At 39.6% G+C, this 72,089-nt stretch overlaps 1 protein-coding gene across 2 annotated transcripts; it reads left to right on the forward strand.

The window, feature by feature from the left end:
- Positions 1-1,662: 1,662 nt before the first annotated feature.
- Positions 1,663-25,403, forward strand: aco1 (aconitase 1, soluble). Of its 2 annotated transcripts, none has more exons than XM_084405186.1 (21): positions 1,663-1,732; positions 9,249-9,357; positions 9,690-9,858; positions 10,596-10,733; positions 11,909-11,978; positions 12,078-12,261; positions 13,775-13,914; positions 14,049-14,220; positions 15,118-15,218; positions 15,329-15,445; positions 16,595-16,754; positions 18,260-18,395; positions 18,488-18,572; positions 18,670-18,826; positions 18,935-19,059; positions 19,166-19,270; positions 19,872-20,014; positions 20,179-20,326; positions 21,132-21,254; positions 22,925-23,110; positions 24,425-25,403. In XM_084405186.1, exons 2-21 carry the CDS (start codon positions 9,261-9,263, stop codon positions 24,539-24,541), a joined length of 2,673 nt encoding a protein of 890 aa, XP_084261312.1. In that variant the 5' UTR covers positions 1,663-1,732; positions 9,249-9,260; the 3' UTR covers positions 24,542-25,403. The 2 variants fall into 2 exon arrangements, with proteins under 2 accessions (XP_084261312.1, XP_084261313.1); XM_084405187.1 differs by lacking the exon at positions 1,663-1,732 and adding an exon at positions 8,164-8,313.
- Positions 25,404-72,089: the final 46,686 nt, after the last annotated feature.

A 72,089-nucleotide genomic window follows, 5' to 3' on the forward strand; every position in this document is an offset into this window, starting at 1 on the left:
CAACCGCAAACAGCTTATGTTTAGGATTAATGAACTATGCATGGAGGAATAGAATGTAACAGGCCTAAATTATCAGTTGTATCTTCATTTGCTGTTGACACTATTTTAAAACAGCAATAGGCCCTAATCCAATTATATAGGTGCAATCTAGCTTATTGCTTTGATATCACTGCTGCTAAAGCAGATTATTGATAGCAAATAAAAATTGCACAAGGGCTCTTGTGATAAGTCAAGTAAGGATGGCAAAATAATTGCAGCCACCAATTTCGCCAACAGCCATTCTGATAACCGCGCCGTAGAAACGTGCTATATTTATCTCTTTTGTGATGTTTTAGCATCTTCATGTACAGTATGTTCTTAAAACAATCAGATTACAGTTCCCTCATATAGGCCTAATGCAGGAAGATTTGTTACTGATCATGTTAACAGACCTCAAATTATTTTTGTAGCTACCGAATTCATGCACATCTCCCAGACCATTAAATTATGTAAGCGTGAAAAACTAATATTAAACACGTGCTTTGTGGTGGTTATTATAGAAGCAATGAACTCAATATGACCTTTAGCACACATTCATAACAGAGCTAAGAAACAGGGCAGAACCGCTGAATCATTACCGTAATACACAGAATAAATATACACAATTGTTGAATGTCTTTAATGACAAAAATTATAGAGTAGAAACGTATTTTATGGCCACCCGATTTAACATATCTGTTTAGAACTATATGCTATCTTTTTTATTTTTTATTATTTATTATTAGTAAGAAGTCAGTTTTCCATTTCACTTGTGCAACGACGTAAAAAATCAAGAATTTAATTTAGAATAAGAATACAATTTTAAAATTAAGTAAAAATTATGAGAATAAAGCAACACGAGAATAAAACCCCTATTTTGAGAAAAAAATAGCATTGTGAGATTAAAATCGTACAATTTCGAAAATAATGTCAAAATTACAATAACAAAGTCATGAAATGAGAGAATAAAGTCGAGAATAATAAAGTCATAATATTTTAAGAATGAAGTAAAAATTATGAGGAAGTCATTGTGAGAATAAAGTCAAAATTACAAGAATAAAGTCGCACTACAAGATTAAAGTCATATTAATATAGTTGCATAGAGAAAAAAGAGAACAAAGTCGTTGCAATAAGAATAAAGTATTTTATTTATTATAAAGACTTTTTCTCATAATTTTGATTTTATTCACAAAACATAAACTTAGATGTTTTTAACATAGCACTGAAAATGCTATTGGATATTGATGTCCAAGCTTGGTAATATCCATTGGTATTAACAAATTGAAAAAAGAAACTTTAGTGATTGTTTTTTTATTTTTTTATTACTGTAGCCTACTATTATTTAGTGATTATTTAATCCATATGACAAGTTTAAAAAAAGGTAGCCTAGTATAGCGAGATACGAAATATTTAGGAATAACTATAAAGTAACTTGCTACTTACTAATAATTAAAATAAATATTCTAGTAAAGTAGAAAAAGCTAGTAAAATAGATTCTAGCTAGTTTTAGGAATAAATGTTAAAACAGCTCGTCACAGATATTAATATTATGTAAATCAACAGGTCTTTAATTGTGTAGCTGCAGTATGTGTAGTTAAGCGATGCTGTTCATTTAGAGTAATTACGGTAAAAGCATCAACGCGCCGCGGCTCTAGAGTTAAAGAGGCCGAACATCCATTGACAGCAGGACTCATATCTACTGTAACAGTACGAGGTAAGCTTATTGATCAAGCTGTTATTATACAGGGAAATCGTGCTCTATGAGCATAACTGCATGCAACATCTACTTCTCGTCTGCATGTCTCATGTCATTGCTTTCGGAGTTTGAGTTCATAGGGTTTGTACTGTTGTCTGTCGTAATAACAGTGCTGTTGCATATTAAAAGGATGCAATTAGAGTTATTAGCACGAGGATCATGGCAGCTTGAATGTGTGTACGGTATGTTAGACCGAGATCGAGTGGGGAATATTTCCTGTTTTGGCTCTTACTTGGATGAGTTAACATTAACGTTAGCTAACCGGCTATCTTCACGTTGACAATGAAATAATTGATATTGCACATGCTAGTAGAGTAGTAGTAAAATTGGTGCAAATGTAGGTTACACTTGTACATTAATTTTCTTTTCTTTTACGTGTTATGTCAGTCAAAGGCAGAAAACGTGGACTAGCTTCAGTAAATCATTCTCTAAACAAGTTCCTAGAAGACAGGGAAACACATGAGCCTCCTTTCATAGTCCAGAGTCTATTACACACAACCATAGAAAATGGCATTTGGTCACAAGACTGGGTGGGAATGTACAGATATTACCTCATATTATGTTTCCTTGAGCCTGTTATGCTTGGCACCAAGTCTCACACTTTGAGATGTCAGATAGTGATTCATTGACTGAAGTATAACTAAAAGCGGGTTTCTGGTGATTTTGCGTTCAGATAGCCTATGTTTTATTCTTGTTATCCCACCTTTCTAAATCACAGAAACACAATAAAATACTACAGAGGAATTAGGCTACATTTCTTATGACGTGACCTTGGCCAAGTCTAACTGTTTAAATCAGGCGTTTCCAAAACAGGGGCCGCAAGGAAGTACATTTATTCATTTAGCTGAGTAATGGGGGCCTGTGGATAAAATAATTTAAAATAAATAAATAAATCTTATATATTAGACATATTTATAATATACATTTTTCACTGTATTAATTGGGTCTTTAAACAAGCACCTATATAGGTGCCTTTTAAATTTTAGGATGGGTGTTCCTCACATGAGAATGTTCATATTCAGAGGTGTCTGCCATCTAAAAGATTGAAAACCCTCGGTTTTAATCATGATAATCGCTTCTATCATTTGGTGTTAATCTACCTCCCCCCTCGGGTTGGCTGAAGAGTTTAGTGGCTCACCCTGTTTGGTCGGTTGTGTCTTTTTGTCTTCTGTTTGATATGTTGCACAATTCTGCTGTCATTATAGTAGGAAAAACCCACTTTACTTGCTGCACAGCTTGTCCTCATTGCTCGCTCATATCCCAGGAGGTCTGAGTTAAACTTGTTAACATGATAACGTGAAGCAGCATTCTAGGATAAAGCATGTAGGGGCTCTTTTGCCCTCGTTTTTCCTCTAAGGTTTAAACCTCTTTGAAATCTTTGAATTTTGAACTGCTGCTTTCTGCTATAGTATAAATTACTGCAAAATCATAAATAGTTAAGTAAGGGATAATGTACATCCAGCCGGTTGTTATCTCAGAATAAACCCTTACAGGATGATTAGGTCTTGCATCACCCTGCCTGAAGGGGTTTATTCTGCGATAACAACCAGCTGGATGTACATTATCCAGCTTACTACACGGCTGCTTGCCACATAAGTAAATAATTAGACATGAAATAGGCTATTGACCTGAGTCTAAATATTTTATTAGCTCTTTAAATGCAAAGCTTCCACCGAGAAAGCAGTTGCTAGCAAGCTGAAAGTTCAAACTAGACAGACAGATACGGTTCAATCATACCACTTATTACACGGTATTTCACCACATAAATAATTATAGGGATAAGAGATATTGGTTTGAGATTAAACTGTTTTAAATCGTACCTGTTTGTTATCTTATTACAGTGAAAACAATCTTCGCAAAATGGCAGCAGCTGCATTTGAACGAAACAAGAGAGAGCGAGTCCGCGAAACCGAATGACATAATTAAATAACTGTACACAAAATATTGATTTGAGTTTTAATATTTTATTAGCTCACCAAACGCAAAACTTCCGTTCCTAGCAAGCGTAAAGCGCCAACTTCTTTAACTCGGATGAGCCTGTGCTATCTGTTTTTGCTGGTTGTTATCGGGAATAACATACCGCTGGATGGCTTGATTGACCAATCAGTATTCCACAGAGCCTAGTAATAAAGGTGGATATTCAATGGTTGTCTTTTTTCATTGAATCCAAATGATATTGCCTCATAATTTTTTTTTTACATCTAGAGTATTTTTTTAATTAAACATGGACCGATATACACTGATTAGCCAAAACATTATGACCAGTCACGGGTGAAGCGAATATTCTGGTCTGGGTAGATTAGATGGTAAGCAAACAAGCAATCGACTTTGATAAGGGCCAAATTGTTGACAAGGCGACTGGGTCAGAATATCTCTTAAACGGCAGGGCTTACGGGTTGCTCCCTGTTAGCAGTGGTGAAAATGTACCATCAGTTGTCCGAGGAGGGACAAACCACAAACCCGCGACAGGGTGTTGGGCGCCAAGGGCTCATTGATGCACGAGGGCAACGAAGACTACCCGGTATGGTCCGAGCAAAAAGAAGGTCTACTGTGGCACAAGTCACTCAAAATGAATGATGGTAATGGGAGGAATGTGTCCCAACACACAGTACATCAAACTCTGCTGCATGTGGGGCTGCATAGAGGAGACCAATCAGAGTGTCTGATGACCCCAGTCCACCGTTGAAAGCACCAACTGGACCTTGGACCAGTGGAAGAAGGTCGCCTGGACAGATGGTCCCATTTCCTTTTACATCACGATTCACGTGTATGTGTAAGCCGTTTACCTGGGGAAGTGATGGCACCAGGATGCACTGTGGGACGACAACAAACCGGTTCGAGGGAGTGTGATGCTCTTGACAATGGGAAACCCTGGGTCCGGCCATTCACATGGACATAAATTTGACACGTGCCGCCTACCTAAAAATTGCTGCAGGTATACCCCTAAATGACAATGGTGTTCCCTGGTGGAAGTGGTCTCTTTCAGCAGAATAATGCACCCTGCCATATTGCAGTCATTGGTCAGGAATGGTTTGAGGAACATGATGAGGAGTACAAGATGTTGCCCTGGCCTCCAAATTCCCCAGATATCAGTCAAAAGGAGCATCTGTGGGATGTGCTAGACAAACAAGCTCGATCCACGGCGGCTCTACAAGGATCTGCTGCTAACATCTTGGTGCCAGATACCACAGGACACCTTCAGGGGTCTTATAGAGTCCATACCTCGGCAGGACAGTGCTGTTTTGGCAGCACGTGGAGGACCTACAACTTATTAGGCAAGTGGTCATAATGTTTTGGCTCATCGGTGTATCAGCTGGGCTGACTAATCAGCTGATATTTGGCTATAGTGGGATCGCTGGATTTTATACAAAGCCATTTACATTGCATTCAAGGTAACTTAGGATGTTAAATCATTGTTTAAATATAATAAAATGTTATTTTATACTATGGTCTGTCTGAATACTTGATTTTGAGTGGCTGGAAGGTGTGCATTAAATCCGTTTAAACCTGTGCAGCATCGTTTTTCACAATAGAAAGATGCTTCACGGATGCAGGTAATTTACACACGCATCTCTCTCTCAATAATTAATTCAAATATAATTAATTAATTAATTCATATAAATGTGATCTACCCCACTACTTCATCTCTGTGTCTTATTTAAAGCAGTTAGAATGCCTATACCTTCTGGTCAGTTCTTGCGCTGCAAAAATCAATGACCGCTTTAACTTGTGAATGTTGGCAAATGAAATGACCATGATATAAGCAGGATAAACCATGGGTAGCTATGCATTAAATGATTTAAATGCACTCTGCTTCACATCAGGAGGTTCTTTGCTTCCACGTCATGCATTAAAATTGTTAAATACACTGCTAGCCATGGATTATCCCTTACATTTTTTGGTTTGCCTCGTTTTCTATTCATTTGTATTTTAATCAGTATAGCATCAGCCACTGATATGATTTAGGGTTGGGCGATGTCCCCTAAATTGGCAGTTGACGATGTTTACAGTAAAACATCGCGATGGACGATGATATCGTCGGGGGGGGGGGGGGGGGGGGGGATGCTACGGAATCGCGCTGACCATCACGAAGAGAGAGAGAGTACACTTCTACTGTGTTTACGCCACGGGAATACTCGGCTTGGCATTTTGAAATATTTATATGTTTATTTGGCCGTTTAGGCTCGCAACCGAAGACAAAGATTCTTGTCCGTGTTGCGCTCGGAGCGCGCGCACAGCATCCTGTCAGTACAATTCAGGTCTCTTTCGCGACTTATCACGCTTTTAATATTTCTTTTCAATATAAAGCACATCCTGCTCTTTTCTTTCTCATTCATTCATGTTTTATTATTAATAACTTTAAACAGAATCGTCAACTGAAATCTGCGCGGATTATCAACAATACGACACATTTATAGGACATAAAGCGTCTCTGCGGCTAAAGTGAAAGTACCAGCGGCCAGCCGGTGAAATGTTTCGAAATGTCTCTTTGAACAGTAAAGCACCCGTTTCAATAAAATGATATATTAAAGTTTATATAGCCTACTTTTACATTTTCGGTGCTGTTCTAAAATGATTTTCGCCATCACCTTAAACAAGCAGCGGCTGCTTGAATCCCAGTGCAGGAGCTGTTAGGTTACCACAGAAACGTAAGCGGTTAGTTGATTGCTGTGGTGACTCGTGACACTCGCGAACAGCACTGAACACGCACGTCTTATTTTTTTATCGTTCGTTGGTAAAGGGTGAGAGACCTTGCGAGCCACATGATTTTTGCCTAAAGAGCCAGGTTCCCAACCACTGGTGTCTGGTGTACACACGAACACGAACTGCCGTGAGACTGGGCTGGTCTGACAGGGTGGGGGGCGTGGCATCACGATGGTGGCTCACCATCGTGATGTCGGTCAGCCATCACGATGGACGGCACAACCCTAATATGATTGAACAAGTGCTGTTCACTGAAGAATGCTCGTAATCAATGTTATTTTAGTATTATTTGGTACTAAAATAACATTAAATACTTTTATATTATTTATTAAGATTTTGAATTGCCTTTTATCCATATATCCAGTTATTATTTTAATATTCAATTTACATTTTAGTAATTTATGTGCTTCTCTTATTTTTTTTCCCAAATGTTTCATTTCAGTCGTTTTTTTTTTCATTTAATGTGTATATATATATATATATATATATATATATATATATATATATATATATATATATATTATTTTATTTCAGCTTCATTTCAATTAATGAAAATTATTTTGATCAGTTTTAGTTAAGAATGAATAGGCTACTGCTCATAATTTGTATAACACTGGTGCATTTCATTGTTTTTATCAGTCCGCTCATCTGTGTCTGAGGACAGTAGAATCTCTGAGTTGTTATCTTAGAATTGAAGTATTTCCAACAAGACATATCTCCATATTCTGTCTGAAATATCAGCAATGCAATGTCAAATTTGTTGTCACATTTTTTATGACATAGCATAGTTCACCCAATAATGAAAATTCATGTCATCAAATACGAAAGAGTTTTGTTCATCTTTGAAAAAAACATGAAGATCATTTTAATAAAACTTGATAGATTTCGCCTTTGAAAGTTCACACAACCAAAACTTTGATGCTTCAAAATGTTCATAAAGGCATTGTAAACGAATTCCTCATGATTCAAGTGGTTTAATCCCAGTCTTCTGAAGGGACATGATCGTATTTCTGTATATGAAGAACTAATTTAATTTAATTTAATTTAGACTTTTATTCACATATAAACATTACTGTATGTAGAGCACATCAAATAATTGAACTAGCCTACCCCTTTTAGAGGTTAAATATAGTCATTTTATGCAGAAAGACAGTTAGGTTAGACTGCCACACCGCAATCGTGATTCATGACCTATGAGCGGACATGATGACTTGGATAAAAATGGATGGATTTAAACATTAGGAAATTGCAATGAGGAAAGAGAGTTGGCTTTACTTTGGACTATTGTGAAGGCTGGTTTAACGTCATGGCCTGATCACTCACCTGATACATCACTCCACAACCAGCCCAAAACATTTCCAAATCTCTAGACTCATGTATGATTTTATTTTGACTGTTGTGTGGAATCCAAGACAAATACCATACAGTTCATTATCTGTGACAGTTTTGGAGAGGGCCATGTTTATCTCATTGCATAAAACTGATCTCACTTATCTCTGTAAGATCAAGCAGATATCAAGGCTGTGATGTAAACCGAAGATTTGTCAACACGCAGCTTCTGTATAAACTAGTCTGTGTGAAGGCAGTGATAAAGTTTTGCCTCCTTGATCTCTTATGCTGTGTGCTGGCAGCTGGTGTCGTCCCGTCTGTCACGTACCAACCTCTTAATTCTGGGAAGCTCTCAAGCCTTTGGTGTTGAATAGAGGCGGATAAAGTGCCAGATCTTCCATTTGCACTTGAACTGAACTGGAGATTTACTGTTTTGGAGATTTGACTGGATTTTCTGTTTTGGAGATTTGACTGGAATTATATTGCCTTTCAGAACAGGACTAAAGGTCTATTTAAAATTGTTTTTCATTTAATAGTGAACTGCAAGTGCTGGTTTAAACTCTCTTAAACCCTTGCGACAAAGAAGTACACTTTAGCATACTTTTAAAAAGAGTACTTATAACTTAAGAAAACACTTTAAAATAATGTATGCCAGTGTGAGCTGAATGTAGTTTTCAAACGCTTAATCGCATATTAATTGCAATTAAATTATAATGTGTTATATTAGGCTATATTGAAATGTATATTTAATGCAATTAACTGATCCTTAGAGTGCTTTTTTGACACACTTAAGTTGGGCTTAAGTACATCTTTATATGAAATTTCATAATTACTTCTATTGTCTTTGAAAAACACTTAAAGTGACTGCCGATTGTAGTGACAAGCATTTGTGGTAAACTAAAATATACTTTAATGTCATATCTATTTAACTTTTGTCATTTATTTGTATAAGTACACATGGTAATGATGTTATAATTTAGTACATTCGAAAAATATTAACTATTAAATGTAAACGCTACAATTAAATGTATAATCAAGTATGTTACATGTGCTTTAGGATGTTAGTCAACACATTAAAATAAGTGTACTTCTTTAAAACAAAAGATTATTAAAGCAGAATTATTTGAATTGTACTGTAAAACTTTTCACATGATGACAGTGCACTTTAAGTGTGTTAAGAAACCATAATGAAAGTGCTCCCTTTAAGTACACTTAAGTGGCCTTTTATTTAATCAATCTATTATCTGGGTATACAGTTTAAAACAAATACTTTTAATATTTAAAGTTCTCTACAAATTTACATACAGTTTAGTGCACTTCTTTTTCAAAAGGGAATGTATGCATAATACCATACTTTGATGTTATTACCAGTGTATCATGTCTAAAAATGTTTTAATTAGTAAATGAGTTACTTACATTGTTTTCTTCCTCTCAATATCAGGGTTCAAGAGTTATGACGAACCCTTATGCACACACTATTGAGCCTCTGGACCCCCAGAAGCCTGACCGCAAGTTTTTCAACCTTAAAAAACTTAAAGACCCCAGATATGGTAAGACATTTTACACATTTTACGTTTGCCTTGTTGAATTGTCTAACCCAGGGTTGTCCAATCCTGCTCCTGGAGGGCCAACGTCCTGCAGACCAACCAGCTCTAACACACTTGCCTGGAAGTATCTAGTGAGTCTGAAGACATAATAAGTGCTTAATAAGAGTTGGAGCTAAACTCTGCAGGACAGTGGCCCTCCAGGAGCTGGGTTGGACACCCCTGGTCTAACCATTCAAGTAATGAAAGTTACATCAGCTGTCCTGCATTCAGGGTTCTTATGAATTTTGTGATGGCTGGAGACATGACTGTGTCCTTCTCTGTACCTTTCTTTGAAGACCAACTTCCCTTCTCCATCCGTGTGCTGTTGGAGTCAGCAGTGAGGAACTGCGATGGGTTCCTGGTGAAGGAGGAGGATGTGGAGAAAATCCTCAACTGGAAGGTGACGCAGAGTCAGACTGTGGAGGTGCCTTTCAGACCGGCCCGCGTCATCTTGCAAGACTTCACGTAGGTTTTAACCCTGTATAGCCTACTGTGTCATACTTGATACGTACATTTTTAAGACATTTGCGGGACACTCTTAGCATGTTAGCCAGGGTTCAAAGCAACAAATGCGAGTAAAACTTGAAAACGGTGTTAATGTGATATGGCTTTGTGCGATCATCATATCGCAACGGTTGTGATGTATTAAATAAATATATTGTCTGACGCGCTGCATTTTTCAGAGTAAAGCACTGTGTTCATTTTCAGTTTCGATTCACAGTAAAAATGTGTTCGAGTCGCTTATAATTTGAATTTGGGATTGCAATGTGCGCCAACCCATCTTCCCAAATTCTAAATGAGAATTGTTTATAAATTTGTTGTACAACAAAGAGAAGTGTTAAGGTCTTCCTGCGGTTTCCCGCCAAAATAAAAGCTCGATGGTTTATTGTTTGAAATAGGTTTTCCTTGTTTTTTGTATTTAGCTGATCACATGCATGCCTGGAATTTCTTCGTAATATTTGGCAACAGCACCAAATTGCATATTATGCAGTCGTACACAATAAAGTGAGCTTCATATTCTCACTATATCAATAATAAACACAAATAGTTGTAACAAATATGCTCAACAAAAAACACATATGCAAATTAAAAAATAATTTTTTTGTCTAAAAAGGTTCCATAAACTTACACACGTTTCATATTTTCGCAGCTTTCTATCTGTCTGTTACATATTTGTCTCATTGTTTATTCACTGTGCACAGGGGGGTTCCTGCAGTGGTCGACTTTGCAGCCATGCGTGACGCAGTGAAAAAATTACAAGGGGACCCTGAGAAGATTAATCCAGTTTGTCCGGCAGACCTTGTCATAGATCATTCCATTCAGGTTGACTTCAACAGGAAGTAGGTTCATTGTCAGAAATGTAAAATTGCTTTTTATGTCTCTGTCTATCTGTCGATATTTCAGATTAGCCTCTGTTTAATGTCTGTTTTCATGTACAGAGTTCTCCTGAGGAAATGTTTTAAATAGGTTCATGTTGTATTACAGGGTTTATTTAAAAGTATTTACCTTCGCCAACTGAGTATTTATTTAATCTAGAGCACAGAGAGTGTGTATGCTTTGTGTTTAAGTGCTTAATTATAGACAGTGAGCATGAGAAAATGCCACTGTAAACCCTTGTGCAAAAAACGTACTATTCATGGGTACTTTTAAAATAAGTTTGTTTTGTGTTTTTGGACACTTGTTAAAATATATTAAATTATAGGTTAGATTTATATGTAATGGACTTAGCAGAGCTTATTTTAACCCACTTAAGTAGGACTTAAATACATCTTAATATGTAATTTCATAATTACTTCTATAGTCTTTGAAAAATGGTTAAAGTGTGCTGCTGAATGTACTGGTAAGCTAAAATATACTTTGTTATTTTGTTTATTTATTATTATTTTACTGTAATTTATTTAAATATATTTGTAATTACACATGTGTAATGATAAAGTTGCAATTGAGTACATTTTAAATATATTAACTTAAATGTGAAATTGAATTTTGCCCTACAGTAAAATTATAATCAAGTATGTTACTGTACACGTGCTTTAGTATGTTAGTCAACACAACAAAATAAGTTAAAACATGACAGAAGACTATTAAAAAAATCGATCTGTCTGTCTGTCTTTTATTTTTTTATTAATTTTTGGGCTCTGTCTCTGTCTCTGTCACAACTAAAAATGAAAATTTAAACCTAATTGTCATTTGGTGCTCTTGTCTTGGGATTTGCAGTCTGTGATAAGTGAATGATAATTTAAAAGGATAATTCACCCTAAAATTCTGTCATCGTTTAATCACCCTCATGTTCTTCTCAAAAAGAAGATATTTTTGAGAAATGTCTGTTTGGTTACCAGCATTCTTCAAAATATCTTCTTTTTGTGTTCAGCAGACAAAAAGAAAGTCATACAGGTTTGGAACGACACGAGGGTGAGTAAATGATGACAGAATTTTCATTTTTGGGTGAAGTATCAACATAACTACTCAGTTCAACAGTTCATTATGTTTAAGTATACATTTTCCATATTTTAAGGTCTGACAGCGTTCAGAAAAACCAAGACCTTGAATTTGAAAGGAACAAGGAACGATTTGAGTTTTTAAAGGTAATTTTCCCCCTCTGTATTTGACATGTTTTGATATTGTTTGTCTCTTCAAGATATGAAGATGATGATTGCTTGTGAACTAATTGTATTGGTTCACAGTGGGGTTCTAAAGCATTCCGGAACATGCGGATCATTCCTCCGGGTTCAGGAATAGTCCATCAGGTCAATCTGGAGTACCTGGCCAGGGTTGTGTTTGACCAGGATGGTTTCTTCTACCCGGACAGTCTGGTGGGAACGGACTCGCACACAACCATGATCGACGGGTTGGGAGTGCTGGGCTGGGGTGAGTGAAACTCATCGAGAATCACCAGTAGTTTCATTATTTTAAGTCATTTACAGTTATCGTTCTGGGTATGAATGGGCCTTAATTTATAATTATGAGATAAAAAAGTCATAATTATGACTCATGCATAAAGTATCAAAATTATGTTATAATGACTTGTGCATAAAATGTCAAAATTGTCATAATTATGACTTGTGTATTATTAGTTTTTAGTTTAGTTTGACCTTTATTGTCATTGAATGGTATACAACGAAATTTGATATCATATCTCTCATAGAAAACAAACTGTATTCATCCATATTACCCACATATACCAACAACACACATAAAAACAATAAGTTAAAACAAGCATGTGCATGTTATTGCAACAATATGGCATACATGTCCGTTCAAAATGATTAAAGCAGCTGTGGGGGGATAGAGGGGGGATACAAAATGTATTATGAATATGACTTACATTTTACATGTATTCTATTATGTATGACTTGCACAAAATGTTGAAATTATCAGATACAAAGTCGCAATTGTCATAATTTCTATATATTTCTATATATTTCTTAATTTTATATTTTATGTGTCATAATATAGAAGTATTGGCTTAGAACCTCAACATTTTGACATTTTATTTATGTCATAAAAAAGAATTATGAAAATGTCAACTTTTGTCTCATAATAATTATGACAATTTCAACTTTTGTCTCATAATAATTATGCCTCAGTGTCATAATTGTGACTTGTATATTTGTGACAAAATTATGAGATACGAAGGCATAATAATGAGACAAGAAGTTGAAATTGTCATATTTATTACTTCTGTATTATTATGACATACACAAAATGTCAAAATTCTGAAATACAAAGGCATAATTATGATACAAAAAGTTAAAATTGTGTCATAATTATGACTTGTATTTCATGACACATAAAATGTCAAAATTATGAGATACTATTTCAGCTTTTTATCGTATAATTATGACTTATATATAACATGAAAATTATACATCATGATCATAATATACAAGTCATAATTGTCACAATTTTGACCTCTTATCTCATAATTATGACTTAGTATCTTATTTTGACATTTTACGTGTCAGTACAGAAGTAATAATTATGACAATTTCAACTTTCATGTAATTTGACTTAGTATATCATAATTTTGACATTTTATGTATGTCAATACACAAGTCATAATTTTGACACAATTTCTACCTATTATCTCATAATTCCATTTTATATAAAAGTTCATGTATATTTAATTAAAAAATCATAATTATGACATCATTTTTACTTTCATGTCATAATTATCACTTATGGCATCATTTTGACTAATGTCATAATTACAACTTTGTATCACATAATCCTGACTTTTGTTATATTTTTGTTATTTAAGGCAAAAAGAAAGTTAAATTAGTGTATTAGTGTTGGGCTGGTAATTAAAGAGAAAGAAATGATAAATTCCGTAATAAACACAATGTTCTGCTGAGATGTAACCTCTGATCTTTCGGAGCAGGTGTGGGAGGAATTGAAGCAGAGGCGGTCATGTTGGGTCAACCCATCAGCATGGTGCTGCCAGAGGTCATAGGCTACAAACTACAGGGGACACCCAACAAATTCATCACCTCCACTGACATAGTGCTGACTGTCACCAAGGTATGGAAGTCTTGCCATATCTGATTTTATGGTGGCTTTGGTTTGAAAATATTGGAAACGTTAAAAATATTCTCCCTACTAGAAGAACTTAATGGATAAGTTGCTTTGTTTTATCATATTCTTTATCTTCCCAGCATTTGCGGCAAGTTGGTGTGGTTGGAAAATTTGTGGAGTTCTTTGGCCCTGGTGTTGCCCAGCTGTCTATCGCTGACCGTGCCACCATCGCCAACATGTGCCCTGAGTATGGAGCCACCGCTGCCTTCTTCCCTGTAGACCCCATCAGCATTCAATATCTGACGCAGACAGGTACGCTAACCTGTCCCTGATCAGTTTTCAAGTACACTTAAGCATACTTTAAAAAAACAAAAGCAAAACTGGTAACACTTTAGTTTAGGGTCCAATTCTCACTATTAACTAGTTGCTTATTAGCATATTACTAGGATATTGGCTTTTTATTAGTACTTATAAAGCACATATTAATGCCTTATTTTGCATGACCATATTCTACATCTATTAATCCTACCCAATTCCTAAATTTAACAACTACCTTACTAACTATTAATAAGCAGTGATCAGGAGTTTATTGAGGCAAAAGTCATAATTATTAGTTAATAGTGAGAATTGGAACCTAAACTAAAATGTTACCAAATAACTTTGCTCAAACTGCTTTCGTACACTTAAATGCACGTTAACTTCAAATAAATGACAATATATTATAGTTTACATTTATATTAAATGCAACTGGCTGAACATTAGAGTTTTTTGACCCACTTAAGTACATATTTATCTGTAATAAATAATGTAAACATTATTTTACATGTGCTTTATTATGTTAGTCAAAATAAGTGTACTTTAAAGCATGACTAGATTATTAAAATGTAATTTAAAATGTACTTAACAGTAAAACTTTTTGACATTTGACATTATTATAAGTGCACTTTCTTAACACAGTGGGTTAAGATACATAGTTATGAAAGTGTACTCTCTTTAAGTACACTTAAGTGGCCTTTTTATTAATATTATAAACAGTAGTATAGTTTATTTTTTAGAAATACGTCTAAGATTTGAAGTGCATATTCAGGACAATTAAGCTCACTTCTTTTTCACAAGGGGAACTACATCCTCCTGTGGTCAGTAAGGTGGAATTACTTTGAAACTGGACTCTCATTGTTTATGTGTGTTTTATACATATTTGTTTTTAAGGGAGGGACATGGAGAATCTAAGTTACATAGAAAAGTATCTGAGAGCAGTGGGCATGTTCAGAGACTACAGCAACACTTCTCAAGATCCACAGTTCACTCAGGTATCTAAACCCAACACAAATGTGCGGTTCACTGATATGTTTGCACTAGTCACTGCTGTCTGCACCACTTTCTGCTAAATGTATGTGTGTCTCTCATTTTTCTCATCCAGGTTGTTGAGTTGGACCTCAGTGCGGTTGTCCCCTGCTGCAGTGGTCCTAAACGGCCACATGACAAAGTGGCTGTATCAGACATGAAGCAGGACTTTGAAACGTGTTTAGCGGCCAAGGTACATGTCACAGTAAGACCTGGAAAACACACAGGACACACATTCCCTTTGATTCTTGAGATAAGACAATATTCTGTTGCCTCATGGATCCTCCAAAAGTAATCTCTCTACACACTTTTTGAGGTCTTTCCCAGTTTTGTACTTTTGAAAAAGCAACAGATAGTTCAGCTCCACAGCCAAAATTGAAAATGAAATAGAGTGAGGCTTGTTCAATCATAATATATTGTGTATGGAAAACTAATCATTTTAAAGAGTAAATGACCACTGTGCTAATCTAAAAGCTTAGCAATCCCACGAAATTACATGATGAGCAGAAATCGAATTCCTGTGAAAGCCTATTTCATTTATGACATTAGGCATAACTGACATTAAATGCAATTGACATAAAAAGCCACAACTGTCATAAAAAATTGCCAAAAAGTCATTATTACATAAATTCATAATTGACATAAAAAACAATGATATCATAATTTCAACTTTATAATTGTTTTTTTTTTTTTGTGCTAGTTTTTCGACTAATGTAATAATTAAGACTTTTTGTCATGATTTCAGTTTGTTAAAACTGACATAAACTATTTTGACATGAGTCGAAATTGACATAAATAGTTGAAATTATCACTCATAATTATTGCACAAATAGTTGAATAGTTGAAACTTTATTGCAAAAAGTTGAAAAAAATATTACACAAGTCAAATTTGACAAAAAAACTGTTGACATCAATTGTTTGTCAATTTCAACTTAAATGATGAGATAAAGTCACAATTGACAGTTGAAATTGTGATTATTACATAACTATTATATACTTTTATTTTTCCTCATAATTAAGAGAGTATATCATTTCAACATTTTTATTATTTTAATTAATTTAATTTTGTTCCCCTTTATTTATTTTAATAATTAATTTAGATTTAAAAAAAAAAAAAAAAAAAAGTTTTTTCCTCATGTGGTGGAAGTGGGCTTCATACATTCCTGTATTGACATTTTTCCTTAGCCTAAAGATGATCTCAAAGCTAATATATGGACATAACAGTCATAAAATCCATAAACATCAGATTTTAATTTCCTTAAAGCAGTGCTGAAGCAACCATTCATGTCTACAGAAATATTCCTGCACACCTTTATCATCCATTATTGTCTGTTGTCTACAGCAAGGCTTTAAAGGATTCCAGGTGGCTCCCGAGCGCCATGATGTTCTAGTACCATTCCAGTTTAACGGTGCAGAGTATTCACTCTCTCATGGATCTGTGGTCATCGCAGCCATTACTAGCTGTACCAACACCAGTAACCCCTCAGTCATGCTGGGAGCAGGTACATGTCTGCACACAGGGATCATTTACACCCAAAGTATAATTCATCCACTCATCCTCAAGTCACTTCAAGCAAGGTTTTCCCCTCCTTTTTAACACAAAAGAATGGTTACAAGGCTGCTCTTTTCCATATTTTAAATATATGAAAATGCATTGAAAAAACACCATGAAAGTAGTCCATATGACTCTCTAGAATCGTTCTAGTGATGTCATTTTAATGTTTGTTTTAACTGTCCCTTTAAGGACCGATTTTAAAGGGTTCATTCACCCAGAAATGAAAATTCTGTCATTTATTTCTCACCCTCATGTCGTTCCAAACCCGTAAGACTTTCGTTCATCTTCGGAACACAAATGGAGATCTTTTTAATGACATTTGAGAGCTTTCTGTCCCTCCATTGACTGCTATGCAACTACCACTTTTAAGCCCCAGAAAAAGTCATTATGAAAGTAATTGGAACGGTCAAAGCCGGTCCATGAACACTCGACAGCAAGTGGACTGAGCGCCTGCAACCGTAGTTCGATGCATCTATGAATATCTATATCTGCAATAGACTTCAGCTGGTGTTTTTGCTAAACTAACACAATACAACAAGACGAAGGCGCTAGCTTAGACTGAGTAAACCCAGCCTGATCTGCCGCCAATTTGATTTCGCCCTGCAACTCAGGCTGGAAACCTGTACATTTATCTCTGCTGCTTCCTTTACAAATTTGCAGGAACCAATCACAAACTGGCTTATCCACCTGGCGCGCTATTGGCGGGTTTAATCCAATCCAATTCCAGAGCCGTTACAGCTCTGTCCAATTCCTTTTAACCTCTCGACGATGCTCAATGGCTTCTTTTTAGCAAACAAATCGCTCGAGTGGGTGTAAATACCATTAACTTTCATGTTTTTTTTGCACAACCTGCAAAAATCGTTCGATTCCATTGCTGCTTCTGCAAACTGCTGATCAACACGTTTGGTTACACATTTCCTGCCTGGAGTTTTCACGTCGCTCTGCAAAGTCAGCTGGATCATTGGTCTGATTGGTTGAAGGACTATCCAATTGCGTACAGAGTCATTTGAACTATGCCGTTGATCACGCCTCTTGTGCAGTAGAAAATACATAGCAGACTCCCCAGACCAATGTTCAGTCTTAAAAGATTGAGCTTGGTCTGGTGATAGCCAGACTAGCGCTAGCTAATAGACCATTAAAAAGTTACCACAGTAAAAATAAATTAATTAAAAAGTACCATTGAGTTAATAGATATAAAAACACAAACCAAAGGTTATTCCATTTCTTTTGGAATTTAAATGTTGGCAGATTCACAACCAGAAACTGCACAATGTTGTGGTATCATTGATTCTTACTATGAGTGACGACACGCTGACTGTTCCAAGATGGCGCGCGCGCCGACGTGTCTGGTAGAATGTCTACACATATCTATGTTGAGAACCACTGACTTTATAAATATGCTCAATGTATTTTTGTCTATGGTAATGTAATGCTTCTCTTTATTTCCGTCAGGTCTCTTGGCTCAGAAGGCTGTACAGTGTGGTCTCAGTGTCAAGCCGTACATAAAGACCAGTCTGTCTCCAGGGAGTGGAGTGGTCACCTACTACCTTAAAGAGAGTGGAGTCATGGACTTCCTCACTCAGTTAGGGTGAGAAACCATCAAAATATGAGGACAGCATAACGACACAATATGCTTACAAAATCTTTAACAAATTTATAATAATATTTATCTGTCTTTAGTTTTGAGGTTGTTGGTTATGGCTGCATGACCTGCATTGGAAACAGTGGACCCCTTCCAGAGCAGGTTGTAGAGGCGATTACTCAGGTAATCAAGCTTTTACTCTTCATTTTATAATGTTTTTGGATAATGTTATTTTCTTCAGAAAAAAAATTTTATGCTTTTTTTTTTTTTTATGTCACAGGGTGATTTGGTTGCTGCTGGTGTCCTGTCTGGAAACAGAAACTTTGAGGGTCGTGTCCATCCCAACACACGTGCCAATTACTTGGCCTCTCCTCCGCTGGTCATTGCCTATGCTATCGCAGGCACAGTGAGGATAGATTTTGAAAAAGAGCCTTTAGGTAAGTAATATTTACCAGGTATTAATCTCATTATTTTACATTACAATGCTTGGTTCTCCCTAAAGAGCATCAAAAGCAACAAATGTTTCTTGGCCTGTCTTAATCCAGCTGTGAACTCTAAGGGAAAAGAGATTTTCCTAAGGGACATCTGGCCCACACGAGAGGAAATCCAGGTGGTGGAGAGACAGTTTGTCATTCCTGCCATGTTTAAGGAGGTCTATGAGAAAATTGAGGTACTTTTAAATTATTAACTCGTCTGTCATAAATCAAAACAATGTCCAGATACAAAAAGTAAATGTAATAAATTGAACTGTAGTGTTTGTCTATTTTCATATTCAGAAAGTGAATGAACGCTGGAACTCTCTGGAAGCCTCCTCTGACAAACTGTACAACTGGGATTCCAGTTCCACTTACATAAAATCCCCACCTTTCTTCGATGGACTGGTATTGTATACTGTTTTTTTTTTTTTTTAAATGTGTTCAATGTCATAACTGTACCATTATGAAAAAGAAGTGCACTTTAGCCTACTTTTAAAAAGAGTTCTTATTTAAATAATATACTTTAAATTAATATACTGAAGTGCAAACTGAATGTAATGGTTTCGGACATTTAATTTTAATAAAATGTATTATAGTTTAAATTTAGATTAAATACAAATAGCTAAACTTTAGAGGTTTTTTTTTTTACCCCCTTAAAGGAGCAGTATTTTGAAATATAAAATTTCAGTGGACAAAAAAAATGGACATATTTGTACATCTTGTGAAAATGAATGTGTACCAATTTTTGTGAAAATCAGCCACAAGGTGGCGCACATGAACTTTGAAGTTAAAAAAAATTATTTGGAATTATTGTGGTAAGAAACATTGGTACTGTATGCAAGTGTACTCTCTATAAGTACACTTAAGTAACCATTTATTTTATTAAATTTATAAATATAATTATTATTTTTTTAATTCCACTTGTGCACATTCAATACAATGAAACTTTGACAAGGGTAGGCAAGAACTGTAAACATATATTGCTTTTCTGCTATTATAATTTTAGACCCGGGATCTCCAGACACCAAAGCCCATAACAGATGCATATGTACTGCTGAATTTGGGAGATTCTGTGACCACAGACCACATCTCGCCTGCTGGTAACATTGCACGCAACAGCCCTGCTGCACGCTACCTAACTAGCCATGGGTAAGACTTTTAGCATCCTCAAGAATTCAAGCTGTTACATGACTGTCTCTCTGTAGTCTGGTATACATCGTTTTAGCAAAAAAAGTTGTAGGCCTACATTGTCATTAAAATTGAGATATGACTCGGAACACTGTGGGTAATGAAATATTCCTTTCCTTTGCTAGACTCACTGCAAGAGAGTTTAACTCGTACGGTTCTCGTCGAGGCAACGACGCAGTCATGGCTCGAGGCACGTTTGCCAACATCCGCCTTTTTAACAAGTTTATAAACAAGCAAGCTCCAAGCACCTCTTATCTTCCTACAGGAGAGACGGTAGGAGACTGTATTTTTTTATATACACATATACATATACATATACACACACACAGGGCTTGACGTTAACACCCGCCAGATGTGGGTGGATTTCAGCAGTGGTGTGTATCGCAATCACTCCTATTAGCCACTTTGGCGGGTTGAATTTTATATAATATACACTTTTAAAAAGGCATCTGAAATAATAAACTAAGTGCAATGTAGTGTTGTCAAAAATATAGATTTTTTTTATACTGAAATATCTGAAACGCTTCCAATACTCATTTTCTGCCGAATAGATACAGGATACCAGCTGCGCTTTGTTTTCTCATCTCTCCGACAGAGAGTTGACACTCAAACCCGCCTCCCCTCACTTACTCGTTTGTGTGTATTGTGCACAATTTTTTTCATTCCTGCAGATTTTGTGCTCACACCCAAAGTGCCTGCACATAAAGCCAAGTGTATTGGCTATATAAACCAGTATAAGGGGTCTGTGCGTCTGGTCTTAAAGTGACAGCAGCCTAATATACCGGCTGCCAAATTATTAGATAATATTAAAAATATCTATATGGAAGTTTTTCCCCATGGTATCGATGTCAAAATTGTGGCCAGTGCAAATGCTGAGTGGCGAGTAACTTTGGAAAATCACTAGCCACTTTGGCTGGTGAGCAAAAAGTTAATGTCAAGCTAATTATTATACTAATAATCCATTAGATTATTATACTATAAACCCATGTTATTTTTTTAACACGTTTTTCCATACCAGAGAAATGTTCACATTTGACAATTGTAATAGAATGTTGTTTTTGATTTTTATTTTTTACAGATGGATGTGTTTGATGCTGCAGAAAAATATCAGCAGGCTGGTCATCCTCTCTTGATTCTGGCAGGCAAAGAGTATGGATCAGGAAGCTCTAGAGATTGGGCTGCTAAAGGGCCCTTCCTCCTGGTAAGGTTTATAGTTAATCTAGATTGATGGTGACTTGGACACGATGATTAATGTCTGTCTGGAAACTACATGTATGGGATAAAATATTTTTCCAGTACATCTTGTGCCAATGCAGTTTTATTTATTGCAGTCTCAATTAATTTGAATCTTGTCTGAATGTGATGTCCCTTGTCAAAAAGAAGTGGACTTAATTTCATTGAATGTGCACTTGTAGTGTATTCAAATATTAAGTATATATATATATAAAAAAAACTGTACTTGCAGATGATATTATATTAATCAAATGAAAGCCACTTAAGTGTACTTAAAGAGATTACACTTTCATGACGGTTTCTAAACACGCTTAAGTACACTTCTAAAAATTGCACTTTGTAATAATGTCAAATTAAAAGTTTTACTTTAAAGTACATTTTAATAATCATACATCATTATTTTTTTATAATCTTCTGTCATGCTTTAAAGAAATACACTTATTTTGATGTGTTGACTAACATACTAAAGCACATGTAAAGTACTTGAATATATTTCTAACTGAAGTGTTATTCGTTATTATATTTTGAAATGTACTAAATTGCAACTTCGTTATTACAAATGTGTAATTACAAATGTATTTAAATATATGCCATACAAGTTTCAATAGAAATTAAATACATTTAATTTTAACATAAATGGTTGTTTGTACATTCAGCAGGACACTTTAACCATACTTTAAAGACAATAGAAGTAATTATAAAATTACATGTAAAGATGTATTTAAGTCCTACTTAAGTGGGTAAGTTAAGTGTCCAATAACATTATATTCAGTGTGTACTTAAGTGTGTGTTTTTAAAGTATATTATGATTACTAATTTTAAAATTAAGTGTACTTCTTTTTTTCATAAGTGGTTGCTCACCCATTATTATTTTTTGTGTGTATATTCTGAATGCGTCTTCTTTACTCTTGGCTCTGTTTACACCTGTTATTAAGATGCGTTTTGGTCGATCGGATTACAAGTGGACGAAGCTAAATATAGGTGTAAACGGCGTCACCACGAGCTTGTTCACTTTCAGAGGTAGTATTTGACCGGATTGCTTTCGTAGTGTAGATGCTCATCTGATCGAATGCGTTCGAACAGCCACAAAACACCGCCTACTCTCCGCCTACTGACGTAATGGGTAAACATTATTTGAAGTGCACTAGCCAGACGGGATTAAAACTTTGTCTGCTGAAGAGTTTGGTTTAAAGACAAAAACGTTCCAAGCACAATGTTCTCTCACCATTCCTGATTTCTAACACACACTCACAGCATTTGCTGTGGTCTTGCTGCTATGAGAACAAAAACGAAAGCTGCGGCTCTCCATGTGTTTTTCTGTTGTCTTTTTGCGCAAGCTTATTTTGTCCATTAGATAAAAAGTTCTGAAAAAGCCCATTAACCGCCCATAGACCCTCCCATCGAAGAAATCAGGACAGAAGTGGTTGAAAGTGGACAAAAGAGACGGATTAAAATACCAGGTGTAAACAGGAATGTCTCACTTGTCTACTCGTGATCCGATCGACTAAAACGCATCTTAATACCAGGTGTAAACAGGGCCTTTGATAGTTAAACAGCCAGTTTCTGGATAAAACAAAAAAGGCTGTAGTGTGCAACCCTCTCATTGAAACTGCTACTGCTATTGATTTTCTCCCTTAGGGCATCAAAGCTGTACTAGCAGAGAGTTACGAGCGGATTCATCGCAGTAATCTGGTGGGCATGGGCATCATTCCTCTTGAGTACCTGCCGGGTGACAGCGCTGAAAGCCTCGGGCTCACTGGCCGCGAGCGATACACTGTGATGATTCCCCCACAGCTCACTCCCAGAATGACTGTGGACATCAAGGTAGAGCTTATGATTCCACCACAAACCCTGCCTTAAATCTGCAGCTCTCAACTGCTTTCTCTTCAGGAGCTCACTTTTTACATCATGTGGCCACACAACACCGTACCAAAAGTATACAAGTGCCCCATTATGCTTTTTTTGATATTATATTTCATGTAGTTTGTAATGTAAAAGGTCTGCAAAGTTTCAAAGATCAAAGTCCCAAAAGAAATAACCAATTTTTAACTGCCTGAAATGAGTCGTCAGTAATTCGTCCTATACTTTCTGCACAAACCTATGTAGGTATGTAACAAATTTGCATAATGCCCATCTATGGTCTGTATTGGCTGTCTGTGAACCACGTCTACTTTTACCCGCCCTCAAACACTGTAGACACAGAGTTTTCGTGTTGTCGACATGTTGAGATGCTGTTTTCAGTGCTGCAGAAGCATATCCACTCATCCAAAGGATGAGATTGATACTGTAAAACCTACACCATCATTACTGTTCGTATCACTGTGTATCAAATGTTATGGAAGCCTCCGGAGCTGAAATTCAGATATGGTAATGAGCGGTTTGTTTTCGGGCACACACAGTAAGTGGTAGACCAATCACGACAGACTGGACCTTCTGACCAATCAGAGCAGAGTAGACCACACTTGATCCAGTAATACTAACACTTTCTCTTCTATTCTATTCTATAAAAAAATAAAAATGAACATGTACTGCGTTAATCTAAACTGAGAAGGGTCATAGCACTTGCATATTGTTGTCCTACTGTCAGTTTAACTGCTTATATTGTTCTCATTTGTAAGTCGCTTTGGATAAAATCCAAATGATTTAGCATCTGCTAAATCACAACAGACTGAGCCGTCTGACCAATCAGAATAGATTAGGAAAATCACAACAGACTGGACCATCTGACCAATCAGAGCAGAGTAGACTCCTGGAAAGGAGGGGTTTAGAGACCAGAAAAACTATTATTTCATGTAAAAAAAATTATAATCTTTTTTTACATTAAAAATATAATTATTGAAATGTATTTTCTTTCTTGAAATAAAATATAAATATTAGTTGAAAAACTTTAAATGTTGCCTTGGCAAATAAATAACTAAAACTGAAAAAATAAAGCTATAGAAATATAAAAAAAGAATAAAAAGGACAAAAGCACATAACAAAAGTACTAAAATTAAATTAATATGAAAACTGAAAATATAAAAATATACGCTATATACTACAATTGTATGTAAGCAATGCTAAAATAACACTGCCTTAAATATTTTTTTCTCCCTGTCCCATATGATTAAATGTGGTGTGTTTCGTTCATCTCTGCAGCTGGGCACAGGGAAAACATTTCAGGCTAAGATGAGGTTTGACACGGACGTGGAGCTCACTTACTTCCATCATGGTGGCATCCTCAACTACATGATTCGCAAGATGTCTGAAAATTAAGACGGAAAGGACACCCTCTTCAGGACATTCCACTCTAAACGCACACATCCACCATCTACATGTTTTGTCCTGACAGTGTTTCTGTTTTTTCCTTAAGAACCAATTAATGTGTTGTTTACTTTTAAGTGTACTGTAATGTTTGCTGTCAACATCAAAATAGTTTGCATAATGTTGTGTGATACACGTTTAATTCTCTTCAGTATCTCTGAAAGGTGCTGTTTTTGATTCTGATGTTGTGCAGATGATGACTTTATTGGTTTGGTGGAGGCTCAGTGGGATTGAAGGGGAACTATGAAAGCATTAGATGTTGTCAGTGAGATGTTAGATGTCTATCTCTGCACTGCCAAACTGAAGTCGCATTCTCGCTTTTCTGTTTAGATGATATCAAAGTATAAATTAATATCTTATAATCTTATTAATTACTGTACTTAAATTGAACTTTGACACAATTTATTTACAGGTTATCTGCTTATATAATGTGTGCTTTTTGTTAATTCTAATAGTTAAAAATTGTGCACAATGATTATGATTACCATGATTCCGTTTCGTTGTTGAATGTTTTTCTTTCAGAAGTCACATAATGGTTATGCATTACCTATACATTACCTTTTAGACTGACATACTGAAGAAAATTTGGACTTAAAGCCTTTATGTAAAATACATTATAAAGGTATTCAAATTGTAAATTATAATGCATTACATCTTTTCAGAAATAATTCTTACCAAAGTTAAAATGCATTATAATATTTGCAGATTCCTTGTTACATCTGAAATTGGTTTATTGTCATGTGTTTTAATGCATTATACTTTCTGAAGGTGTAACAATGAATAGATAAGTATTATAACTGATTGCAGTTACTCGTGATAAGGTGCATCACAAGGCATAATTAATGCATTAAAATACTTTTATAATGCATAATATGAAGGCTTTAAATGTGTTGCTCTCTGCAAACAAATATTGCATCTGATAAATTCATTTAACAACTGTTGAATATGAGCTCGCCTATCATACTCTACATTTGAAAGTGCCTATTTTTTCAGATTGTGTGTAGGCTATAATCACTTGTGCGCCTATTATTCCGGTCTTTATTTCTTGTGTCGTGCATTCCGATGCAAAGTGACTAAAAACAAAATCCATCCGAAGTTGATTTCACAACTTTCTTGCTGCTCGTCTGTAAAATGTATTGACGATGTGCTTGGAATCAGATGCGGGTTTACTAAATGTTAGACAGACCTTATTCAGATCAGCGCCAGGTAGTGTAAAAGCGAGGCACTTGCCGTGTTTTCAATGGCATCCGCTATAAAAAGCTGTATATAAAGCTTTTACACGTATAATTTTCCACAGCTCATATTGTCTGAGTTTTTTGTCTACTGAAATTTCTTGGAAATATATATATATATATATTTTTTTTTTGTAGTGTTTCATCAGCAGAACAATCCACTGAAGAGATGTAGGCTACGTCTATCCCTCACAGCCTCGCTTTTCCCCCCGTTAAAAATCAAAGATGGCGCTGCTGTGAATTAAGGTCTTCTATCCTCAATACATTCTCTCTATAGATGTTTTGTAGTTTCAAGCCCAGACTGCCACAGTTTTGCTCCAATGCTTCAGCGGTCAAATTGATTGACCTTTATTTTAATAACAGAACATTTACATGTAGTTTTTGTGGAAACTGGCTTTATGAAAATAAACCATTAATGAAATACTTCAAATTCATCTGTGTTCCTCTACAGTATGTGCAACATTAAGATCTCTATTTCTGACACTGTAGTAGCTATGGGTCTCATGATTTTAGTTTTGGAATGAATTTATCGAAAATCGATATGCTAAAGTTCTAACGCCTCGTTTCATTTTGAAAGCTGCATCATCTGGATGTCGCACTCGCATTTGTCGGCCAACACACTGCTTCATTTCAGTAAACTGACCACTACATTCCAAAGTCATTAAGAAATTACAATACTTTACTTTTCACTAGGAATAATACTCAATTTTATACTGTTCTGAGACACCCTCTGAAGAACGCATCTTCGAAATGAGAGATAAGAAAATGTATAGGCCAAATAATAGACTTATATTAAAGGGTAACTAAACCCTAAACCAACTTTTTTTAGTTAATGACCTGTAAGAATGGGGCTTTATTAGTGCTGTTCATTGATTCGAGTAACTTTTTACTACATCTATCTATAAATTACAGAAACGTCTGTCTGTCTGTGTGTGTGTCTGTTATTCGCATATCTCTCGAACCGTTAGTCCGATGGATTTCAAACTTGACAGGTGTCTTTCTACAGGCACGAGTAAGTGCAGTGGCAAGTTTGACGTTGTTTGGATTAGAAATGCAAATGATAATATATATCGGTAAAAGAAGAACACACTGGCTTTTGCCGCTATAGCCGCTGGCCACTCCCCCTCTCACACTGACACTGAGTGAGCACAGCCCAGGACCAGAGACAGAGAGGGTGGAAGAAAGCAGCGGAGCTCCCTGAATCGTGTAGTTCAATTTTCCACATTTATTGTATGTCATTATGTCAGTATCAGTATTTGCTTTCTAACATGCACAAATAAAAATGTCACTGAACTTTTGCTGTGTAATTGTAACAATGAGCACTCAAACACACCAAACCAACAATTACTAAACACACGCACAAAAACGGATTTTGCACGGGCACTTTGCACTGCTCCCTGAATCGACGCACTTATTCATTTGTGGATGTTAACTGAATCTGTAAGTCAGCTATACTGTTTACTTCTGAATATTATATTTCATTCAGGTGCGCTTAACGTTATCGCTGCTGTGTAATAGTAGCCTATGCTATTCACCAACTAAACATATCCTATTCAATGCTTTCACAGTCTCTTTCACGGGCATCATTTGTAGTAGCCTATTCACAAACTGTTTCCTCAAGCATAGCGTTTTCTCGGAGTTCACTGTGTGCTTTCTACCATGCACAAATAAAAATGTCTCTGAACTTTTGCTGTGTAATTGTTACAATGAACACTCAAACACACCAAACCAACAATTACTAAAAACACACACAAAAACAAATTTTGCACAGCCATTTTGCACTAGTAATAAATAATAATTGTTATTGTTAGGTCTGACAAAATTTCTAACCGGTGTGGTGAACAAATGAGTCCTATTGAAGAGATGAGTCAGAGCTTAGGACCCCATTAGTATGCCAGTAATATGCCTGATCTAAATCTGTTCTTGCGATAACTTGTAGCTAACGTGAGCTGTCTAAACTAATAATAATAAAAATAGTGTTTTGTCGCTGCCAGGATGGCGACGGCAGGCTCCGCCCACTTTGGGCTTCAAAAATGCTCTTCAGAAACCTACAGGTGACGTCACAGACACTACGTCCATTGTTTTATACAGTCTATGGTTGGAAACAAACCGCTCATTACCATTCAGCTCTGGAGGCTTCCTCAACTTGATATACAGTGATACGAACAGTAACAATGGCGTCAGTTTTACTGTATTAATTTGAGCCGGAGTGCAGCGCTCAAAACAGCGTCTTCTCGACAATACAGTGTTTGAGGGCAAGTTCAAAGTAGACATTGTTCACGGGCAACCAAGGAATACCATAGATGGGCATTATGCTAAATTGTTACAAACTTACATAGGTTCATGCGGAAGTAAGACTGGAATTACTGATGACTTGTTTCAGGCAGCTGTTCAGAATCGGTTATTTGCGGGGACAATAACTCCATTTATCTGCACTTTGATCTTTGAAACTTTGCAGACCTTTTACATTCACAAACAACTATATTGCAATGCACACTCCATGAAAGGTCATATCTAAAAAAGCATAATAGCGGCACTTTTAAATTATCAGGGCAGGTCAAGCCATTAGGTTGCATAGTGGTGACTGTAGACACCGATTATTATTCATACAGTTTTTAAGACCTCATTAACTGAGAGAAATTTCTTTTAATGTATGTATGGTAAGAATTTGTGTCTAAGCTAGGCTATGATTTCATCTCTCTATGAAGATTACTCTGGGCAAGGTGTTGACCAGTTACAGAAAGTGATTGACACCATCAAGTCAAACCCAGAAGACAGGAGGATCATCATGTGTGCTTGGAACCCCAAAGGTCTCAATCAAATGTGCAACCTTTCAGCAGTGTTATTTTAATATAATTTATATACTTCTGTGGTATCTATTAATATTTTGAATTAGCTTTTATTTATGTTTTCATTTCATTTAAATTTTAGGATGGTAATTTTAAGTGGTTGTATCATTTTTATTAGTTTTTTTTTTTTTAATAGTTCTATTTAGCTTTCATTTATTTTTACGTTTTTTTATTTACCTTTTAATTTTTCAGTTAGTTGCCGAGGCAACGTTTCTAATTTTCGTTTGTTTTTCATGTAATATTTTATTTCACTGTTGGTTTAGTGATCAAAATGATTTGTAATAATTTTAGTTGGCAATAAATTTAGTTTTAGCAATTATAGTATAACTATAGTTGAACATATTTGTTACGGTTGTGTAGGGAAGAGGAGAGGTGAGGATCTGTTTGCAACAATAGTTTATTAAACAAACATATAAACAAAGATAAGCCAGATAATCCAAACAGTCATGACAATGCCAATAATCCTAACAGTGAAACATGAATCCAAACAGGGAAAAAGATGATGATAATCCAAATGGGGAACGGAAACACAACAGCTTTATAAACATGTATGTAAAGACAACGACCAACAAAAGGCAACTGAAACACAGGGGTATACAGTGAGGAAAATAAGTATTTGAACACCCTGCTATTTTGCAAGTTCTCCCACTTAGAAATCATGGAGGGGTCTGAAATTGTCATCGTAGGTGCATGTCCACTGTGAGAGACATAATCTAAAAAAAAAAAATCCAGAAATCACAATGTATGATTTTTTAACTATTTATTTGTATGATACAGCTGCAAATAAGTATTTGAACACCTGAGAAAATCAATGTTAATATTTGGTACAGTAGCCTTTGTTTGCAATTACAGAGGTCAAACATTTCCTGTAGTTTTTCACCAGGTTTGCACACACTGCAGGAGGGATTTTGGCCCACTCCTCCACACAGATCTTCTCTAGATCAGTCAGGTTTCTGGGCTGTCGCTGAGAAACACGGAGTTTGAGCTCCCTCCAAAGATTCTCTATTGGGTTTAGGTCTGGAGACTGGCTAGGCCACGCCAGAACCTTGATATGCTTCTTACAGAGCCACTCCTTGGTTATCCTGGCTGTGTGCTTCGGGTCATTGTCATGTTGGAAGACCCAGCCTCGACCCATCTTCAATGCTCTAACTGAGGGAAGGAGGTTGTTCCCCAAAATCTCGCAATACATGGCCCCGGTCATCCTCCCCTTAATACAGTGCAGTCGCCCTGTCCCATGTGCAGAAAAACACCCCCAAAGCATGAAGCTACCACCCCCATGCTTCACAGTAGGGATGGTGTTCTTGGGATGGTACTCATCATTCTTCTTCCTCCAAACACGTTTAGTGGAATTATGACCAAAAAGATCATCCAAATGGTCATTGGCAAACTTAAGACGGGCCTTGACATGTGCTGGTTTAAGCAGGGGAACCTTCCGTGCCATGCATGATTTCAAACCATGACGTCTTAGTGTATTACCAACAGTAACCTTGGAAACGGTGGTCCCAGCTCTTTTTAGGATCATTGAGACCCCACGAGGTGAGATCTTGCATGGAGCCCCAGTCCGAGGGAGATTGACAGTCATGTTTAGCTTCTTCCATTTTCTAATGATTGCTCCAACAGTTAGTGATGGGACATTTGAACCGAGGCGTCGGAGCGTGTGTCGAGAAAAAGTGGGCGTGCCAGATGAAGCCGCGATTCGAGGCTTGTGTTGTTAACGTGAAAATCACGTGACTAATGACAAACGAGGCCTCGGTTTGTGTGGATACGTCATCGGTTCGGTCTGAGTGTCGCTTCCGGATAAAAGGCGGTTCTAAACTCGCGCCTCCTTGTGGGTGTTGTCAGGAGTAGTAGAAGAAGTTGTAGTAGTGTCAGAGAGTCAGATGATAACTGTTGTGTCATATGTGAGGGCTGTATATTATTACATTATCAGGTTAGAATAGTTATAGTATATTATTATTATAGTAGGCCTAGCTATATTATAGTCTTGTTATATTAATTAGGTAAGATTATTTGGATTGCTCTGGATTTTTGCATCTGGACTGGACTGCTTTTTGATTTGGATTGCCTTTTTGGATGTGTTTGCTTTTTGTGACTCTTCTTTTTCCTGGTAATGGAGCCAGCAAGAAAGAGGGAATCCTCCCCTGTCTGGGCTCAACAGAAGCATCAGTGTCCTCATTTGTACCACTGCCATTTTTACGTTCCCCTGCATCCCCTGTTCCTTGTGAAAGGATATTTTCCAAGGCTAGAGAGATTTTGTCCAAGAAGAGGAATCGTCTAAACCCCAACACACTTGAAATAATTCTGTTTCTCAATAAAAAATCTATTGTAATCCTTCCTTCCGGACTATTCTGTTGCAGTTTACTTTAATCTGTTATCTATAATCTGCTAAATGAATAAATTTACTTTATTACACTCCCTCTAACATAAGCACTGCACTCAACACAGTGTCACTGTTGTTGTTCATACTGTCACTATCCAAAAAATGTATGAATAATTAATAAACTGTGTGTGTGACTCTGCACAAGTAAATTCAGACAGAGAAAGATACATATTTTATATTATACACAGTGTAATGTCTTTTTATTATTGCAAATGAAAGGTTACAGACATCAACAGTGAGTAGCCTACAAAATAAATAAATAAATATTTGTATTTATAAAAATATTTTTTATAAAATATACATTTAAATGAAAATATACAAATAAATAAAAATATTTATTTGTAATGTAAATATATAAATATTTATTTGTATATTTACATTACAAATAAATATTTTTATTTCTAAAAGTATTTTATAAAATATACATTTTTTATTAAAAAAATAATATTTTTTTAATAAAATTAGGGAGGGAGGGGGAGCGTGGCTCTGAACACTGGTTCAGAATGAATGAATTTGTCTGCTATTTCTTTGCACAGTAGCTAGGTGTCACTAGTGAGCAATGCTAAATGAAGCTTCGAGTAATGAACCTTTGGCTGAAGCAATGGACTGCGAGGTCTCAGTGGTTCAGGAAGCCTCATTTTGCCATCACTACCAACAGTGGACCTTTTTTCACCAAGCTGCTTGGCAATTTCCCCGTAGCCCTTTCCAGCCTTGTGGAGGTGTACAATTTTGTCTCTAGTGTCTTTGGACAGCTCTTTGGTCTTGGCCATGTTAGTAGTTGGATTCTTACTGATTGTATGGGGTGGACAGGTGTCTTTATGCAGCTAACGACCTCAAACAGGTGCATCTAATTTAGGATAATAAATGGAGTGGAGGTGGACATTTTAAAGGCAGACTAACAGGTCTTTGAGGGTCAGAATTCTAGCTGATAGACAGGTGTTCAAATACTTATTTGCAGCTGTATCATACAAATAAATAGTTAAAAAATCATATATTGTGATTTCTGGATTTTTTTTTTTAGATTATGTCTCTCACAGTGGACATGCACCTACGATGACAATTTCAGACCCCTCCATGATTTCCAAGTGGGAGAACTTGCAAAATAGCAGGGTGTTCAAATACTTATTTTCCTCACTGTATGTATACACTGGTTAACAAAAGCCTAACAAGGAAAAGGTGTGGGTAATAAATTGCCATGGAAACAAACAAGGGTAACTATAGAAACAAAGGCAATCAGGGACAAATAACAGGAAGTGAACAAAGGGAACATTGAAAACATAAAATAGACTTCAAAAATAAAAGTCCTAGAACACACAAGACACAGGGGAAATCGTGACATAATGGTGTGTGTACTTATCTACAGTGTAAAAAGTGTGTTTCTAACATGTCCTGTACCCACAGATTCAGCGAGAGCCACGTCCGTTCCCCAAACTCAAGATCAAACGCAAAGTTGAACAAGTTAATGACTTCTCTGCGGAGGATTTTGAGATCTACGACTATGACCCCAAAACTTCAATCAAAATGCAAATGGCTGTTTAGACTTTATAATCATCTTTTAAAAAATGTGTAAAATAAAAGAATATGTTACTTTTTCCTGATTTGAAATATATTAACATGAATTTGACCAACATTTACATAAATTTGTCTTCATTCTATATTTATGCTGACATCCGATTGGTTGTAACTAGCAGACCCGGAGGTGATACTGCCTAGTCAACCAACCTGCCTTTAATGATTTCGCTATTTGTCCAACTGATCTAGGTGATGCATGAGAAGGGTCATTGGGTTCCTACGCAGTTTGGAAAAGTATGGAAAAAAGCTGTTACTTTAAGAGTTTATGCACAGATCCAATACTTTAACAAAACAAGCATTTTCTTTCTTTTGCGTTTACCTGAATACTCGCCGAGATGGGCATTTTTACATGTGTCTCACAATTTGCCTTCAGAGAGAAGAGAGCGAGAACGCACAGTTGGTATCGGTACTGAAGATGTTGAATATGCCTTAATGTTGAATATGGTCTGAAAATTCTAGAGAGGTTTGGAAATTTTAGTCTGAAAAGTAGCAATGGAATTTTGTGTGGGAACCCTGGCAGTGGCAAGAGCTGTCTTTTGTTTGAAATAAACTTTTAAATACCAATAAATTATAAAAGGGTTGCATATTTGTACTTTGCAGAGTGAAAATTTGTGTTTTAAAATTATATAGTTTAAAATTATAAATAATATAATTTACATATTTAATTGAGTTTATTTACATATTTAATCTCCCCCTGCACCATACATGAGAGGAATCCTGGGATTTAATTGCAACAATAGAACATTTTTAACACAAAGTGGTTATATTGTAAATATAGATTTAATATGCAAATCCAAGATGGCGCCGCGGATGGCTGCCTCGGTGTTGAGCTCTCCAGTTGTTACACTGTTTTTGTTAGTTTGTCCTGTTTTATGTTTGTCATTCGCTATCAGTTATACCAGGGACGAACTGCTGAACATTCGGCAGTGCACACCAACTGATCACCAACCAGTTTTTGATTCTTCTGGCGTTTTGCGGAACATTGTCGTCGGTTGTGCCGCTGCACTGTGGAAACAGTATAAGACGCGCAGGCGTGGGAAGCGAGCCGGCACACTCGTTAAGCTCAGGCAGCGCGGATTCAGAACGGCGCTGCCTAGCATCCATCTGGCGAATGTCCGCTCTCTCCCTAACAAAATGGACGAACTACTTCTGCTCTCACGCAAAAACAAGGACTTTACCAACTCTGCTGCTCTGTGTTTCACGGAAACCTGGCTGAACGAAGCCATTCCGGACAGCGCGTTACATCTACCGGACTTTCAGCTGTTCAGAGCGGATCGCGATATGGAGTCAACGGGGAAAACGCGCGGTGGTGGGACATGCTTTTACATCAACAGAAGGTGGTGTACTGATGTAACTGGGTTAAGGAAGATGTGCTGTCCTGATGTGGAAGTGCTTTTCATTAACTGTAAGCCGTTCTACTCGCCGCGGGAGTTTTCCTCGCTCGTTCTCATCAGTGTTTACATTCCACCGCAAGCACACGTGAGTACGGCGCTGCAACAGCTGGCTGATCTGATCACAGAAACAGAACAACAACACCCGGACTCTGTTCTTATCATTCTCGGAGACTTTAATCAGGCAAAACTCACACGTGAACTGCCTAAATTCAAACAGCACATTACATGCCCCACCAGAGACAATAATATTTTGGACCATTGCTACACCACAACAAAGGATGCATATCGCTCCGTCGCCAGAGCAGCTCTAGGACTTTCCGATCACTGCCTGGTTCATCTTCTACCAACTTACAGGCAAAAACTTAAAACTGCTAAGCCAGTAATAAGGACTGTAAAGAGATGGACCAACGACACAGAGCAGGTCTTACAAGCCTGTTTTGAATGCACTGACTGGAGTGTTTTTGAAGCTGCTGCCAGCGATCTGGACGAGCTCACAGAGACTGTAACATCATACATCAGTTTCTGTGAGGATTTATGCATCCCTACCAGGACTTACTTATCATTCAACAATGATAAACCATGGTTCACACCAAAACTCAGACAGCTTCGTCAGGTCAAAGAAGATGCCTACAGGAGTGGGGATAGGATCTTGTATAATCAGGCCAGGAACACATTGACAAAGGAGATTGAAGTGGCTAAGAAGAGCTATGCCAAAAAGCTGGAAAACCAGTTTTCCTCCAACGACCCTGCATCAGTGTGGAAAGGCCTGAAAGACATTACCAACTACAAGACACCATCCCCCAGCATCGACAGCAATAAGCATCTTGCGAACGAGCTGAATGTCTTTTACTGTAGATTTGAGACCCCCGATCAGACACCCCATACCCGCCCTGACCATCTCTCTACACAGCCATCAACACCTCCAGCCATCCCCCTCCCCTCCCCCCCCTGCACTTCAGATCAGTGAGGATAATGTGCGTCAGATCTTCAGGAAACAGAAGAGAAGGAAAGCACCAGGCCCAGACGGTGTTTCACCAGCCTGTCTGAAAACCTGCGCTGACCAGCTGGCCTCTATCTTCTCACTGATCTTCAACAGATCACTGGAGCAGTGCAAAGTCCCTTTCTGCTTTAAATGCTCCACCATCATCCCAATCCCGAAGAAACCAAAGATCACAGGACTCAATGACTACAGACCTGTTGCCTTAACATCTGTGGCCATGAAGTCATTCGAAAGACTGGTGTTAGCATATCTGAAGGACATCACTGGACCCTTGCTGGACCCCCTGCAGTTTGCCTACAGAGCAAACCGGTCTGTGGATGATGTGGTCAATATGGGACTGCATTACACCCTACAACATCTGGACAAACCAGGGACCTATGCAAGGATTCTGTTCGTGGACTTTAGTTCTGCCTTCAACACCATCGTCCCATCACTGCTCCAGACCAAACTGACCCAGCTCTCTGTCCCTAGCTCCGTCTGTCAATGGATCACAAGCTTTCTGACAGACAGACAACAGCTAGTCAGAATGGGCAAAATCACGTCCGACAGCCGCACCATCAGCACCGGTGCTCCACAGGGATGTGTTCTCTCACCACTGCTCTTCTCCCTGTACACAAATGACTGCACCTCTAAAGACACCTCTGTCAAGCTCCTGAAGTTTGCGGACGACACTACTGTTATCGGACTCATCCGGAACGGTGACGAGTCTGCGTACAGACAGGAGGTGGAGCAGCTGGCTCTTTGGTGCAGTTATAACAACCTGGAGCTGAACACGCTCAAAACAGTGGAGATGATCGTGGACTTCAGGAGAAACCCCCCTGCACTCCCTTCACTCACCATCATGGACAGCACTGTGACTGCAGTAGAGTCATTCAGGTTCCTGGGCACCACCATCTCTCAGGATCTGAAGTGGGACACTCACATAGACTCTATTGTGAAGAAAGCCCAACAGAGACTGTACTTCCTGCGTCAGCTGAGGAAATTCAACCTGCCACAGGAGCTGCTCGTACAGTTCTACTCAGCTGTCATCCAGTCCATCCTCTGCACTTCCATCACCGTCTGGTTCGGCTCTGCTACCAAAACCGACCTCCGTAGACTACAGCGGATAGTTCGGACTGCTGAGCGAATCACTGGCACTACCCTTCCCACACTCAAAGTACTGCACTCATCCAGAGTGAGTAAAAGGGCTCGCAAAATCACTCTGGACCCGTCACACCCAGCACACTTTCTGTTTGAACTGTTACCGTCTGGTCGACGCTACAGAGCACCGAGCACAAAAACAACCAGACACAGGAAAAGTTTCTTTCCCCAGGCCATCTACCTCATGAACACTTAAATGTTCCGCTACTGTGGAACAAACATGTGCAATACTTCCCTCAGACATTTCATTATAGCACCTTATAACTTTATATATATTTATAATTTATAATCTTTTTATTTTTATTTTTTCTATTTTTTATTTATACCTATGTTACTTGTCTTGTCACTTTATATTGTATGTGTACTGGAAGCTACTGTCACCAAGACAAATTCCTCGTATGCGCAAGCATACTTGGCAATAAAGCTCTTTCTGATTCTGATTCTGATTCTGAATTTGACATTTTAGAATTAATTTAAAAATACATCTTTATTAGGCCTATATTTTAAGAACTTTTTGTCCCCCCAAATGTTTTGTCTGTGGTGTTACAACAATGGATGTCAGATTGGACTATTTTTTTGTGTGCAAAGGTCATTACGATGGTTGATCTGTGGAGCGCATGCTGAGTTAATTCATTCGTATTAATTTTCAAAGATTTTGCTACATTTCTAACTATTTCATGTGTAGCACTTCATTAGTAAGCCTATTTCCCTAAAATTATTTCATATAAAAATGTCCTGAAGCGTACATTTTACTGAATATAGCATTTTGAACAAAAATATAGCTTGTATAATTGCTCTAATCTAATAACTGTGACAAAGGCATATAAACATTAACATAATGATTTTTTGTAAAGCTGCATTGATACAATGTATTGTGAAAAAGTGTTGACTTTACATAGCAATCATTTTTCTTATGGATTCTGTCTCATTTCAATTGAAGAAAAACCCATAAAATTTGATCGGGATGAGGTGAACCCAAAGCCAGCCAAATTATATAGGAATTAGCTACCTACAGTAGTTGTCTCTTTAGGGAAAGTTGCAACACTTTTCACCCTGCAAATGAAATCAAAATGGTTTTCCTGTTTTGAATATTACGTTTTTTCAACTTAAATGATCACGTTTTTCACGATAAAACGTGATCATTTAAATTGAGAAAACTTAATTTCTTTAGGTGTTACCAATTGAAGTAATTTTTTTAAGTTGATCCAACTATTCACTTTTTACAGTGGACTTAATATTTAATCTTGTCCAAAATCTAATAAAAAAACAAACAAATAATTTTCATTACATCGATATTTATTAACTTATTATACATTACTTTACTATTATACAATTTCATTCCTCAAGTGTCAGAGTTTCAACTTCTAAGAGCTGGCAAACATTGACCTTAGAAAACAACAGCCTTAACCGAGAACAATGCAGTGAATTAGGGAAATGCGAAAAGCGTTTCATCACTACTAGAAATGCAGTTCTTTTCCCCGTGCTGCGACCTTATCCTGGTGGAGAGGCGTGCTTCTATAATCCTGAAAGCTGTGCTGGAGGGAGCCTATGGCTCCTGGCAGGTTCAACCATACCAGACTGGTCTTGGGTGAGGTGTGAGACCAAAGGCAGCACCAGGTTGGGGGGTTGGGCGTGGCGCTATCAACGCCACCCCATAAAAAAAAAACCTATTGTGACAGAAACTACAATGAGCCATATACCATATACCATACCATAAAACCATATACTCTGAAACAGCACAAAAAGTCCTGCTGGGCTTCAAGTAGAAAGGGGCCAAAAGCCCTATTCGGATGGGACTAGTTTTCTCTGAGGACCGCCGAGTTTGAAGAAAAACAGAAGGTAATTTGCTCTGGAATTTTTACAGAGGTCGTGTGAGAAAAAGACAGACATGGCAGATTCGGACAGGATTAAAATCTCAAAGTACGTCTGTGAAACAGAAATTTCTCTAACGTCCCCCTGTGAAACTAGTCCCGTCCGAACGAACGTGACAGCACAGCCAGAGAGCAGAGCAAAACAAAACTCTACGTTCGTTCTACGTCACGACGCTTCCTACGCTACGTCCTACGTCGTACGCCAGCATCCATCTCCGTGAACTCAAAATAAGCCACGGGTAAACTTATGTTCCCTTTTGCAATCGGTCAGGAATTGATTAACGTCGACATATTAACGTTAACTTACCTAGTGTAAACTAAGCTAGCTAACACCAAGTTAACATTTTCAAACTACCGTACATGTACTTATCTACCAGAGAAAGTCAGTAGAGCAACATGTCTGGCATAAAATTTACAGGCTACTTAATACAGCAGCACATTTAAAGGGTTGTTTGTTTTACTTACTTCAGTTTATCCACGATGCATCCAGTGATTCTCTCCGGTGCAGGGAAGTGATCCACGGAATGTAGACTTGAAGAGCGGTCTGGTGACTGGTTGAGATTTGTGTAAATGCCCATGCGCTGGCCTGTGTGTAACCTTGAAATTGTACATTGGTCGAAACAAATATTTCTTAGTTGAGCTCAAACGAAAAAAATATTACCTGAAAAATAAAACAAATGAATTGAAAGACAAATTATTAATTGGATGAGTTACTGCTTAAAAACCTTTTTTAAGTGTACATGCATTCATATAAGGCATGTACAATTACAAAATAAATATTAAATATTTGAAATTACACAACATTTTGCAAACATGCTACATAAATAGTCAATTTGGTCTAAGCTGCCTGGATCCGACTGTTGGTTGTTGACTTTGATTTCCATCCACTGCTTTTTTTGTGGGGGTGACCAGTCCAACACTGCACTGTCCTGTTGAAGGAACAGACATAATCATGTAACGCTGACCAGATTTAATGAGTGATTCTTAAAGAAAATCTAAAGAAAAATTGCTTCTACCATTTCGATTTTTATCGTTATTTTAAATTGAGGACCTAGAAAACATAATAGCATAGTTAAAGGCAATGTTTACTTGTCTGAATACATTTTAAAATAAGTAAAAACAAGAGATATAAAGATATAAAGATATATATATATATATAGTCTTACCCTTGTCTTGTGTCTGTATATATGTGTGTGTGTGTGTGTGTGTGTCTCGTTTACGCTGATTGTTTCATGTGGGCGGAAACTCATCAGCGCCAGCTGCATCCCATCTTAGCCAGCCTACTTAATGCCTTGTCTTTCGTCTTGTGTTTGTCAGATTGTTGTCGAAGCTTCCCGCTTCCCGTGCCTGTTCCTGTGTTCCTCGTGTTTCCCGTTTTCTCTTTGGATTTTGGATTCTTCTGTCACGATCTCAACACTGGTACGTCACTCTCCGAGGATCACCCATCTCAGTCCCTGCGTCACCGCTCTCCTGCTGTCTGCTGCGTGCGATCAGCTGTCAACCACCTGATGTTCCACGTTTTCCTGAGCTTCTTCCTGAGTGAACTTTGATTCTCCTGAGTTTCATCCTGAGTGAACTTTGTTCAAATAAAGAGTCTTTTTACTTGCAATTGCTTCCGCCTGTACTAGGGCTGGGCGATTTAAATCGTGAGATTGTTATGCGCATCTCGTCAGTAAAGCCGGTTCCTTGATTAGTAGTAAATCGCCATCACCTGCTTTCAGATGGAGCGGCATTTACTACAAAGAGCCGTAGTTAACTGACAAGCTGAGCCATATCGCATTAATTTAGTCAGCTGCAAATATGGCTTGACCCCCAAAAAATTCTAAGGTTTCTCAGTGGTTTACAGTAGTATCAGATGTACTTAAAAACATACTAAAAGTTTACCAAAGTTTGACTCCAAGAAAGGCCCCATTTTCAAAATGGCGGCCGTCAGGACCCTTAAAATGACCATTGTTGAGTCCCAATTCGCATACTATCCGTCCTAAATAGTATGCGAAACTAGAATTAGTACGTCCCAAATCGTAGTATGTTGAAAAGAGTCTTCCAAAGATACCCGGATGGTCTACTATTTCCAGTTAGAATTCGAAGTGCAGATCAATGCACACTCTAACGGCTAATATTGCCCACAACCCATTGCGTGCAGGAGGGAGGAGCTTTGTGGTGATGGTGGCATCTATCGGTATCTATGGTGATGTAAACATGGCAGCCGGATGCAGCCGCGGAGATTCGCCCTCAGTTTTTAAGTGTAAGAATTCAAATGTTTAACCCTTATTAAAGTTATATTTTATTGTCTCATAATACTAATGGGGTTATGTTGTGCCAAAAAGTACCGTGTTTACCTTGTAGGGTCCGATGAAATAAAAAGTACAGTGTCATGCAAGTGTCTTTTTTTTATGTATTTCTTCTGATGTTTATGTCTTAGATTTATAAGTTAACGTTACCTTACTATAAACCCTTATGAAAATAAACACCTTTTACTACACTAACCATAGTTTAACCACACTGACTTATTTGTAGTAATAGGCTACTGTGGCTTTACAAATGTTAACTTTATCAGTCCAACCAAAGAAACATGGTTACTACACTTTTACTATAGTAAAAGCATGGTTCATTTTCATCGGGGTATTTTTGAGTATTATACATAAGTATAAAATACGTTAAACAATAGTTATACTATAAACTTTAACGTTAAATATTTTAGCTTTCGTTACACACATTAACGACCTGCGCCTCCTCACACAAACGACCTGCGTTTGGTTGATCTACGACGACAGCCTGCTTCACTCCTCAATTTGGTAGGACACATTGTAAATGTATTTTGGAAAAAACTATGAGGAAAAAAAGACGGGAATAGTAAATACAGTTATATTGGACATATAAGAATGAATGAAATGTAAAATGTTTTTTTAACAGTCATGGTGTGCGTAACTAGGCAACCACGTTCTCGTTCACGTTGCATGACGTCATCGAAGTATGTCCCAGAACGTGCATACTCTTTTGCTACACACTCAAAAGTGTGTACTTTTACCTCACAAAAAAAGTACATACTTTTAGGTCGTAGTATAAGTAGGCGAATTGGGACTCAGCCCATTACTCCTTTGTATTCCTCCGAGACCAGGAATACTGGTGCCTGATACATGTTTGGGCCATGTAATATTCTAATTAACATATTTCCATGATAGATAAGTGATTACAAGTACAATTATATATTAAAGCATTTCGTTACAAGCATATTTATGCGAAAAATAAGTAAAATTTCCCTTAAGGCGAGACACTACAGGTGAATAGGGTAAAAATTTTAACTAGCAGATATCACCATGAAACTTTCCCAGTTGATTGTCTACATTAAGATGAGAAAAAAATGTATTACAAGTTTTCTGTAATTTAATGTTTAAATATGCAAATTAGGCATGATCTAATAAAATATGCGCTTATTTGCATATATATATATTAAAAAAAAAAATCTGAGTATTGGATAAAGCCAGGTTCAAAATAATTTGTTCATTGTGTTCACATATTAGATGGGAAAAAAATAACGGTGTATGTGATGACAGGGTGCAGGGTGCTCCAGCAATCGCGGAGCAGCGGGATGATTTAGAACGCTAACTTTTGTTGAATTTATGAGAAATCTACAGACGCAAACAGACAAAGTGTAGTAAAATAAAGTCCTAAATGTGTATTTCAGACTCTTTTTCGCCACAAGTCTGAAAGAAGACAAATATCCCAAAAGCTCAAAATTGATCAAGTGAAAAAAAAATTATGCTTTTGCCTGCCATGTCTCGCCTTAAGTAATTGCATATTTCTCCTTTCTCATATCGTTTTGCCTAGTGTTGGTGGTTTCTGTAGTTCATAACCATTCTTTTGATTCCAATAAACAATAAATTCATTAGAACTGTGTGGTACTGTCAAATTAGTCAAAACAGGGCTGCCACGTGAAGGCATGTGCTGATTGTCTGAACCCGTATAGAATCACACCAATTCATTAGCTGATGGCGCGGGCGCCTCCTCAGTGCAGGCATGAAAACAGGTCAGGGGTAAAAAAGGTGAGAAGGATGCGGCAGCAAAAAAATCCAATCCAATCATATATATATATATATATATATATATATATATGGCATTAGCAATACCAGTGTTTCTCACAGGATTTTTGGATCACTGTGGTGAGTGGACCTCTGTTCCCTCTAGGGGGGTTCGGGGGCATGCTCCCCCGTAAGAAAAATTTGTGCTTTTTAATGTTAAATTCAGCAATCTGGTGCAAATTAAACAAAGAAAATTTCAAAAGTCTTTTAGTTACAGTGTCTGTCTACATAACTACTACAATAATAGTTATAATATTAATCCCATGATAGTAATAGCCATATTGTAAAACAAATGCACTGAAAAATAAAGGAAACTTTCATAATTAGTTTTGTACTAATTTCTATACTTGAAAGAGAATATTTCTATACTTCACATTAGAGATGTGATTGGGCTAGCCCAGTGTCAAGCAATAAAATAACCAATGCTGATCTAGGCTATGTGTTTCATGGGGTGTCTTTTTTTTTTTTTTACCAATGCATTACACACTAATTACGCAATAACTCAGCGCCGCCAATTTAGCAAAATGAAACGAATGGGCCGCCGATGTACGAGTTTTATGGGCCGTTAAGACAAAAAACAAAACAAAAAAGTATGAGATGTATCGGCCCAAAAAGCACGTCGGCCCATCGGGAATCTCCCGGTAGTCCCGATGGCATTAGCCTACATGCCTGGACGTCACACAAAACAAAATCCTACCTAGGGCTGGGTACCGAGTTCGATACTTTTTAGGTACCGACCGAATTGCCTCGATACTATCGAGTATCGAAAAATGACTTGTTTTTCGGTACCAGATTTCGATACCTAAGTGGTTAACTCGTCAACGTCAGTGCTCAAACAAATACATATGAAATGCACAACGACACGCCTAAATTCGCTCACGCACATACACGCAAACTCTACACACACGAGACGCGCGGAACTCTCCGCACATACTCTTATGAGACGCGCGCGCGCACACAAACTGTCCACGCACATTCTCATGAGACGCGAGCCTATGGACGCGAGCACACACACACAAACTCGCGCACATACTCAATGACACGCAAGCAATAAATGCCGGCCACGACCCCCCCACCTCCCCAATAAATATTTTCTCATCGGATCTGCACAAATCACGTAGGTGACCTATTTTGGTTTTAAAACGGCGAATTTCGCCGAAAGGTGAGGAGTTTTCATGCCTGTCAGTGGCGCAACTTGAGAGCGGAATGACGTGGACAAAACTTTGGTGACATAACCAGGTCTAGGCCATAGAAACACCTTCACAAGACCTGGGGCAAACTCCATACAAGGCTCACTCACAGAAAGAGCCTGCAGATCCCCTACGCGCTTGAGAGGGGCCAACGCTAACAAAAGTGCCACCTTGAGAGTAAGAATCCGGTCCGGAGCTGCCTCCAAGGGTTCAAAGTAAGGCTCTAATAGCCCCTCCAGAACAACTGATAAATCCCAGGTGGGGACACTAATAGGCCTCAGGTGTCTAACTCCACGCTTAAACAAGGAGACCAGACAGTGTTTACCTAAGGGGACCTCGTCTGACTCCCAATAGGCAACGATAGCTGACATAAACTCTCAAGGTAGTTGCAGCCACTCCAGCCACAAATTTATCCTGCAGGAATTCCAGCACTGAACCGACCAGGCAGCTGACAGGGACCACTGCATGAGCCGAACACCAAGACTCAAAAACCTTGCACTTAGAGAAATACAGCAGTCTAGTAGAAGACGCACGAGCGTTATCAATGGTCTCCCAAAGATCAGCGGGAAGACCAGACGCCACTGTCACTAGCGATTGCCTCCATATCTCGAGTCAAGGATGCCAATTCCTGCCCTGGAGCTGAGACAGCAGATCTCTCCTGATAGGAATCTGCCAAGGGGACTCCTCCACCAGGGAGCTCAGTTCCGAGAACCACGTCTGGGATGACCAGAATGGGGCTACCAGAAGGAGGCAGATCCCACATTCCCTCACTCTGCAAAGGACTGCAGGGATTCGCTTGACTGGAGGGAATACATACAGTCTCAACTCCAGCCACAGATGAGCGAGGGCATCAATCCACAGAGGTATCGGATGAGCAGGGAAAACCATAAGGGGCACTGTGTCGAGCTCTGCGACGCAAAGAGGTCCGCCTCGCCAAACATGCTCCAAATTAGAGCCACTGTTTAGCAGTGCAACATCCATTCCCCCGACTTGAGCTTCTGTCTCGACAGAAAGTCAGCTGAAATGTTCAGGTCCCCTGGAACGTGAACTGCTCTCAGCGAAAGAAACCTGTCTTGAGCCCAAAGGAGGAGGCGGTGCGCATGCCTGTCGAGGGTGCGCGACCACAAGCCCCCCTGGTGATTTACATGGGACACCACTGCCATGTTGTCCATCCTGACAATGACATGAGTCCATCAGGGCCGGGAGAAATTGATCCAGGGCCAGAGAGACAGCTTGCAACTTGAGGCAATTTATGTGCCACGAGAGAAGCTCGCCCGTCCAAACATCGTACGTCGGTCTGCCCTCGAAGACCGCTCCCCAACAAGTCAAAGAGGCGTCCGTCGTGACAACCTGCCAACGGCAAAATACACCCATCTTGATCCCCTGAAGTAAAAAGGGGGAGTCTTTCCACCTCCAAAGAGCGTGGAGGCAACTGCGTGACACTCTCAGCAGGCGGAAGGCAGACCAAGAAGGGCGGATGCCCCTGAGTTTCATCCAGCACAGGAATGGTCTCATATGAGGGAGACCCAAGGGTAGCACAGGAGAGGCTGCTGTCATGAGCCCCAGAAGCCTGCAACATATGCCCACTGCTACATGATGGCCGAGCCTGAAACGGGCCAAGCACGCACGGAGACTGGAAACTCAAGCAGGGGCCAGATGGGCCTGCATCGAGAGAGAATCGAGTTGGACACCCAGGAAAGTGGTCTGCTGAGAAGGAGTTAAGACATTCTTCTGAGCATTCAACCTGAGACCAAGAGACCGGAGGTGGTGGAGAATGACGTCCATGTGACGAAACACCAACTCTCTGGAATGAGCCATAATGAGCTAGTCGTCTAGATAATTTAGTACACGGATGCCCTGGAGCCTGAGCTGCCCCAGAGCTGCATCCATGCACTTGGAGAATGTCCGCGGAGCCAAAGCTGGACCAAATGGAAGGACCCGATAAGGCGTATCTAACCTGAGGTTTAGTATAATGCCACCTTTATACTCAAAAACATCTATAGAGGATGTATTACATATGTATTACCTTATTCAAATTGAAATGAGTGACCATTTTAGAGGGTTCACACACAGGCCTCTGTTTGGGCTAATTCAGAGTTGTTTATCATTATACAAAGTTTATGATTATATGAAATTATACAACTCCAATTTAAGTTACTTTTGGGTGCAATAACTTTTACATTGAATGTTAAGTCTGTGTTTTAGCAAAAAAAGGGTATGTGTCCAAAAACACGTACTGAGTAGGAGTTACATGACATAGGCTAAATCGTTTATATCTCTGGTTCACCCCAAACAAAGATAAAACCTTACAGTTATCTCACAAAATCATGTATTCCATAAGTATGTAATCATGTCAGTGCAATTTAGACAAGTCCAATGGATTCATAGACCCAGAAAACATGGGGTTTGACATCAAGATTACTTGGCTAGGTCAAATAATGAAGGAGTTAGGATATTTTAAGGGCTTCCTGCCCATCTTGGACGCCATCTTGAAAATTACACCTTTCTAGTGGTCAAACTTTGGTAAACTTTTAGTATGTTATTAAGGACACCTAATACTACAAAAAACAGCTGCGAAACCTTTTGTTAGAATTTTTTTAGGGTTAGGTTTTTTTTTCCATATATGCAGCCGCGATTTTAATGCGACATGGCTCAGCTTGTCAGTTAACTACGGCTCTTTGTAGTAAATGCCGCTCCATCTGAAAGCAGGTGATGGCGATTTACTACTAATCAAGGAACCGGCTTTACTGACGAGATGCGCATAACAATCTCACGATTTAAATCGCCCAGCCCTAGCCTGTACTTTACGTAACAGAACGATCTGACCAACTATGGAAGCAGCAAGTACAGCATTGATGACTGAATTCATCAATCACAGCATCTCCAGGACGGACCAGCAGCAGGAGAGCATCACCAACAAGGGACGCGCGGTACAAGCGAAGGGGTAACCCCTCCGCCCGGTTGCCCTCCGAGTCGATTGTTTGTTCCGGAGGAGTTACGGTCCGAGGTTATATGATAGGGTCATTGTTCCAACGTGGCTTATCATCCAGGAGTAAACCGTACCAGCTGTTTAATAAAGCAACGATTCTGGTGGCCATTAATGGCTCGCGATATTCACAATTTTGTTTTGGCTTGCTCAGTTTGTGCCATTGGTAAGACGTCTAACCGACCTTCTGATGGGTTACTCCAACCGCTGTCTGTCCCTTCGAGACCCCTGGTCCCACATATCGCTAGATTTTGTCCATGCCCTCCCGCCCTCTAGTGGCATGACTGTTGTTTTAACCATAGTGGACCGGTTCTCAAAGGCGGCACATTTCATTCCCTTGCCCAAATTACCCTCAGCCAAGGAGACAGCGGTGGCTGCAACTGATCACATTCTTTCGGTTACATGGCCTCCCGATGGACGTGGTCTCCGACAGGGGTTCCCAATTTGTGTCCAAATTCTGGCAAGAGTTTTGTAGGTTATTGGGAGTCAGTCTGTCTTCGGGTTATCATCCCCAGAGCAATGGTCAAACCGAGCGAGCCAACCAAGATTTGGAGAGAGTGTTGCGATGTTTGGTATCCAAGAATCCTTCATCCTGGAGCCAACAACTTTCTATGGTTGAGTACGCACATAACTCGTTACCAGAGTCATCCACAGGCCTCTCTCCGTTTGAGTGTAGTCTAGGGTACCAGCCACCTATTTTTCCGAATCTGGAATCTGAGGTCGCGGTCCCCTCCGCTCACGCCTTCGTCCAGAGGTGCCACCGCACATGGACCAGAGCCTGTGAGACTCTGCTCCAGGTGGGGGCGCGCATTAAGGCTAAGGCCGATCGCCCCCGGTCAAAGCCTCCTGTATACGTCGTGGGTCAAAAAGTGTGGCTTTCTACCAAGAACATTCCGCTCCGTTCCGTTTCCAACAAGTTAGCTCCCAAATTTATTGGCCTGTTCCCTGTCACCAAGATTACTAGTCCGGTGACAGTCCAACTCAAACTTCCTCCGGCGTACAGGAGAATTCATCCCGCCTTTCATGTGTCAAGAATCAAGCCCGTGTTTTATTCTCACATTAATCTGCCGGCCCCGGTTCCCCCACCACCGCGACTCGTAGATGGGGAACCTACATATTCGGTAAATCGTATTCTGGACTCGAGACGGAGGGGACGCGGTTTCCAGTACTGGGTGGACTGGGAAGGTTACGGTCCGGAGGAGAGAAGTTGGGTACCTGCTAGGGACATCCTGGATCACTCCCTTATCGATGATTACAATCGGCAGGTAGGTTCATCTGGGAACGCCAGGAGGCGTTCCTAGGAGGTAGGGTACTGTCACAGTTGTTATATCCGTTGTCTTACCCTTGTCTTGTGTCTGTGTATATGTGTGTATGTCTCGTTTACGCTGATTGTTTCATGTGGGCGTTAACGCTGATTGATCCTCATCAGCGCCAGCTGCATCCCATCTAGCCAGCCTACTTAATGCCTTGTCTTTCGTCTTGTGTTTGTCAGATCGTTGTCGAAGCTTCCCATGTCCGTGCCTGTTCCTGTGTTCCTCGTGTTTCCCGTTTTCTCTCTGGATTTTTGGATTCTTCTGTCACGATCTCACCACTGGTACATCACTCGTCACTCTCAGAGGATCGCCCATCTCAGTCCCTGCGTCACCGCTCTCCTGCTGTCAACCACCTGATGTTCCACGTTTTCCTGAGCTTCTTCCTGAGTGAACTTTGATTCTCCTGAGTTTCATCCTGAGTGAACTTTGTTCAAATAAAGAGTCTTTTTACTTGCAATTGCTTCCGCCTGTACTTTACGTAACAGCTCCTTTCTGAGATCTTGTTAATAACAGGTGCTCCCTGTGCGCAACACACAGGCGCTATCTCAGGCTCAGGGATCTTTTGTTCCCTTTCAAGGCGTTAACTCAACATTACGTCAGCTATGACGTATATGGGAACTCCTACCTTCTCCACTTTCGCTGAAATCTTATGGGCTAACGCCAGCTGGGGACAGCTGGCCAATTGACGCGAAGCATGCAAATACTGACAGGTTAGCGGACAGTATAAAATACATGGGCGTGAAAATTACGTCAGAATCTCTTTCTTCACGCAAGAAGTCTTATCTAAGTCATCATGGAAGTTGCAATAGAGGACTACTCACCCCTGTTTTTCCTCTCCGCATCCGATGGCTGCTACATTCCAGATATGTGCGGGTCCCATTGACCCGCCCGACCTTCAACAGTTCTGCGTCACCTGCGTGGGCCTTGCCCACGCTGAGGCGGCACTCACGAACGACACGTGCGCCCACTGCGCCGAGCTGCCAGTGCGCGCCCTCAGAGCCAGAAGAGAAGTGGCTCAGGCAACAGCGGGAATCAGGCCCACTGCCGCGCAGCGAGCCGCTGGTGGGCCCTCCCCTGCCCGAAGACGAGTTCTACGCTGTCAACTTCGCAGACGATAGCTCCCCCCCCCCCCCGTCGCAAACTTCGTCTCCTTTGGAGCTGGCGAAGAAGACAACTCCATGTCGTTCTCGGCGTCGGAAAAGGATTGAGCGTCTCAGTCGGACCGCCCCGACCAAGAGGGCCCTGCAGACGTCCAGGAGAAGCTCGTCAGGGTCCTCGGCAAGGCCGTCACGGAGCTGGACCTCGCTTGGAACGCACCGGTCGAGCCTGTGAAAAGTAAGCTGGACTTGTGGTTCCGGTGCGTTCCAAGCGAGGTCCAGCTCCGTGACGGCCTTGCCGAGGACCCTGACTAGCTCCTCCTGGAGGTCTGCATGGCCCTTTTGGTCGGGGCGGTCCGACTGAGAAGACCAATCCTTTTCCGACGCCGAGAGCGTCATGGAGTCGTCTTCCTCGCCAGCTCCGAAGGAGACGAAGAGGGGGGGGGGGGGAGCTATCGTCCGTGACGTTGACAGCGCCGAACTCGTCTTTGGGCGATGGAGGGCCCACCAGTGGTTTGCTGGCGGCAGTGGGCCTCATCCCCGCTGTTGCCCGAGCCACTTCTCTTCTGGCTCTGAGGGCGCGCACTGGCACCTCGGCGCAGTGGGCTCACGGACGACACGTGCGCCCACTGCGCCGAGCTGCCAGTGCGCGCCCTCAGAGCCAGAAGAGAAGTGGCTCAGGCAACAGCGGGAATCAGGCCCACTGCCGCGCAGCGAGCCGCTGGTGGGCCCTCCCCTGCCCGAAGACGAGTTCTACGCTGTCAACTTCGCAGACGATAGCTCCCCCCCCCCCCCGTCGCAAACTTCGTCTCCTTTGGAGCTGGCGAGGAAGACGACTCCATGTCGTTCTCGGCGTCGGAAAAGGATTGTGCGTCTCAGTCGGACCGCCCCGACCAAAAGGGCCCTGCAGACGTCCAGGAGGAGCTCGTCAGGGTCCTTGGCAAGGCCGTCACGGAGCTGGACCTCGCTTGGAACGCACCGGTCGAGCCTGTGAAAAGTAAGCTGGACTTGTGGTTCCGGTGCGTTCCAAGCGAGGTCCAGCTCCGTGACGGCCTTGCCGAGGACCCTGACTAGCTCCTCCTGGAGGTCTGCAGGGCCCTCTTGGTCGGGGCGGTCCGAGAAGGCCAATACTTTTCCGACGCCGTGAGCGACATGGAGTCGTCTTCCTCGCCAGCTCCGAAGGAGACGAAGAAGGGAGGGGGGGCGGAAGCTATCGTCCGTGAAGTTGACAGCGCCGAACTCGTCTTTGGGCGATGGAGGGCCCACCAGTGGTTTGCTGGCGGCAGTGGGCCTCATCCCCGCTGTTGCCCGAGCCACTTCTCTTCTGGCTCTGAGGGCGCGCACTGGCACCTCGGCGCAGTGGGCTCACGGACGACACGTGCGCCCACTGCGCCGAGCTGCCAGTGCGCGCCCTCAGAGCCAGAAGAGAAGTGGCTCAGGCAACAGCGGGAATCAGGCCCACTGCCGCGCAGCGAGCCGCTGGTGGGCCCTCCCCTGCCCGAAGACGAGTTCTACGCTGTCAACTTCGCAGACGATAGCTCCCCCCCCCCCCCGTCGCAAACTTCGTCTCCTTTGGAGCTGGCGAGGAAGACAACTCCATGTCGTTCTCGGCGTCGGAAAAGGATTGTGCGTCTCAGTCGGACCGCCCCGACCAAAAGGGCCCTGCAGACGTCCAGGAGGAGCTCGTCAGGGTCCTTGGCAAGGCCGTCACGGAGCTGGACCTCGCTTGGAACGCACCGGTCGAGCCTGTGAAAAGTAAGCTGGACTTGTGGTTCCGGTGCGTTCCAAGCGAGGTCCAGCTCCGTGACGGCCTTGCCGAGGACCCTGACTAGCTCCTCCTGGAGGTCTGCATGGCCCTTTTGGTCGGGGCGGTCCGACTGAGAAGGCCAATCCTTTTCCGACGCCGAGAGCGTCATGGAGTCGTCTTCCTCGCCAGCTCCGAAGGAGACGAAGAAGGGGGGGGGGGGGGCGGAAGCTATCGTCCGTGAAGTTGACAGCGCCGAACTCGTCTTTGGGCGGGGGAGGGCCCACCAGTGGTTTGCTGGCGGCAGTGGGCCTCATCCCCGCTGTTGCCCGAGCCACTTCTCTTCTGGCTCTGAGGGCGCGCACTGGCACCTCGGCGCAGTGGGCTCACGGACGACACGTGCGCCCACTGCGCCGAGCTGCCAGTGCGCGCCCTCAGAGCCAGAAGAGAAGTGGCTCAGGCAACAGCGGGAATCAGGCCCACTGCCGCGCAGCGAGCCGCTGGTGGGCCCTCCCCTGCCCGAAGACGAGTTCTACGCTGTCAACTTCGCAGACGATAGCTCCCTCCCCCCCCCCGTCGCAAACTTCGTCTCCTTTGGAGCTGGCGAAGAAGACAACTCCATGTCGTTCTCGGCGTCGGAAAAGGATGGGGCGTCTCAGTCGGACCGCCCCGACCAAGAGGGCCCTGCAGACGTCCAGGAGAAGCTCGTCAGGGTCCTCGGCAAGGCCGTCACGGAGCTGGACCTCGCTTGGAACGCACCGGTCGAGCCTGTGAAAGTAAGCTGGACTTGTGGTTCCGGTGCGTTCCAAGCGAGGTCCAGCTCCGTGACGGCCTTGCCGAGGACCCTGACTAGCTCCTCCTGGAGGTCTGCAGGGCCCTCTTGGTCGGGGCGGTCCGAGAAGGCCAATACTTTTCCGACGCCGTGAGCGACATGGAGTCGTCTTCCTCGCCAGCTCCGAAGGAGACGAAGAAGGGGGGGGGGGGGAGCTATCGTCCGTGAAGTTGACAGCGCCGAACTCGTCTTTGGGCGGGGGAGGGCCCACCAGCGGCTCGCTGGCGGCAGTGGGCCTCATCCCCGCTGTTGCCTGAGCCACTTCTCTTCTGGCTCTGAGGGCGCGCACTGGCAGCTCGGCGCAGTGGGCGCACGTGTCATCCGTGAGTGCCACCTCGGCGTGGGCGAGGCCCAGGCAGGTGACAGAACTGGTGAAGGTCAGGCGAGTCAATGGGACCCGCACATATCTGGAATGTAGCAGCCATCGGATGCGGAGAGGAAAAACAGGGGTGAGTAGTCCTATATTGCAACTTCCACGATGACTTAGATAAGACTTCTAGCATAAAGAAAGAGATTCTGATGTCATTTTCGCGCCCATGCATTTTATACTGCCCACTAACCTGTCAGTATTTGCATGCTTCGCATTAGCCCATAAGATTTCAGAAGTTAAATAAGTGGAGAAGGGAGGAGTTCCCATATACATCATAGCTGACGTAATGTCTCGTTCCTGCCTCTCAGGGAACCGAGGTTACGATAGTAACCGGAAACGTTTTTGCCTCTTTGAGATGTTGTCAGGCATGGTTATATCTGAAATTACACAACATTTTGCAAACATGCTACATAAATCGTCAATTTGGTCTTAGCTGCCTGGATCCAACTGTTGGCTTTGATTTCCATCCGCTGCTTTTTTTTGGGGGGGGGTGACCAGTCCACTGTCAGTCCTGGCATTCCACTGTCCTGTTGAAGGAACAGACATAATCATGTAACGCTGGATCAGCAATATCATTGCGCATGCGTCAAGGCTGAGCATATCGGGAGAACGCCAATCTCAGACAAAACGTGAAAAATACTGGTAATTAAAGATCTTTCTGATTTATAATGACGGTCAGTCAAGTATGAAGGTTGACTTGATCTGGTGAGAGAGCTGTGATATGTCTAAGAAGAAAACAAGGTCGCAAACAAAGCTAAGTGGACTCTGCCTCGCTGAACAGGTGCCTGAGATTGATATGGCAGCAGGAAAGGATATCAACATGCAGGAGCTGTCAGAGCTGATCAGAATCATAATAAGGAAAGAAATCAATGTGGCGGTTGATAAACTTCAACCGCAACTTGATGTCGTTAAAAAAGACATGTCCGAGTGTTCCAACAAAGTTGCTGCTATGGAGGAAACGCTTGACCATATGGAGATCAGGGTTACGCCGCTTGAGTTAGCAAACGAAAGTTTGCGTAAAGAGAACACAGACTTGAAAGAGAAAGCCGATCATTTGGAGAATCACAGTCGGAAATATAACATCCGTATTCTCGGCTTGGTTCGAGATACCGAGAAGGGGAATCCAACAAGTTTTGTGTCCGCATTGCTTAATGATCTGTTCAAGGATAAACTCCATCGCGCACCTGAAGTGGAAAATGCCCACCGCGTTGGACCTGTGGCTAAATCTGGTCAGCGCGCAATGATTGCAAGGATGCACAGGTTGGATACGAGAGATGAGATTCTACATTTAGCCAAGAAAGAAAAGCTGTTTGAGATTCGTGGAATGAAGCTGCGCATTTTTCCTGACTTCACTGCGGAGACGGCGAAGGCCAGGGCGCGTTTCCGTGAGGTGAGGAACAAGTTGTGGAGCGCAGGAGTGAAACACGGGATCATTCATCCAGCTATTTTGATTTAGACTTTTAACGAAGAGACCATTAAGTTTACTGACCACCTAGCTGCAGAGATATTCTACAAGACTGTGGTTGAACCGGAGATGCAAAGTACGAATGAACACTGATGGCCAAGCACAGGTATAGACTTTGCGCATGTAGCCTAGTCTACAGACATATTCAAGTCTGCTTCTGAAGTTCTAATTACAATGTATATGCTCTCAGTATCTCGGTTTAAATTATATCAGTTTAAATGGTAATAGTGAGACTAAGGCTCAATCCCAATTCACCCCTTGCCCCTACCCCTTGGCCCTACCCCTCCCGTGTTCCCATGAAGGGGTAGGGTTGTCTCGATTCTCTTTTGGTTGGAGGGGTAAGGGGAAGGGCCAAATAGCCCTTGAAACGAAGATTTTTCAGGACCACACTTTAAACGAAGGGGTATGAGAAATATACCTGCATACACCGGCTACAGAGGCAACAAGACTGCCAATAATCATTTTCTTTATGTCACATTCAATCTTGTGTTCATATTTGCGGTCATGTTCTTCAAAGAAACGGTTGCAAAAAAAAAATTGCTAAAGTTCGTTACCAATATAACGCGTAAAAAGCAAAAGTTTGAAGCGAAGTGGACGCGTGAATGAAGCGAATTCGCGTCCACCGCGCCGCGCTAAACGCCTCATTCGCGCCGCAAGACCTCCAGACGCGGGTAAACGCGTCTTTACATTGACTTAACATTACTCGCGCCAGACGCTCTATTCGCGTTTGGTGTGAATGCAGCATAGGCGTCGAAGATATCGTCATCTCCGTTGTTTTAAAAAAATAGCTGTAACTCACGCAATTGAGATGACTACAGCTGACGACGGCATCTTGGAAGTTTATGATAAACATTGGCGCATCTCCTGTGACGTAGGCGGTAGCAACGACGTATAATGACGTGTAACGGTGTAGTAGTGGTGTCCCATTTCTTAGGGGAATATTTTCACCCCTACGCCTTGCCACTCTGTTTCAAGGGGTAAGGGTAAGGGGTAGGCGAAGGGTTAGGGGTAGGCGAAGGGGTATAAAATAGAATTGGGATTGAGCCTAAGTGGTTGACTTATGGTGTATGATTTCATGACCACAGAAGTTATGTGTAAAATAGTAGGCTTGTCTGAGTTGGTGTAACATCTTATTAGTTGTTGTTGATAAATGTTGGCAAAATGGGGGTGCATCTGTGTGAATGTGTGTGTTTGTGTGTCTTTGTGTGTTGTGTGTCCTCTTTGTCTAATTTGTTCATTTGATAGCTCTTTACTATGTTTAATCAGAAGTTACTATTTGTGTAAAATAAAAAATGGTGATGGATAAAATACTCTCAAATAAAGGGTTAAAAATAGCTCATTTGAATATTTGTAGTTTGCGAAATAAGATGCAGGATATTACTGGGATTCTGGAAAATAATAATTTGCATATTTTGGCAATATCTGAAACGCATTTAGATGCAACTATAGAGGACTCCCTTTTGCATGTAAATGGATACCTATTATATAGATGTGACAGAAATATAAATGGAGGAGTGGCTTTTTTGTTCAGGATCAAATACCAGTAAAGACTAGACAGGACCTTGGTTGTATTGGGGTTGAAGCGCTGTGGTTGGAAGTGCAGTTACTACACTTAAAGCCTGTTCCAGTTGGTTGCTGCTATAGGCCACCCATTGCACCAATAGTCTGTTTAGATCGAATCTGTTATATGTTGGATAAAGTCTGTGATTTAGATATGGAGTTGGAGATTTATTTTTTAGGTGACCTAAATATTGATTGGAGTTTGAATAATTGCTCATTGAAAAATAAGTTGCAGTCTATAGCTGACACTTGCAATTTGTCACAAGTGGTCACAAAGCAAACAAGAATTTTTTATAATGCTGATGGGACAAAAACGGAAACATGCATAGATTTACTTTTTACTAATGCAACAGATTTGTGTTCAAAAGCTATCTCAATTTGTGTTGGCTTTAGTGATCATGATTTAATCGCAATTAACAGAAAAACTAAAATCCTCAAACCAGGCCAGAAGATAATAATCAAATGGATTTTTAAATATTTCAATGAGGCTAGTTATTGTGCTGATATTAGAAATATTGACTGGTCACAAGTATTAAGGGAAGTAGATCCTGATCTAGCTTTGGAGGTTTTTACAAATTTATTAATGCCAATTGTTGACAAACATGCCCCATTAAGACGAATGACAGTAATAAATATTGCTTCTCCATGGTTAGATGCTGAACTTAAAGAATATATGAGGAAAAGAGATAAATTAAAGTCAGAGGCAAGCTTATCAGGGGATAATGGATTATGGGAAAGGTACAAGCAATTAAGAAATTTTGTTACAAAATTAAACAGAACAAAAAAGAGGATCTATTAAGAAAATAAATTTGAGGAAGTAAAATCAGACAGTAAAATCATTAAACCAATTAACAGGGCATAGAGATAAATCTGTACCAACATTTTTAGATGTAGGCGATACTTTTTTGACTAAACCTGCTGATATAGCTAATTATCTAGGAGATTACTTCACAAAGAAAGTTCAGAATTTACAAAAAGATATGATTTCACAGGAATACCCTGATTTATCTTTTAAGACAATTAAAGATGCTTAATGTACATTTAAATTTGACAGAGTAAGTCTTACTATAGTAGAAAACATATTAAAGTTAATGAAATATAAACCTCCTGGTATTGATGAACTGGATGTCAAGCTATTAAAGATGGTTGCTGATGTGATTACTATGCCTATATGTTATATTATTAATTTAAGTTTAGAAAAATGTGTTTTTCCTGCTAACTGGAAAAAAGCTCAAATTGTGCCTCTTCCAAAAAACAAAAAGGAACATTTCTCTGGGAAAAATAGCAGACCTATAAGTATTCTGCCCATTTTGAGTAAGATTACGGAGAAACCAGTTTATGATCAAATTCATTTGTATTTCTCTAAAAATGGGTTGAATTCACTCTATCAACATGCTTATAAGAAAGGGCACTCTTCAACGACAGCCTTAGTTCAGATGAAGGATGATTGGTTGCATGAAATCGGCGATAGAAAATTAGTTGGTACTGTAATGTTAGATCTGAGTGCAGCATTTGATTTAATTGATTATGATCTATTATTGGAAAAATTAAGTTGTTATGGATTTGAAAAGTGTGCAATCCAATGGATCTATAGCTATCTTACTAATAGGGAGTTTAATGTACTGTTTAATGGTAGTTACTCTGAAACAAAGGTTTTGCGTTGTGGGGTGCCTCAAGGGAGTTGCCTTGGACCACTGTTCTATTTTTACTACTGATTTGTCTTTTATTTTGGGGTGTGCCACTATTGCCCTATATGCAGATGACTTGACTATTTTTGTGTCTGATTATGACTCTACCAGACTTAATACTGTATTAAATAATGAACTAAAATTCATTGAAAATTGGAACAAAGAAAATAAGTTAATTATTAATGTTGCGAAGAGTAAATGTATGATGTTGGGATCTAATCATCTTTTAAAAGATTCCCCTGCTCTGAACTTGTCAGTTGGTGGTTTGATCATTGAACAAGTGGCTGAGGCCAAATTGCTCGGCGTAATCGTGGACAGCAGGCTGACCTGGAACGCTCAGATAAAACAAATATTGAATAAAATGGGCAGGAATATGGCTGCAGTTCGCCATTGCAGAAAATGCATACCGATTCGTATACGGAAAACTTTGGTGGAATCAATAGTTTTGTGTCATCTGGACTATTGTTCCATCATTTGGGCTACAACTACAGAGAATAATTTAAACAGATTACAGATTGCACAAAATAAAGCATCTCGGCTTGTTCTTGTTCTATTAGGGACATGCACAATCAGTTAGCATGGCTTCATGTAAGAAGCAGAATTAATTGTTCTCTTATCAAATTCTTAAAATATATAATTATTACAAAAGCACCTGAAATTATTTATAAAAGATTGACTTTCTTCAGTGACGTGCATACTTATTCCACTCGCCAATCAAGTGAAGGGCGTTTCTTGTTACCTGCTTGTCGAACAAATCAACTTCAAAGAACATCGTGTTATAGAGCAATGGTGGCATGGAACTCGCTCCCGTTATTCTTGGTCTCAGAGATTCACAATGTTAGTTTTTCCAAAAGACTGACACTGTATTTATTTACTTTGGAGTAAATGTAATTATGTAATTAATAATGACTGTATAATGAGCTATGGCAATTTAAATGTGATTTTTATATTATATATTATACCCAGAGAGTGGTACTATTTTGTACATAGAAGAGCTTATATTGTTACAGTGCAATGCATAAGTGAATACACCCATGCTAAAGTTGACTAAAAAGAGGAATAAAAAATCATATTTTGGAAATTGAACTTAATGCCTTAATTTAAAAAAATTAGGAAAAATCCAACCTTTAAGGACACCAATTTTCTTTGTGAATGAATAATGTATCGTAAATAAATAAATGTTCTTCCTTAATTTACATGGTGCATAAGTGAGTACACCCCTATGTTAAATTCCCATAGAGGCAGGCAGATTTTTATTTTTAAGTATTTAAAAAAAAAGAATTTTTAGGATACTATGCATCCTGATAAAGTTCCCTTGGCCTTTGGAATTAAAATAGCCCCACATCATCACATAGCCTTCACCATACCTAGAGATTGGCACGGGGTACTTTCCATAAGATCATCTCTCAATGCAAATCAAACTAGCTTTTAGGCTAACTGAAATAAAATCATGCCAATCTCTGGGTATGGTGAAGGCTATGTGATGATGTGGGGCTATTTTAATTCCAAAGGCCTAGGGAACTTTATCAGGATGCATAGTATCCTAAAAAATATACTTAAAAATAAAAATCTGCCTGCCTCTATGGGAATTTAACATAGGGGTGTACTCACTTATGCACCATGTATTTTAAGGAAGAACATTTATTTATTTACGATACATTATTCATTCACAAAGAAAATCGGTGTCCTTAAAGGTTGGATTTTTCCTAATTTTTTTAATTAAGGCATTAAGTTCAATTTCCAAAATATGATTTTTTATTCCTCTTTTTAGTCAACTTTAGCATGGGTGTATTCACTTATGCATAGCACTGTATATTGTTATGTTGTCATGTTTAGTGTATATGTGTTATGTTGTGTTGTGTGTGTGTGTGTGTGCGTGCGTGCGTGCGTGTGTGTGCGTGCGTGTGTTAAACGACTTAGACGATGTTGTGTGCACTTCTGTATTTGTCTTCATTGTTGTACAGCTTTGATATTAATATTTTGGTTAAAATTGTTAAGACCCCAGGAAGAATAGCTACTGCTTAATGGAGTAGCTAATGGGGATCTAAATAAATAAACAAATAAACAAACGCTGACCAGATTTAATAAATGATTCTTAAAGAAAATCTAAAGAAAAATTGCTTCTACCATTTCGATATGAGCTGTCTGAATTGAAAAGGATATGATTTGCATCCCAGATTAAATTTTTAAAGTATTTCGTTTCTAAATCTTAGTAAAATTGAGAGATAGGAGGAGGGTCTAACCAATGCCCTTTTCCGGGTCGGCTGGGACCTGGACTGAAGTCTGTTCGGAGTTCCCGGGTTCAGTTGTGAAGTGGTTATCTGAGGGGCTGGATGGTCGTTGCGCCTCAGTTCCACACACAGTTTTTGTGGAGGTGCCTGACACAGAGAGAACAGTTGAGAGAACAGATATAATCGTGCAATGCTGGGCAGGTTTAATGGCTGCTTATTAGACTAAATCTAAAGGCGTATCTTTTTTTTTATCATTTTGAAATATAAAAGGATTTTAAATTGAGGACCTAGAAAACATAGTAGCATAGTTAAAGGCAATGTTTACTTGTTTGAATACATTTTAAAATAAGTAAAAACAAGAGATACAAGGGACTTACAGAAGCATCTGTGCTCCTCGCTGAGATCTTGTTAACAGGTGCCTGTGCACAACACACAGGCGCTATCTCAGGCTCAGGGATCATTTGTTTTTGCCTCATTGAGATTTTGTCAGGCATGGTAATATCTGAAATTACATATTTTGTAAACATGCTACGTAAATCGTCAATTTGGTCTAAGCTGCCTAGATCCGACAGTGGGCTGTTGACTCTGATTTCCATCCGCTGCTTTTTTTGTGGGGGTGACAAGTCCTCTCCTGCACTGTCCTGTTGAAGGAACAGACATAATCATGTAACGCTGACCAGATTTAATAAATGATTCTTTAAGAAAAATCTAAAGAAAAATTGCTTCTACCATTTCGATATGAGGTGTCTGAATTGAAAAGGATATGATTTGCATCCCAGATTAAATTTTTAAAGTATTTCGTTTCTAAATCTTAGTAAAATTGAAAGATAGGAGGAGGGTCTAACCAATGCTCTTTTCCGGGTCGGCTGGGACCTGGACTGAAGTCTGTTCGGAGTTCCCGGGTTCGGTTGTGAAGTGGTTATCACAGGGGCTGGATGGTTGTTGCGCCTCAGTTCCACACACAGTTTTGGTGCCTGACACAGATCTGCGTTGTCCTGTTGAGAGAACAGATATAATCGTGCAATGCTGGGCAGGTTTAATGGCTGCTTCTTAGACTAAATCTAAAGGCGTATCTTTTTTTTTATCATTTTGAAATATAAAAGGATTTTAAATTGAGGACCTAGAAAACATAGTAGCATAGTTAAAGGCAATATTTACTTGTTTGAATACATTTTAAAATAAGTAAAAACAAGAGATACAAGGGACTTACAGAAGCATCTGTGCTCCTCGCTGAGATCTTGTTAACAGGTGCCTGTGCACAACACACAGGCGCTATCTCAGGCTCAGGGATCATTTGTTTTTGCCTCATTGAGATTTTGTCAGGCATGGTAATATCTGAAATTACACATTTTGTAAACATGCTACATAAATCGTCAATTTGGTCTAAGCTGCCTAGATCCGACTGTGGGCTTTTGACTCTGATTTCCATCCACTGCTTTTTCCGTGGGGGTGACAAGTCCTCTCCTGCACTGTCCTGTTGAAGGAACAGACATAATCATGTAACGCTGACCAGATTTAATAAATGATTCTTTAAGAAAATCTAAAGAAAAATTGCTTCTACCATTTCGATATGAGCTGTCTGAATTGAAAAGGATATGATTTGCATCTCAGATTAAATTTTTAAAGTATTTCGTTTCTAAATCTTAGTAAAATTGAAAGATAGGAGGAGGGTCTAACCAATGCTCTTTTCCGGGTCGGCTGGGACCTGGACTGAAGTCTGTTCGGAGTTCCCGGGTTCGGTTGTGAAGTGGTTATCACAGGGGCTGGATGGTTGTTGCGCCTCAGTTCCACACACAGTTTTTGTGGAGGTGCCTGACACAGATCTGCGTTGTCCTGTTGAGAGAACAGATATAAACGTGCAATGCTGGGCAGGTTTAATGGCTGCTTCTTACACTAAATCTAAAGGCGTATCTTTTTTTTATCATTTTGAAATATAAAAGGATTTTAAATTGTGGACCCAGAAAACATAGTAGCATAGTTAAAGGCAATGTTTACTTGTTTGAATATTTTAAAATAAGTAAAAACAAGAGATATAAGGGACTTACAGAAGCATCTGTGCTCCTCGCTGAGATCTTGTTAATAATAGGTGCCTGTGCACAACACACAGGCGCTATCTCAGGCTCAGGGACCATTTGTTTTTGCCTCATTGAGATTTTGTCAGGCATGGTAATATCTGAAATTACACATTTTGTAAACATGCTACATAAATCGTCAATTTGGTCTAAGCTTCTTCTTTGCTTCTTTGAGATTTTGTCAGGGATGGGTGGTCCTTGCAGAAAAGCTTGAGGCTTCTGCTGCAGCAGCTCCTGCTCTAATCGCTCAGGGGTCTTTAGTTTTGTCCCGTCTCCGGTCTTGTCTGGCATTGGTGCTCCATGTGGAGAGCATTTGAGCACCTTTAAGGCAGCCACTGGTGCCCTCTGTAGAGACTGGATGGGCATGGGTGTTTCTAAAGCCGCCTTTTTTAGATGTTTAATCAAATGTTCAGGGATCCTGAGTTTTCCTCTTTTTTGGGACCCTAACGGCACAGGCACTTCCTTTGGAGACGCAGCAGGCACAGATGCTACCTGTGGCTTTTTCTGCCTCCACTTTCTCCTCTGGTCCATGGCCATTATTCCATCAGAGAAACTTGAGTGCTGATCTTTCTCCGATGCATTACTGAAGACCAGGGATGAGGTGAGATCCACTTTTTTAGAACTGGGAGAGTTCTGCTGGGACCGGACAAGCATACATTCTCCCTGTTTGGACCTGTCAGGCATAGGTGCTTTCGGTGTCTGCTGCCTCCACTGCTTAGTGGTCTTCAGGTCTCCCTCCTCGTATTTCCCAGGCCTCCGCTTTCTCCACTGCCCTGTGGTCTTGGCAGGCACAGGTGCTCCCTGTGTGGACCTGGAAGAAAGGGGGGCTCCCTGCGTCATCTTCTGCCTCCCCTGCGGTGTGGTCTTCACTGTTGCATCAGAGACGTCCGAATGCTGGGAATGAGCCTTCTCAGATGCATCACTGAAGACCAGGGATGAGGGGCATGATGTTTCTCCTGCCCCCCAATGGCCTGAGATGAGGTACCCAAACTCAGGATGGTCAAATATGAGTTCCTGAAGTTCCACTATCGCCCACCACCGCCCCGCAACAAGGGCCGTAATGAACTCAGATGAGGACTCCACTGCACTCTCAAAAATGATGGGCATGGTTGACATACTCATATTGATGTTGGATATGATGTGAAGTGAACAATACTTTTTGCAATTTATATCTGAGAAACACTATGAAAGAAAGAGAAAGGGAAGAGATGATTTGAGTAAACATACAGTACAAGAACCTGAAAGCTTGTGTAACTTACAAGCCTGAAAACATACAGTACAAGAACCTGAACCCAAAATGATCGTGATTATCAACATTATCACGGTTTTGTTAAAACGAGATGAAAGTGTTCAAAAATAACTGATGCTAACACTGAAAACATTTCAAGTTTTATATCTAAAAACATTTCAACAAGTTTTATATTTTTAAAATCAACAAATAAAACAAGCAGCTTTATGCACTTCTTTAAGCAAGATTATATTCTGTGGCATTTCCTTCCTTAAAATGACCATCGTCAATAACAACGCAAACAACACAGCGCACATCTCCTTTCATTCAAATACAATTTGCCGTCTTGCGTCTCCGTTTTCGATTGTATTGAAAATGAAATCAGAGTTGATTTGTTGACTGAGTTTGATAATATTTTTGTGATCATGTAAGATTTAAAACATTCATCTGCCTTCCGCCATTACTTCTCGAATAAAAAAACAACATTGCGCGCGCAATTGCGTCAGCCTGGCTGGACAGGATTTACAATGAGTTATTAAAATCGCAATAATCAAACACGGTTTATAGTGAAACGTGTAATCGTCCCATCACTAAAAGCCTATAACGTTAGTCATTTTTTATTATGCCCGGTTGTCGAGGCAAATTTGATTGCTAACTCGAATCAGCTTAAGGCCAATAATCATATCACTTCAATGTGTCATCAGATCTGCTATCATTTTGTCAATGAAATATAAATTATCAACAATTATATATATATATATATATAAAGAATAAATTGATTCACATATCATCCTCTCATTTTCACACAACCCACCACTAGCCTAACTTACCATAACGTTACCTATCTAAATGTAGCTAACTTAAAGCAAATCGAGACAATAACATTCCACAGTTTAAGCAGATTCTTCTGCAAATTATGAAAAGATTAAATTCAGATCCCCAAACCCTGTGTAAAAACCATACTCACACAATCGCCGACTCGCTGCAAAATGAATAAATCTGCTGTGCTCGCATAAGTTACTCACTCACGGTCTGAAGAATGCGCCTATGACGTCACAATCGATCACACAAGTTGAAGGATGCAGACAGATTCTATTGTGAAATTGTGAGTTATTTTGTTTTAAGTTAAAACAATGTGAGGAATGTGATGAATGTGCTGAAATTACTATTTATTTATTATTTATTTATCAAATCTAGTAATTTAAAGGTAAATACAATAAAAAAAAGAACAAAAAAATCTCCAAAAAAAATTGCATTAAAAATTTGAAAAAATAGTATCAAAAAAATAATAAAATAAGCGTTCTAAACAAAAAAAAACATAAGTAATTTTAGGGCTTCGGGTCATTTTGACCTGCGAGGGATATGTTACAAATTGCGAGGGAAGAATGAGGGTTACATTTTTGGGTGAACTATCCGTTTAAAATGTTATCGGCTGGGACCTATTTTTTTACAGTCTATGGCTGGGACACAAAACTAACCATGACCTGAAATGATAAAAAGTGGAGAACGCATATAGAACATAAGCCTATTGAAAAACAAAGTGTAAAAATGTGCAAAATCTAAGATGTGTCTGGTTTTGAACTGATGAGATCTATGATTATACGGACGTGTGTATGACAGCCTATATGGAGCTGCAGCCAAATCAAATTTAGAGAAATTACAAGTAAAACAACATGACGTTTTAATAGAAATTTACACTTCACTTCCAAATTTAGAAAAACTCAATTGATCCCAGCTCAGAGGAATTCAAAGATATGAAATAGCTGAAAAATGAAGATAAATCTACATTAGTTAATAAACTAACAGTGAAAAATACTTCTACTACAGCACTTATTAATCTTAGTTATTGATAATCTAATCTCACATATTTCAGGGGCGGATCTAGAAAAATATTTATGGGGTGGCGAGAGGGGGGCAGGAATTTTTGAGGGGTGGCAACATATGGCAGACATATACTGAATTTAATCACCGTTAAATTGGCCATAACTTTTAATTCGTTGCTGCCGCCTGCCAACTGGGGTGGCAGCAGGGGTGGCAAGGCTTTCTTTTAGGGTGGCTTTTGCCCTATGCCACCCCGGTAGATCCGCCCCTGACATATTTAAGATCAAAAGTTTTATTTATTAACATTAGTTAATGCACTGTGAGTTGACATAAACATTTGTAAAATTAACATTAAGGTTAATAAATGAATAAAAATGTTGTTTATTTGTAAGTTCATGTAGCCTACATAAAGAACTTAAATCGTTTTATCAAAACTCACCGAGTTGTTATGGCATAGCCTACTTACATTAATTGTAGGCCTACATGAAACTGTTCTTATTAGGGGAAAATAAGCAGAGATCAATGAAGCCTTGTTTTTACATAGGACTCCAGTATCGTAGGTGGCAGTATGCACATGTCACGTTCCGCCAAAAGAAGAAAAATAATATCTCGGGAATAATAAATGTGAATTTTCGCGTGCCACAGATTTTGTCTGCAATAGTTTTGACTTTGAGTTTAAACTTAAACTGAAGAAAATGCAGAACGTCGAAGTGCAAAAGACAAATGTCAGGTAGCCTACAGTCTCAGAGGTGAGATAAACGTGTAAACTTCATAGCATTTAACTTCATGACAAATGATTTTAAATGCAAGTTTACGAGGAAAACAGATAAGCACAGGTATAAAAACGAATGCAATGTGTTTTCTTATGTTATGAGTATCTTATTGATCTTCTGTGTGCGAACCTACTTTGTGATACAACAGAGATAATTAGAGGCATGTATTAAAAACTTGAATGGAAAGCAACAGGTTAACATTTCGGGGCCTAAACATAAAAAAAGCAGAGAGAAAAACGTTAATTTCAAGTAAAATGTCATTTTCAACGGTTAAAATGGTAGGCTATTCATACATCAAGAGTGACTTAAAGGGAAAGTTTCCCAAAAACAATAGTCCATTCCAAACCCGTAAGTCTTTCATCTTCGCAACACAAATGAAGATCTTTTTGATGAAATCTGAGAGCTTTCTGACACTCCATTGACAGCTAAGTTACACAACTGAAACTTTGACGCTTCAATACCGCGAAATCCAGTGACGATTGGATTTCAACGAAACTTTGACGATTTACCGCGAAATCCAGTGACGTGACTGAGACCTGCATGCGCGCTCCCGAGCCTCTCGCCTAGTCTACTGACTTTGCACTCAACAGCGACGACACTGCAACTTAAGACATGGAGTCTGCTAACACTAAGAAATGACCTGCTCCCAGCACAACACAGACTCCAACACAAACTCCACATAATGATAAAAAACAAACAAAAGTTTTATCTGCTGAAGCTCGTCAGGCCAAACGTGAATCGGATCAACTTCGGACAAAAACACGGATCAACATCGGCAGGGCTTTTGAATCATGGAGAAACCTCCGCTTTGTATTGGTTGCAATCTGAAACATCACCGCTAGAGGCCACTGAAAACTACATATAGCCCCTTTAACTCTGTAAAGTCTGACATATGAAATAAAAATAAATGTTTTTTTTTAAATGGAACAATTTGTTGAACATTTAGACAAAATATAAAAATATATTGTTTGCTTGTGGGTTTTGTTGCGTATCATATTTGATACATCAGCCTTTTATGTAATATAATATATTTTATATAATATGATATAGGCTTGTGAGAAAATGGAGCTCATTCTCAAGGAGGATAAAACACCTCGTTTTAAAAATCAAAAGACCCAAACTGAGCAAAAATATGCAATTTGATGCAGTTGCTGATATGGTCAAAAAGTATGATGAAATTCTGATAGCATGTAATGTATAGCAGACTACTTGCATAAAATGCATATAAATATCAGTTGTCACTATAGAAATAAATATGTATATTGTATACTAGGTATATACACTCACCTAAAGGATTATTAGGAACACCATACTAATACTGTGTTTGACCCCCTTTCGCCTTCAGAACTGCCTTAATTCTACGTGGCATTGATTCAACAAGGTGCTGAAAGCATTCTTTAGAAATGTTGGCCCATATTGATAGGATAGCATCTTGCAGTTGATGGAGATTTGTGGGATGCACATCCAGGGCACGAAGCTCACGTTCCACCACATCCCAAAGATGCTCTATTGGGTTGAGATCTGGTGACTGTGGGGGCCATTTTAGTACAGTGAACTCATTGTCATGTTCAAGAAACCAATTTGAAATGATTCGAGCTTTGTGACATGGTGCATTATCCTGCTGGAAGTAGCCATCAGAGGATGGGTACATGGTGGTCATAAAGGGATGGACATGGTCAGAAACAATGCTCAGGTAGGCCGTGGCATTTAAACGATGCCCAATTGGCACTAAGGGCCATAAAGTGTGCCAAGAAAACATCCCCCACACCATTACACCACCACCACCAGCCTGCACAGTGGTAACAAGGCATGATGGATCCATGTTCTCATTCTGTTTACGCCAAATTCTGACTCTACCATCTGAATGTCTCAACAGAAATTGAGACTCATCAGACCAGGCAACATTTTTCCAGTCTTCAACTGTCCAATTTTGGTGAGCTCGTGCAAATTGTAGCCTCTTTTTCCTATTTGTAGTGGAGATAAGTGGTACCCGGTGGGGTCTTCTGCTGTTGTAGCCCAAGGTTGTGCGTGTTGTGGCTTCACAAATGCTTTGCTGCATACCTCGGTTGTAACGAGTGGTTATTTCAGTCAAAGTTGCTCTTCTATCAGCTTGAATCAGTCGGCCCATTCTCCTCTGACCTCTAGCATCAACAAGGCATTTTCGCCCACAGGACTGCCGCATACTGGATGTTTTTCCCTTTTCACACCATTCTTTGTAAACCCTAGAAATGGTTGTGCGTGAAAATCCCAGTAACTGAGCAGATTGTGAAATACTCAGACCGGCCCGTCTGGCACCAACAACCATGCCACGCTCAAAATTGCTTAAATCACCTTTCTTTCCCATTCTGACATTCAGTTTGGAGTTCAGGAGATTGTCTTGACCAGGACCACACCCCTAAATGCATTGAAGCAACTGCCATGTGATTGGTTGATTAGATAATTGCATTAATGAGAAATTGAACAGGTGTTCCTAATAATCCTTTAGGTGAGTGTAAATAGGCTATATAGAGAGAGATATCTATGTAAATATGTCGTAATGTATGTAAATGCTTAGTTTTATGATCAAAGCTCTGTGGTTTTAAAGCAATGCAATGCAATACAATGATGATTGAGAGATGAACAAATAAATGTGCCTTAAAAACCTAATGTATCATATAGGATACTCACATTTTAACAGAATTTTTACAAAAAATGTTGATAATCAAGTAAACCTATGTTGCTTCAGTCCAGTAAGTGTTCATCTTGAAATATTATATATATATAGGCCTATATATATATATATATATATATATATATATATATATATATATTCTTATGCACAAGACATCATCATCATAGCATTTGAGAGAAGGCTTTATAGGATTAAAGGATTAAACTACTGTTGAAATGTTATCATTATTCAAAAATTGGTTTCATGCGCCTCGCAGATCAGTTTCCTTTGCTGACGACCAAAAGGGTTTTCTGGAAAGGCATATTGGAGGAGCTGCTGTGGTTTATCAAAGTACAGTATAGGAAAATATTCCAAACTTTTTGTATCTTATGTCTGTATACAGTAATTTTTTTTATTTGTACAGCATTTTTTAAATGTACTTTTTGTTCATCCAACTTAGGGTTCAACAAATGCCAAAGAGCTGTCACAAAAGGGTGTGAGAATCTGGGATGCTAATGGCTCCAGGGAGTTTCTGGATAAAAAAGGCACTTTGGAGCTGAATACAATGACATGCACACTGGTAACTATCCATCTCTCTCTCTCTCTCTCTCTCTCTCTATATATATATATATATATATATATAGTAGTGCTGCACGATTAATCGTATCGCAATCGCAATCGCGATGTCAAGCCTACACGATTATATGACGCAAAATGCTGCGATTTTATATTAAATAAACAAATTAGCGCTGTTAACGCACTTATTAATGCAAATGCTTTTAAACCATTCATGCGCGATAAGACATAAAAGAACGAGCCGCCTGTGAATGTCCTCCTGACACACACACACACATGTACACACACACACACAGATAGACGCGCGCCAGTATCAAGTTCTCTTTCGCGGTAGAACGAACAACACACATGTATGCCAAAATGAACGCGCTGCCTGTGAATGTCCTGACTGTGACAGACAGAAAGACTCGCGCTAATATCGTGCGTGCGCACAAAACAGCATGACAGAATACAGTTATCTTTCGAGCTTGAACGAACAATAACACACACAATTATGCAAAAATGTCTTTTTGTCGAGTGTCTTCATAACATAAGAGTAGTCTTATGATGAACACGAAGAGTTGTGATAACTCGTGAAAGAATGAGGCGTGTGAGATCCGCGTCTCTGACAGCGGCTGGTCTTAAAGGGACAGTACAGTAGCCACTAATTACATCTGTCGCTAAAGTTATTTTTATTTTTTTTTTATTTTTTTTCAATTTCTTTTTTATTATTATTTTTTTTCTTTAACCTGACATGTATGGTTATATGTACTCTTGTATGTAAATTATGTTTTGTTCTTGTTAAAATGCAAAAAAATAAAAAAATAATAATAATAATCTGTCGCTAAAGTTAATCAAAGAACAAAGGGAACAGAGAAAAACACTCACTGCTCTTGACTAAAGAACTTTTTTCTTTAGGCTGATTATCACTAATCTGTGTGTGCATTTATTTTCCTTGAGAACCAAGCAAGTTGACTCATGAAACCATTTGTTTATTATATCGCATATCGTAATCGTAATCGCAATATTGACCTCAATTATCGCAATATGACATTTTCCCCAAATCGTGCAGCCCTAATATATAGACAGTTTACATATAGCAACAATGTATACTGAATTATTAAAGTGCCCCTATTATGCTATTTTATAGGTTCCTAATTTTGTTTTGTAGTCTCCTACAATATGTTTACATGCATCTAAGGTCAAAATACACTTTAAAGGTGACATATTATGCCCCTTTTCACAAGATGTATTATAAATCTATGATGTCTCCAGAATGTGTCTGTGAAATCTTAGCTCAAAATACCCCCTAGATCATTTATTATAGCTTGTCAAAGTTGGCCCTTTTTGGGTGTGAGCAAAATCGCGCCGTTTTTGTGTGCATCCCCTTAAATGCAAATGAGCTGCTGCTTCCCGCCCCCATTCAAAAGACGGCCGATCCTTTACACGAGCTTCGATACTCCAGCAATAACAAATGCGAATTTCAGTCAAATCTCAGAAATAACTGTGCAGATTGTAGAGATTGTAACTTTTAGACGCATCTGGTCGTTTCTGAATGGTTAGTGGATACTGGATACATTTATGTAGTTGTTGTGGAGTTACAATGATTAATCTCATCGACTTGCATGTACTGTCATGTTTAACTTTTACACAAGTTGACAGTTCCCTGAGGTCTTTATAAGACAGCTGGGACATTTTTTGGTCAAATAGTGTTCAGTGCTCGTCTGTGCATGCAGCAACGACAGAACAGTTTGCATGCTTTGCTTGAACTTTTGCCATTGCGTTTGAACTAGTTACACTGTTGTCGCTTGCGAAAACCAAATGGTGGCGCCGTGGGTGTAAACGTGCAGATTAAGGGGCGGTGATATTATAATAAGATCCTCTTCCTACGTCAGAAGGGGAGCGAAATCTGATGATCGGCTTAAGTTTTCACATGCTTGCAGAGAAAGGCTCACCAAAACAAAATTGCTGGCTTTCACTTTTAATGTTCTTAGGGTTGGTAGATGCACAGGGGACCCGATTATAGCACTTAAACACGGAAAAAGTCAATACCAGTCAAAAGTCAGATTTTCATAATATGTCCCCTTTAATCTCATAATATAAATTGCAGCATCATCTCTTTTCTCACAGTGTCTGAATTGGTTTGATCAAGGATTTTTCTAAGGCTGGAACTTTTCTATCAATAGAGCTGCACGATTCTGCATAAATTGAGAATCACAATTTTTTTGTGTAAAATGAAGATCACGATTCTCAAAAAAAATAAATAACTACTACATTAAACTACACAAAAAAATCCTGCCATCTAGAGTTTCTGACAAAATGTTCATTGACTAAAGAGTCCATTTAAAAATATATTAATTTGAACTTAATAAAAAATAATTTTAAAGGAGTCATTGTTTCATTTATAAAGCTAAAAATGGCGGACGCAAAATAATATTCAGACTTATAAAACCATGCGTAAGCAAGAACCTGAGCTGAATTCCCTTTATAAATCCCAGTCAGCGGAAGATTGTGCGCACATGCGTCTGAGACCATATATGGAGCTTACAACGCCTAGTTTTACTATGCATATCCTCATCTGCATATCATTTGCATATGCATATTCATCCACGTGATAACATGTTTAATGGTACAAGACATTTGGAAAATATGAGATACAGATGTGCCATCATCACATTACATTGCTAAAAATAATTTTGTAGCCTATCCTTGCCTTGTTTTTTAATAATAAATCAAAATAATATAAAATACATTTCAGAGAAAGTTTTTCTCAATCTTATCCACTGGCCAAGTAGTATTTTAAATTTCTTTATATTTTTAATGGAAACGGATAGGCCTTATTGTGCATTATTGATCATTATTTGCGCGAAAATATTTCCTCAGACCATATCATGTGCTAAGTAATCCTCGTCGAGTTAAAACATTAAAACACAGCATGCCACAGGAAAAGTGTTCAAAAGCATCGCATCCACTACAAATATTTATATTTATTATAATATAATTTTTTTTGTAACTTCTTGGTAATGATTTCATGTCATTTAAGTGCTTACCTCCATTAATGAGAATGGCATATTTAATATAAATGTGTATATCAGATGTAGCCTAAAGCATATTTTAAATCATTATTTTATTTATTTAAACTATTATTGTGAACATGCACTGTATTTATGATTAGGACTCATAATAAAGATTTAAAGTGGTTTTCCTTCATCTGCCGTCAGTCACCCAGCTCACCATCGGTGTCGCCAAACTGCTCCGTCTCCAAAATGTTTGTACGCATGGGTCAGAGTTTACGCGCAGGTGCGCAAATTTTCCCGACAAGTTTGTTTTTATAAATCACAACTTATGCGTCGGAAGTGGCGTACGCCTCTTTCAGGGCCTGTTTTGTGCGTACGCAACGGTTATAAATGAGGCCCCTGATCAGCGGCTGCGCGAACACAGATCTGAAAGCGTGACGGCCGACAATCTCATTATAGTTATAGTTTACTCTGTCAATACTTACACCTTGTGGTCACGTTAAGTAGTATGCAAGGGGGTAATGTTTCAGAAAAAAATGAAGCTTCCCTGGGGGCCGCCACTGATTAGCAGACCCTCACCTGCTGTTAGCATTCCATTGACTCCCATTCATTTTGACAGCGAATAACTTTACATCTGAGGCGTTTAAAGACTCCATTTGTCCATTATTTATTTCTAAAGAAACCTGAAAATGTACAAAAGGCTCCATTACCTTGTATCTTACGTTATGGCCCCGTAGATGCAGTTTTTGTAAAAATAGGCTAACGATTGCGTCATAACCACGCGACTCTCTGTCGCACAGTAGAGAAATTACCGTATGGACAGGAGGAGAAGCTCGCAGGCAATCGGGGGGACGTGGAGGCAAAATGACAAAGTAATTAATCAGAATACTTAGCAAAAGTTGCTCCTGCTCCTAGCTCATGGACACCTCCTACTCACACTCTCCGTCTCTGCAAGTTTCGGAAGGGAATTATTCAGATTTCTCTTGGCACAGCTACTAGAAGACAGACGGGTTGCTCACATCACATCTACGTCGTCAAGCTCAGTTTGAGTCTGCGCAGTACGCTCGGCCATCAGGAAGTGAGTGCTTCTAATTGACTTCACTTTTCTCCGTTGAAACCTATGGGGTCGCTGTGTCCATTTCTTTTACTGTCTATGGTAGTACGTCACCTTTAATAATATATCAGCCATTTTGGATTTTAGAGCTCATGGTGCAGAGTATAGAGGTGCATCCACGTCCATCCTTCTTGTTTTGCTCTTGAAACGGCACAATCTGTAAGTTTAAAAGACTAATCTAAGCGGTAAAATACGATTACATGTATTCTGATAGGTTACACATATGTTTGAGAACGATTTGCATGTGACATGTTAAATGTAGCTGAGGCACATAATT

The sequence above is a fragment of the Rutilus rutilus genome (assembly GCF_951802725.1).
Source record: "Rutilus rutilus genome assembly, chromosome: 3".
Taxonomy (NCBI): domain Eukaryota; kingdom Metazoa; phylum Chordata; class Actinopteri; order Cypriniformes; family Leuciscidae; genus Rutilus; species Rutilus rutilus.

What these genes read in the sequence shown, in the direction of transcription:
- aco1 (XM_084405186.1), top strand. Translation starts at nt 9,261, where the DNA reads ATGACGAACCCTTATGCACACACTATTGAGCCTCTGGACCCCCAGAAG. An exon ending in AACGATTTGAGTTTTTAAAG is followed by an intron (nt 11,979 to 12,077) that starts GTAATTTTCCCC and finishes ATTGGTTCACAG; the next exon opens with TGGGGTTCTAAAGCATTCCG. An exon ending in CGCTACCTAACTAGCCATGG is followed by an intron (nt 20,015 to 20,178) that starts GTAAGACTTTTA and finishes TTCCTTTGCTAG; the next exon opens with ACTCACTGCAAGAGAGTTTA.